Source organism: Oncorhynchus mykiss, chromosome 14 (assembly GCF_013265735.2).
Source record: "Oncorhynchus mykiss isolate Arlee chromosome 14, USDA_OmykA_1.1, whole genome shotgun sequence".
Lineage (NCBI taxonomy): Eukaryota > Metazoa > Chordata > Actinopteri > Salmoniformes > Salmonidae > Oncorhynchus > Oncorhynchus mykiss.
The window spans coordinates 15,822,665-15,894,753 of NC_048578.1; the positions used below are offsets into that span (position 1 = coordinate 15,822,665).

At 43.3% G+C, this 72,089-nt stretch overlaps 3 protein-coding genes across 10 annotated transcripts in view; all 3 read right to left on the reverse strand.

Annotated features, from left to right (window-relative positions):
* Positions 1 to 15,940: 15,940 nt before the first annotated feature.
* On the reverse strand, positions 15,941 to 37,678 carry LOC110488908 (mastermind-like protein 1). Of its 4 annotated transcripts, none has more exons than XM_036943035.1 (6): positions 37,448 to 37,678; positions 35,604 to 35,902; positions 22,539 to 23,945; positions 19,868 to 20,044; positions 19,314 to 19,452; positions 15,941 to 18,392 (listed from the first exon to the last, which is right to left on the reverse strand). In XM_036943035.1, exons 2-6 carry the CDS (start codon positions 35,880 to 35,882, stop codon positions 17,317 to 17,319), a joined length of 3,078 nt encoding a protein of 1,025 aa, XP_036798930.1. In that variant the 5' UTR covers positions 35,883 to 35,902; positions 37,448 to 37,678; the 3' UTR covers positions 15,941 to 17,316. The 4 variants fall into 4 exon arrangements, with proteins under 4 accessions (XP_036798930.1, XP_036798929.1, XP_021417043.2 ...); XM_036943034.1 differs by lacking the exon at positions 37,448 to 37,678 and adding an exon at positions 36,658 to 37,410; XM_021561368.2 differs by lacking the exon at positions 37,448 to 37,678 and having other exon boundaries at positions 22,539 to 23,939; positions 35,604 to 37,411.
* Positions 37,679 to 42,222: 4,544 nt separating this feature from the next.
* LOC110488909 (calnexin) lies at positions 42,223 to 65,682 on the reverse strand. Of its 2 annotated transcripts, none has more exons than XM_021561370.2 (14): positions 65,532 to 65,682; positions 55,383 to 55,616; positions 54,119 to 54,192; positions 53,750 to 53,808; positions 52,571 to 52,794; positions 51,663 to 51,855; positions 51,273 to 51,462; positions 50,707 to 50,820; positions 49,892 to 50,048; positions 48,747 to 48,962; positions 45,941 to 46,060; positions 45,617 to 45,737; positions 45,331 to 45,452; positions 42,223 to 45,105 (listed from the first exon to the last, which is right to left on the reverse strand). In XM_021561370.2, exons 2-14 carry the CDS (start codon positions 55,611 to 55,613, stop codon positions 45,046 to 45,048), a joined length of 1,881 nt encoding a protein of 626 aa, XP_021417045.2. In that variant the 5' UTR covers positions 55,614 to 55,616; positions 65,532 to 65,682; the 3' UTR covers positions 42,223 to 45,045. The 2 variants fall into 2 exon arrangements, with proteins under 2 accessions (XP_021417045.2, XP_036798931.1); XM_036943036.1 differs by having other exon boundaries at positions 45,316 to 45,452.
* A 1,061-nt stretch (positions 65,683 to 66,743) lies between these two features.
* LOC110488910 (alpha-1,3-mannosyl-glycoprotein 4-beta-N-acetylglucosaminyltransferase B) overlaps positions 66,744 to 72,089 on the reverse strand; it is a 175,433-nt gene continuing 170,087 nt past the window's right edge. For all 4 annotated transcript variants that reach the window (XM_036943038.1, XM_036943039.1, XM_036943040.1 and 1 more), the window contains 3 exons: positions 71,495 to 71,582; positions 69,161 to 69,273; positions 66,744 to 68,940 (listed from right to left, as the gene is read on the reverse strand). In XM_036943038.1, the coding sequence (XP_036798933.1) occupies positions 68,917 to 68,940; positions 69,161 to 69,273; positions 71,495 to 71,582 (225 nt within the window). In that variant the 3' untranslated portion in view covers positions 66,744 to 68,916. The remainder of the gene's footprint in view (positions 68,941 to 69,160; positions 69,274 to 71,494; positions 71,583 to 72,089) is intronic.

Genomic DNA, 72,089 nt, shown 5'->3' on the forward strand with positions numbered 1-72,089 from the left:
TCTGTGCACCACACTATGGACAAACCAGTACACAACGGTAGACTAAGGGTGCTTCCAAACCGATCAAAATGATGCATCGTAAACTCAGGAAAACCAATGGTGTTCAAAGACAGCCAATGGTGTTCAATGACAGCCCTGCGTTGTGGCAATGAAAAGGTGCACAGAATGGGATGCACTACATTTCCGTGGAAGGATTTCTATTTTTGACGCAGCATATCCTGGCGACGAAGCTGTCAACTGATTCAAAAGGAACAGCATTAGGTTGCTCCCGCCTCATTTTCCATCACTCCACCACACCCCCGAAAGCACTCAGCAGACAACTATGCATCAGAAGTGGTGTGAAGCCACCCCAATGCACACACACTTGGCTCTAGCACAGGCTGGAATAGTCAGTCAAATACCTGTCAATCTAAAACACCAAGTCCAGTAAAACAGAAGACGAGAGTTAGCCACAGCTTATGAATCCATCAGTAACCACTCCGCCCAGTCAAACTAACCACCACACACTACTGTCATCTTAATCGTCTGTTGGACTTTCTTTAAGTAGACCCACACTGGAAGCCACCCACTGGCCCTCCTGGAAGATGGAACTGTGGGTGAGGAGGGGTTTACTCCACCAGGTTTGCTCCTCCCCTGGTGAATCATTTAATACATTTGTCTGGGAATGTGTTTTCTAACATTAATGCAGGCATGATGCATTCCACAACATTTATTCCGTGCAGAAGAGAACTGGAAACCATACTGTTTCCATAGTCCCTAAACATCTAGCACAGGGATATCCAACCCTCCGCTCGAGGGCTTTTGATCCAACCCTGTTCTAAACACACCTGACCATACTAAGCACCTGCTCATCAGGACTTGATTAGACTACATAGAAACCTGCACATCTATTATCTCTTCAAGAGTAGGGTGGGCCACCACAGATCTGGGGTGCCATTTAATAGATTTAAAAACCTCCAGAAGGATACAGGTGGAGATTAAGTATGTATCATAGTCCAGTTGCATACAAACGTACCCACTCCTCCTGCCACTCCTCTCTGATGCTTCTCATGCTGCTCTATTATGGTATGGACTCTATGCACGTTTCCATAGCAGCGGAATGGAACTGTTACTTTCATTATTGTGAATTGTTAGACACTACTGCACTGTTGGAGCTAGGAACACAAGTATTTCGCTACACCCGCAATAACATCTGCTAAATATGTGTATGCAACCAATACAATTTGATTTGATCATGAAGGATATTTGGAATCATTCCACAGTGTACAGTAGGACTCTGGGATAGTAGTACCATTTTATGTATATGAGTCGTACTACTCTACTGTAAACACTATCCAGATGGGGCAGAAACGTTTGAACCACTCTTTCATCCTAAATTGAATCCCCCAACTCCAATTAAGTCTTTAAAGCAACCAGATGCTGTTCTGTCTGTGGTTATAGTCCTTTCCCAAAACAGATTTTCCCCACATGACAAGCTGGTAAAGCTGAAGGCTTGGGGGAGCCCAAACACAGAAGTATCCCATATGTGCATTGGTCTCAAATTAATGTTTACAATTTAAAATACTGATTGTCAAGTCTAAACAACGTCAATGCAAATAGAATCAATGTGTTTAATATTGTTAAAGGTGCTTTATTTATGCAGATAACATTTAAATTAAAAAAAATGTAATTCAAAAGTATTCCAGTATTTTAGTTAAGCGCAATTGAGCATCTCACATTCATATTCAAATTCACAGATGTGGAAAGGAGGGTGGGATTGGGGTGGGTGGAGAGAGGGATAGTAGCTCTTCTATATGATAAAAAAATAAAAAATAAACTAACAATGCTGCAATTGTACATTTAAAATTCGTAATATGAATATATTGGTTAACACTTTACTTTAAGTGCACATTAATTAATATGTAACTAAATAGTAATACATTTATTTATAACATAGTTACATGTCATTACTAATTACACTGTAATAAGGTGTTATTTGTGTTATTACACAAGTGTAACAAGGATATGGAATTACAAATCTACTTGAAGGTTATTCCACATGTGTAATTACGCATGATTGATGTATGTGTAATTACAAGAGGTCTAGTTCCAAATGTAACTAACATGTTAGTCTCCTGTGTAGCACCATGTTAACAATGCAGCCTATTGTGTAACCTTGTTACATGTAACTACATAAGTCACTACCACCTAAATAAGCTAGGCTAGGACTCCGTCAGCTGTTGTAACAATGCAAACCCTATCATTAATTACAGCTTGTTATCTTATTTCCATATTATTTGGCTTAAAGGATGTACCGCATTACATGTAAGAGCAATGGATATGCAATGTTACATGCAATGGATATGCATGTAACTATAATGTACCTACCCAGGAGCAAGCAACTTAATATAAAGAAAAACACATAATGGTATAACCTTTGTAGATATATGTAACTAGACAAGTCAGAACAAATTATTATTTACAATGAAAGCCTTGGAAGAGGGGGTTAATGGCCTTGTTCAGGGGCAGAAGGACAGATTTTTACCTTGTCAGCTCGGGGACTTGATCTAGCAATCTTTCGGTTACTGGCCCAATGCGCTAACCACTAGGCTAGCTGCTACGTAAGTACTTTGAAAGGAATTGAAGAGTTTATTTCTCTGGTTTCAAAGGTGTTACATAATTGAAACGTTGTTCAAAATAATACAATCTATAATGTTAAAGTAGGTACTCTTGAGCAAGCAGCTTCAAGTAAAGTGAGACACAGTAGGGCCAACCTTTTTATTACAATCATTGGGAAAATACACTTCAATGTAGAATAACTTGTTACAGCACCTATTAGTAAACAAAGTAAAAACACTCCTCTCCCTGGGTCTGTTTCAAACTCCCTTCAGTCCTATTACATCTGGGGTCCTAGTCAGAACAAATACAAAAGTCTTTATTTTTCATACCCTCTGATACAACTGATCGAACCAGGATTTAAAAATATAGTGGCTACTTCAGCACTGCCACCCATCTTCCCACCAACACTTGAAAACAATGGAGACGAACAATAGTAAACCAAACAAAAAGTAGTTGACCTTTTAAAAATGCACAGTGACAAGGAAAAGTAAAAAAAAATACAAAAATAAACTACACAATTATCTTCTGCATCAGTGCCTGCTAATTTCAGGGGAAGATTTTTGCAAGATGTGTTTACAATGTACTTTCAATGCAATTACATATTTCACAGAATATATCCAAATGTTATTTATTACAATGTTACAAAGAAAAGTATCGTAACTACAATGTTTCTACAAAGGAACAAGCAACGTAACGTAAAGTGAAACACATTGTGCGTTACTCATGTAATTACTATGTTACAATTTAGGCAGACACCCAATAAAGCACTTGTATTTGTGATCAATGGGAATCCATCTCAACCTATAAGTGTAATTACAATATACTTTCAATGCAATAACATATTTCACAGGATACATCAAAATGTCAGTTATTACAATGTTGTTATGAAGAAAAGTATTGTAAATCATGTTTTTTATGCAGGAACAAGCAACTCAATGTAAAGTGAAACCCATTTGATTCATTCTCTATGTTACGTGTTTTTGATTGTAGTAGGTGAAGTTTGGTGAGACAGTGAGGGTTGGTGCTTAGCCTGTTGATAGGACAGTGATATGTTTGGAAGCAATGGAATCGAGAGTCTCCCGTTTCATGTGATATACATTGTTACATGGAGTGACCCAAAAAGCACAGATAGCAACCAAACATGCTTATAACCCTGTCAAAATAATGAAACATTCATTTGCTGTAGGATGGTTGTCCCAAAGACATCGCATTGGTTGATATAAATGAAAAGTTGAGATTGCTGTTTTTGGCAAATTAGAGCTTGCAGGGAGGGGATGCTTTCATTTAAAGGGCCGGTATTGACCGCTATTTAAATTGACACAGCAAAATACCTGGCACCGGGTACTCCCGGTTACATTTCCTCTAGGGGGTGCATGCAAAGACTGAAAGATCATAGAGCTGATATTCTAATCGGATGTCTTTGAAGAGTTGACAGAGCACTCCTTTCTTATTTTCTTTAAAAAAAAATTGGTCCGATTTCCCCTTAGCCTCCAAATCTGACCCTTTATTGTCTACCACCCTCTTTCAATGTGTTGTGTGTGACATCCTGTGTGAGGATCCACAAAGTTGTTTGTGTGGTTGACTGTCTGGTGATTGTAAGCCAGCCTTTTCAGAGACCTGACATACGCTCTCCAGCAGTCACTCAGAATGGTGGAACCCCTTCGCACATGTCCTCTGATGATAGGGATTAAGGTTTCCTGTGAGCGGTTTTACACCATTTTAAGAACTGTGCGCAGTCTGTTGTGTTTGACCTCCATCATCCCAAACACCAAACCCTGTCTTCTCCACGTTTGCCCCATCCTTCCACGGTTGTACTGAAAGATAGGAACAAGTGCATATCGTTATTTTGCGACAGGGAGTTGGCCAGTGGTTCGTCGCGCCTTGGAATGGCAGGGATCTGTAAATCCATGGGAACTAGCGGAATGTCACTTATGACACAAGCTAAGGTCTGATGGGTGAAGTTGTATAATGTTGAAACATGATCCTGGGAAACATCACTGATGACGTGTCCAAACAGCAGAGATGTATTTATCAAATAATTCAGTATATGAAATGGGCAAGCCCTCTATTTTTGATCCATATCAGTATATCCACTGAGGAGTAATTTAACAAGGCAACTGATTACCATAAGTGAAATATATTTACAAATTATCTCTGTGCCCAAGCCCAGATAATGAATGTTACTACATCAAAATTGATAATGCTATGCCTTTCTCTTGTGCGAGAACTTGGCTTAAGCTTCAGTTAATATTTCAGTTCAGAAGTGCGGCAACCATGAATTGATCAGAGAGGGTGATGGGAGCCTCCCCCCATGCATATACTTATACCCCTTTCACACCAATAACCAGTGTTTTACCATGTGTATTTGAAGTGGGTAAAACCTGTTTCAGACCCATTCATACTAAACCTACGACACAGGTAATAAGCATGCAAGGCCATTCATGGAAAATACCTGTCCAGCAAACTAGTAGTGCTGTTGCGTTTGGACATGACTGTCTACAGGTCAGTGAACACAGATCGACCCATACAGACCAACAGCTCACCCATGCTCACACGTGTTATTAGGTCAGCCCTAAATCCATCTTTATTGTTTGTGTTTTGAATATTGTGGAGGAAAGAATGGTTTTCCGACCTGCTTGTGTGTGTGTGTATCACAGATCTGTGCATTAGCCAGGCTATAAACTATAAAAAGGGCAGGCTGGTCCATTGCCTAGTGGTTGGGAATCCCTGCTGTAACCATTCATCTGTTGGCTGACAGCCTGAATGTTCTCTGTGTTTCTCCCTTTAGGACAAGGGGATCAGACTCCCTCCATACAACAACCAAGTCCTGTTGGTCTGTTGGTCAGTGTGTTTGCATATAATGGAGAAAAAAAATCTGATTTGCAGATTATAAATATCAGCACAACACTATAATCAAATATATATATATAGATATATATTATCTTTCTTCATGTTTAGCATTTTATTCACTGTTAAGTTCTAGCACATATCACACACAGGTATCCATACCAAATTCATACAACATAACATCAATCACCTACAGAAAACAGGGTATCCAAAAAACATATGCTTCAAACAATATACTTTGGCGCCACCTTCTGTTAAAATTTGCCAACTGGCAGTCGATGGATATGAACAGAAACGTCTCCCACACAATTCCTCCCTGTAACAATCTCTTCACACATCTCCCTCCTTTAATCTCTTCTCCTCATCACTCCCGTCCTTCATTACTCCCCCTCTCCCCCTCAGTGAGGCAGAGGACAGTGCTGGAGCGCTGGGTAAGGTCCAGACCCAGGTAGAATCGACACACAGAATACAGAATCCCCAGTGTGGAGAACCCGATCAGAACCCACAGAACCTTAGCACTGAAACACAGAGGGGCTAGTCGGAGGGAGATAAGGAGGGGGAGAGGGAGAGCAAGAAAGATATATTTTAGTGAATTATTGAGCAATAATTCAGAATCAAATCAAATTGTATTTTCACATGCGTCGAATACAATAGGTGTAGACCTTACAGTGAAATGCTTACTTACAAGCCCTTAACCAACAATGCATTAAGAAGCGAATAAAACATTTTTAAAAATAAGTGACGTAAAAAATTTAAAATATAAGTAAGTTACAAATAAATAAAACAGCAGCAGTAAAATAACAAGAAAGGCTATATACAGGGGGACCAGTACAGAGTCAATGTGCGGGGGCATCGGTTAGATGAGGTAATTGAGGTAATATGTACATGCACGTAGAGTTAGTGACTATGCACAGATTATAAACAGTAAGTAGCAGCAGCGTAAAAGAGGTGTCTGGGTAGCCCTTTGATTAGCTGTTCAGGAGTCTTATGGCTTGGTGGGAGAAACTGTTAAGAAGCCTTTTGGACCAAGACTTGGCGTTCCGGTGCTGCTTGCCGTGCGGTAGCAGAGAGAACAGTATGACTAGGGTGGCTGGAGTCAGACCACTTTTTCGGCCTTCCTCTGACACTGCCTGATGATATAGAGGTTCTGGATGTCAGGAAGCTTGGCCACAGTGATGTACTGGGCCATACGCACTACCCTCTGTAGTGCCTTGCGGTCAGAGGCTGAGCAGTTGCCATACCAGGCAGTGATGCAACAAGTCAGGATGCTCTCGATGGTGCAGCTATAGAACCTTTTGAGGATCTGAGGAGCTTTTCAGTCTCCTCAGGGGGAATAGGCTTTGTCGTGCCCTCTTCACAACTGTCTCAGTGTGTTTGGATCATGATAGACTGTTGGTGATGTGGACACCAAGGAACTTGAAGCTCTCAACCTGCTCCACTACAGCCCTGTCAATGAGAATGGGGGCGTGCTCGGTCCTCCTTTTCAGGTAGTCCACAATCATCTCCTTTGTCTTGATCACGTTGAGGGAGAGATGCTGTCCTGGCACCACACAACCAGGTCTCTGACCTCCTTCCTATAGGCTGTCTCATCGTTGTTGTGTCATCGGCAAACTTGATGATGGCGTTGGAGTCGTGCCTGGCCATGCAGTCATGAGTGAACACGGAGTACAGGAGGGGACTGAGGATCAGCATGGCAGACGTGTTGTTCCCTACCATTACCACCTGCGGGCGGCCCGTCAGGAAGTCTTGGATCCAGGTGCAGAGGGAGGTGTTTAGTCCCAGGGTCCTTAGCTTAGTGATAAGCTTAGATTGCACTATGGTGTTGAACGTTGAGCTGTAGTCAATGAATAGCATTCTCACATAGGTGTTCCTTTTGTCCAGGTGGGAAAGGGCAGTGTTGAGTGTGCAACGGATGTGAAACGGCTAGCTAGTTAGCGGTGGTGCGCGCTAAATAGCGTTTCAATCGGTGACGTCACTTGCTCTGAGACCTTGAAGTAGTGGTTCCCCTTGCTCTGCAAGTGCCGCGGCTTTTGTGGAGCGATGGGTAACGATGCTTCGAGGGTGACTGTTGACGTGTGCAGAGCGTCCCTGGTTCGCACCCAGGTCGGGGCGAGGGGACGGACATAAAGTCTATACTGTTACAAGTGCAATAGAGATTGCATCATCTGTGGATCTGTTGGGGCGGTAAGCAAATTAGAGTGGGTCTAGGGTTTTTGGGGTAATGGTGCTGATGTGAGCCATGACCGGCCTTTCAAAGCACTTCATAGCTACAGACGTGAGTGCTACAGGTCGGTAGTCATTTAGGCAGATTACCTTAGTGTTCTTGGGCACAGGGGCTATGGTGGTCTGCTTGAAACATGTTGGTATTACAGACTCAGTCAGGGACATGTTGTCAGTAAAGACAGTGTGATATCAGTCACCCGGAACAGCTGGTGCTCTCATGCATGTTTAAGTGTTACTTACCTCAAAGCGAGCATAGAAGTAATTAAGCTTGTGTGGAAGGTTTGTATCACTGGGCAGCTCATGGCTGTGCTTCCCTTTGAAGTCTGTAATAGTTTGCAAGCCCTGCCACATCCGACGAGCGTCAAAGCCTGGGTAGTATGATTCAATCTTAGTCCTGTACTGACGCTTTGCTTATTTGATGGTTGGTCAGAGGGCATAGTGGGATTTCTTATTAGCTTCCGGGTTAGAGTCCCACTCCTTGAAAGCGGCAGCTCTACCCTTTAGCTCAGTGAGAAACTGATTTGAGTTTCCCTGCATTAAAATCCTCGGCCACTAGGAGCACCGCCTCCGGATGAGTGTTTTTAATATTGATTAATGCACAATGAATGAGTGGATGTGTGTTTGAAGTATATTGACTAAACACATGACAAAATTAATGTCTTGAACAGAATATGAGATTACAACTTTTCTAAAAGTTTCCTATGGGAAAGATATGGGGAGAGTGGCATTTGAGGAACTGTTTGAGCCTCCAGCTCAGGGCTGGCTCCAGGCATAAGCGACATAAGTGGTCGCTTAGCCCGACCCCAAAAGAACTCAGTCAGTATCTTTACTTACTGTTGAGAGTTAGAATAGTAGAATAGTGATAGAAAAAGCACCCATTTGTCATACTTGAGTAAAAGTAAAAGATACCTCAATAGAAAATGACTCAAGTCAAAGTGAAAGTCACCCAGTAAAATACGACTTCACTAAAATACAAAAAAGTATTTGGTTTTAAATATACTTAAGTATCAAAAGTAAATGTAATTGCAAAAATATACTTAAGTATAAATCATTTGAAATTGCTTATATTAAGCAAACCAGCCTGGACACTCCAACACTCAATTGTTCATGAGTCTGCCAGATCAGAGGCAGTAGGGAGGACCAAGGATTTTCTCTTTATAAGTGTGTGAATTGGACCATTTTAGCATTTCAAATGTAACACGTACTTTTAGGTGTCAGGGAAAATGTATGGAGTAAAAATTAAATTATTTTCTTTAGGAATGTAGTGAAGTAAAAGCAGTCAAATATAAATAGTAAAGTACAGATACCACCACCCCCCCCCCCCCTTAAGTAATACTTTAAAGTGTTTTTACTTAAGTACTTTATACCACTGGTAGAATACACAAGGTGGAAGTTGGAACTTTGGTTGGGCATCAGCAGTTTTTCACTTGTTTTGTCAGTCATGGACAGTCAGTCAATTAGCCATGTCAGCTAACCATTTTTAGAGTGGTAAGTTAGTATAGCCAGTTATCGTGGCTGAATACTGACCGTGCACTTGCCCAGGGGCGCTGACCTACAGTGGGCCCCCATTTCATTTGTTAGTCACTCTCACTCAGAGATCACAAGTATGGCATACAGTGCATTGGTAAAGTATTCAGACCCCTTGACTTTTTCCACATTGTTACATTACAGCCTTAAAATAACATTTATATAATTGTTTTTTTCCCTTATGTATCTACACACAATATCTGAAAATTACAATGCAAACCTGTTTTTTTTTAACATTCTTGCTAATTTAATAATAATTTAAATAAGAAATATCACATTTACATAAGTATTCAGACCCTTTACTCAGTACTTTGTTGAAGCACCTTTGGCAACGATTACAGCCGAGTCTTCTTGGGTATGACGCTACAAGCTTGGCACACCTGTATTTGGGTAGTTTCTCCCATTCTTCTCTGCAGATCCTCTCAAGCTCTGTTAGGTTGGATGGCGTGCGTTGCTGCACAGCTATTTTCAGGTCTCCAGAGATGTTCGATCGGGTTCAAGTCCGGGCTCTGTCTGTGCCACACAGGAACATTTAGAGACTTGTCCCGAAGCCACTCCTGCATTGTCTTGGCTGTGTGCTTATGGTTGTTGTCCTGTTGGAAAGGGAATCGTCGGCCCAGTCTGAGGTCCTGAGCGCTCTGGAGCAGGTTTTCATCAAGGATCTCTCTGTAGTTTGCTCCGTTCATCTTTCCCTCAGTCCTGACTAGTCGCCCAGTCCCTGCCTCTTAAAAACATCCCCACAGCATGATGCTGCCACAACCATGCCTCACCGTAAGGATGGTGCCAGGTTTCCTCCAGACGTGATGCTTAGCATTCAGGCCAAACTGTTCAATCTTGGTTTCATCAGACCAGAGAATCTTGTTTCTTATGGTCTGAGAGTCTTTAGGGGCCTTTTGGAAAACTCCAAGCGGGCTGTCATGTGCCTTATACTGAGGTGCCTTTATGGTAGAGTTGCCAGACGGAAGGCACTCCTCAGTAAAAAGGCACATAACAACCCACTTGGAGTTTGCCAAAATGCCCCTAAAGACTCTCAGACCATAAGAAACAAGATTCTCTGGTCTGATGAAACCAAGATTGCAAAAACTAAATACCCACCCACATTAGTATAATGCTCCCCAAGTGTTTGATAAGACTAGGACATTTCCCAAGACTAGGTCATTTCTCAACACTAAGTCATTTCTCAAGTGCCATTCATTTCTGAGTGGTGGTGAAGAATGACACGTCAGGTCATTGCTTAAATGATGTCGGTAAGGTGAAGACATTAGTAAACATTTCTGATCTACCAGCTTTAGCAGACTGACTGAGCTATAAAGACCCTCTGAAACTCTGGTGGTCCCGAGGTGCTGGGCGCTGAGACTAAATACTTGCGTCTGGCGTAGGTCACCTGGAGTGAGAAGCTGCCCCAAATACACACACACACACCTTAGTCTGCAGGTAGCCATGCCCACAATGTAAACACTTTGTGCAATGTATAGTGAACAAATTACCTTGCTCTAACACACCCAACACCGTTACTCCTGCAATGAGCACTACCTGATCCAGCATGTCTTAAGAGCTAAAAAGTGTGTCTTTCCAGCCTGGTGTTTAGATGCATGTTTCCCTGACTGAGGGGACCGATAGGTGTCAACTCTGTGCGAGAGGCTGCGGTCTTTGAGTGGCCTGGATCATGTGGGTAATTTATTATCCAATGCTTCGTCAGGGGTTTGATCATTAGTCCAAACAGTTACCTCCATTTTGCAACTAAAATTAGTTTCTATTGGATAAATGTAGGCATGTCCCTCCCTGGTTCATTACGCTCCTTCCACTTAAAGGTTTTTGCAACAGAATCGGCATAATGATTACACCCCTGGTAGCCCAGTGCAATGGGCTACCAGGGGTAGCAGACGGTTTCATGTCTAAGCATGAAGGAGCAGACGGTTTCATGTCTAAGCATATTTATCTATGCTATATTAGAAAAAGAAAAAAATAAATCCAGCCCCATTGCAGACACCAACGTTTTGCTCCCAGACAAATGAAAACAACTTATTTGCTCGCTTTGAGGACAACAGTGCCACTGACACAGTCCGCTACCAAAGCCTGTGGGCTCTTCTCTGTGGCCAACACGAGTAAAACATTTAAATGTGTTAACACTCGCAAGGCTGCCGGCCCAGACGGCATCCCTAGCCGCGTCCTCAGAGCATGCGCAGACAAGCTGGCTGGCGTTTATAGACATATTCAACCAATCCCTATCCCAGTCTGTTACCACATGCTTCAAGATGGCCACCATTGTTCCTGTTCCCAAGAAAGCTAAGGTAACTGAACTACTGACTATCGCCCCATTGCACTTTTGTCATCATGAAGTGCTTTGAGAGACTAGTCAAGGACTATATCACCACCCTATCTGATACCCTAGACCCACTACTATTTACTTACCGCCCCAATAGGTCCACTGACGATGCAATCGCCATCACACTGCCCTATCCCATCTGGACAAGAGGAATACCTATGTAAGAATGTTGTTCATTGCCTACAGCTCAGCATTTAACACCATAGTACCGTGCAAACTCATCATTAAGCTCGAGACCTGGGGGTCTTGACCCCGCCCTGTGCAACTGGGTCCTGGACTTTGATGGGCCGCCCCCAGGTGGTGAAGGTAGGAAATAACATCTCCACCCTGCTGATACTCAACACTGCGGTCCCACAAGGGTGCGTTCACAGCACTGTACTCCCTGTTCACTCATGACTGCGTGGCCATGCACGCTTCCAACTCAATCATCAAGTTTGCAGACGACACTAGTGGTAGGCCTATAGGGAGGTGGTGAGGGCCCTCCCGAATGTGGCGTCATGAAAATAACCTCTCACTCAACGTCAACAAAAAGTAGATGAAAGTAGATGATCGTGGACTTCAGGAAACAGCAGATGGAGCAGCCCCCTATCTACATTGACGGGACAGTAGTGGAGAAGGTGGAAAGTTAAGTTCCTCGGCGTACACATCACGGACAAACTGAAATGGTCCACCCACACAGAGAGCGTGGTGAAGGCAGCGCAACAGCGCCTCTTCAACCTCAGGAGGCTGAAGAAATTTGGCTTGTCATCTAAAACACAATTGCTCCGCCCTCAACCGCAAGGCTCTCCAGAGGGTAGTGCGTAGAGGTCGACCGATTAAAAGTTTTCATAACAATCGGAAATCGGTATTTTTGGACACAGATTTGGCAGATTTTTTAAATTTGATTTTTTACACCTTTATTTAACTGGGCAAGTCAGTTAAGAACACATTCTTATTTTCAATGACGGCCTAGGAAAGGTGGGTTAACTGCCTTGTTCAGGGGCAGAATGACAGATTTTTACCTTGTTAGCTCGGGGATTCAATCTTGCAACCTTACAGTTAACTAGTCCAACGTTCGAACCACACGAGGAAAGTGCCTGTTACACGAATGCAGTAAGAAGGCAAGGTAAGTTGCTAGCTAGCATTTAACTTATCTTATAAAAAACAATCACTCATAATCACTAGTTAACTACACATGGTTGATGATATTACTAGTTTATCTAGCGTGTCCTGCGTTGCATATAATCGATGCGGTGCTTATACGCGAAAAAGGACTGTCTTGCTCCAATATGTACCTAACCATAAACATCAACGCCTTTCTTAAAATCAATACACAAGTATATATTTTTAAACCTGCATATTTAGTTAATATTGCCTGCTAACCTGGCTCGTTGTGAACTCTGTGAAGACTATTTCTTCCAAACAAAGACAGTCAACTTCGCCAAACGGGGGATGATTTAACAAAAGCGCATTTGCGAAAAAAGTACAATCGACTGTACCGAACCATAAACATCAATGCTTTTCTTAAAATCAATACACAGAAGTATATATTTTTTAAATCTGCATATTTTGCTAAAATAAACCCAGGTTAGCAGGCAATATTAACCAGGTGAAATTGTGTCACTTCTCTTGCGTTCATTGCACAGAGTCAGTGTATATGCAACAGTTTGGGCTGCCTAATTGGGCTGCCTAACGTAATTATAACATAACATTGAAGGTTGTGCAATGTAACAGGAATATTTAGACTGATGGATGCCACCCGTTAGATAAAATATGGAACGGTTCCGTATTTCACTGAAAGAATAAGCGTCTTGTTTTCGAGATGATAGTTTCCGGATTCGACCATATTAATGACCTATGACTCGGATGTCTGTGTCTTATTATGTTATAATTAAGTATATGATTTGATAGAGCAGTCTGACTGAGCGATGGTAGGCAGCAGCAGGCTCGTAAGCATTCATTCAAACAGCACTTCTGTACGTTTTGCCAGCAGCTCTTCGCAATGCTTGAAGCATTGAGCTGTTCATGACTACAAGCCTATCAACTCCCGATATTAGGCTGGTGTAGCTGATGTGAAATGGCTAGCTAGTTAGCGGGGTGCGCGCTAATAGCGTTTCAAACGTCACTCGCTCTGAGACTTGGGAGTAGCTGTTCCCCTTGCTCTGCATGGGTAACGCTGCTTCGAGGGTGGCTGTTGTCGATGTGTTCCTGGTTCGAGCCCAGGTAGGGGCGAGGAGAGGGACGGAAGCTATACTGTTACACTGGCAATACTAAAGTGCCTATAAGAACATCCAATAGTCAAAGGTATACGAAATACAAATCGTATAGAGAGAAATTGTCCTATAATTCCCATAATAACTACAACCGAAAACTTCTTACCTGGGAATATTGAAGACTCCTGCTAAAAGGAACCACCAGCTTTCATATGTTCTCATGTTCTGAGCAAGGAACTTAAACATTAGCCTTTTTACATGGCACATACTGCACTTTTACTTTCTTCTCCAACACTTTGTTTTTGCATTTTTTAAACCAAATTGAACATGTTTCATTTTATTTGAAGCTAAATTGATTTTATTGATGTATTATATTAAGTTAAAATAAGTGTACATTCAATATTGTTGTAATTGTCATTATTACAAATAGATGTAAAAAAAAATTGGCTGATTAAATCGGTATCGACTTTTTTTGGTCCTCCAATAATCGGTATCGCCGTTGAAAAATCATAAATCGGTCGACCTCTAGTAGAGGTCTGCACAACGCATCACCGGGGGCAAACTACCTGCCTTCCAGGACACCTACAGCACCCGATGTCACAGGAAGGCTAAAAAGCTCATCAAGGACAACAACCACCCGAGCCACTGCCATCATCCAGAAGGCAAGGTCAGTAGAGGTGCATCAAAGCTGGGACCGAGAGACTGAAAAAACAGCTTCCATCTCAAGACCAGACTGTTAAACAGCCATCACTAACAGAGAGGCTGCTGCCAACATAGACTCAAATCTCTGGCCACTTAAATAAACAGACTTAATAAAAGGTATCACTAGTCATTTAAAAAAACGGCACTTTAATAATGTTCACATAGAGGTATCACTAGTCACTTAAATAAAACCACTTTAATAATGTCTACATATCCTACATTACTCATCCCATATGTATATACTGTATTCTATACCATCTACTGCATCTTGCCTATGCCGCACACCATCACTCATCCATATATTTATATGTACATATTCATCCCTTTACATGTGTGTATAAGGTAGTAGTTGTGAATTTGTTAAGATTACTTGTTAGATTTTACTGCATAGTCAGAACTAGAAGGACAAGCATTTTGCTACACTCGCATTATCATCTGCTAACCATGTGTAAATGTGACCAATAAAATGGAATATATATCAGCAGAGTAAATGCTATATACTCTCCTACACATTTATTTGGACAGTCTCAAAACTTTTAATTTCACTCTGTACTCCAGAATTTGAGATCAAACGTTTCATATGAGGTGACAGTAAAGAATGTCAGGGGTTTCCATACATATGTTTTACGGTTTAAGAAATTAAAGCATTATGTATCCAGCCCCCCCCCCCCCCCCTTTTAAGGTGTCATAGTTATTTGGACAAATGCACATAGGGTGTTAAATTTTGTCAATAATTTAGTATTCGGTCCTATATTCCTAACACACAGACTACATCAAGTTTGTGACTACAAACTTGTTGGATGCATTGTCACTTATCATAAGGGTAGAGTATGTTTCTTAGCACTTCCACATTAATGTGGATGGTACCATGATTACAGAGAACCATGAATAAATAACGACTAATGATGAGTGAGAACGTCTGAGGCACAGATCATAACACCCCCCCCCCCCCCCCCCCCCCCCCCCAAAAAAAAGTTTGTCGTGGGGGTATGATATTTGTGCATCTAACTTTCGCACTCATCATTATTCAGGATTATCCGTAATCATGGGAGCATCCACATTAATGTAGAAGTGCTCAGAAACAAATACGTAGGGGAGTGTATCAGGGATGGGCAACTCCAGTACTCTGGGTCCTGATTAGTGTCAGTGACACCTTTCCCCAGCACATCTGGTTCAGTTAATTAATTCCATTCTAAACCGGAGACCATGAACAGTTGATTTTTAGTCCAGAGTTTTAAGGTTGGGACAGAAATGTGTCAGGCTCCTCAGTCAGGCCCCCGAAGACTGGAAGCTGCCCATTCCTGTGATATAGGATGCAAAAAGAATTACAAGGAAGGACAAGAAAACAGATGGAAGAAAGTCAAATCATCATCATGACTAAGTGGAATGGGATACATAGGAACACACTGTTCTACAGGATTCTACTCACACCTTACATTGGCACTTAATATTATAATGCTTGTCAGTTACAATTCACACACACACACACACACACACACACACAAAACTAAGACAAAACACAGGGTCCGTTTCTAAATAACTATATTTACATAATACTCTTGTTTTACAGAGAACCATATTAAAAGTATGAATTACTTACAAAAATCCGCTGCAATATACATATAAAAATAAGATCTATCTTCAGAACAAATCGGAAAATGCATACATACAAAAAAATATAGCGAAAAATGTACAAGGAGCCCCTGACACAAAAGAGGATGAACAAATTCAAACATCTCAACTTAAGTATCTGGCTGTACTGTCGTTCAAGGGAATGGAAAAAGATTGTCTGCAATGTGTCTGAAGGCAATAATGTCCACTATTCATACATTATCTTATAGCTTGGTTATTAAAATGACAATGGACCGAATGTTTAAAGACAGTGATTTTAGGGTAACCTGGTCAAACATGGTAACGAACCTAAAGGGAGACCATTTTATAAACATGATACAAGCATCATTCAAAGGTGTATTTGGGTGGTGTTGGGACTCTGTCCCCATTTGTCACTTTACATCTGTAGCCTGCCTCCATTGGGGGGGGGGGGTCATTGCACAACTAACAGAGGAACAGTCTTGTCTCTTATGGGCACTGGCTAACCAAATGAATATGGACGCCACTGTTGAGTCTCCTTGGCGCACCTCGTCATTGGTTTGAGAGTAGGGGAGGGATGGCACACGTCTATTTATTAGCAATATCACCACCAACATTTGACATGAGGGACTGTGTTACTAGGTCACCTCTGCTACATAGAGCATTCATTTGCATTTAAGGCCGCAACTTCTAACAAAGCAGAGGACGGGTAGGGGGGCAATGAAACCAAAATAAGCACCTCTACTGTGGTAAGCGTAGACAAAGTGTGTGTGCGCGACGTTTGATTCACCCTTGATTCAGTGGTTTAGTACTGAGTCACTGGTTCAGTAGTAGTAATAATAGTAGCAGAGTTCTTTCTATACGTCTCCCAGTCCTGGGGAAATACTCCAATAGGAATCCACACAGGGGTTTTGGTCCTGCACACCATCATTCCCATCCAATCATTCTCCTGAACTTATATACACAGTACACACAATACTGAGGATGACCGTCTCTTAACCGTGTCAGAAAAGTAACAGGATTCCATTAGTAACCCTCTCTGTTCCTGCCTTTCATTGGCAATTGGCTTGGAACACATACACCAACATTCCATCTCACCAACTCATCAGATGAATCTCACTTGCCTGAAGGCTTCCTCTCTCCAGCTCCTCTCAGTCTTAATCTACTGATCTGAAAAGGCAAGGTGAACACAACATGGAAGACGGATGCCTAGCAGACACTTGCTCTCAACCATCCGGCTCTAACATTGGCGCAGATGGAGAAGAGGAAGCCACTACAGACTATTGAGACTGTCCTGTTCATTAAAACTCATCAGTGGTGGCTAGCTAAGAGCTCATCCAGATCGTCCATCCACTCCTGCGTGCTGCGTTCTTTCAGCAGAGAGTCCACCAGGTCACTCTCTCCAGGGAAGCTGGGCAAACTGCTAGCCCCTGACCCAGTGTTGTAGATAAACGGCAACTGCTGCTGCTGTTGTTGTTGTTGGTTAGCAGTTCTGTTGACCTGGTAGCCCTGCTGTCTGCACTGGAGCACCTGGCTGACCAAACGCCCCCCCTGCGGCTGACCAAAGGCACCCAGTTCGGGCAACACCCCCTGGCCTTGGGAACCCTGCTGCTGTTGCTGATTGGGTAAGACTTGCCCTGGGCCTAAGGGCTGCCCAAGGGAAACTTGGGGGTTGGCTGCAGTCCTTTGCTGGGCCTGCTGCATCATCTGTTGCTGGGCAGGGTTCATGGCGCCCATGGGCCTGCCGTTGGCATTGGCGCCAAAGGGGGTGTTGCCAACAGGCATCTTGTTTGGTATGTGGGTCTGCTGCTGCATGTGGAAGGCGTTGGGGTTGGCAAAGGCATTGGGCGGGAGACCTCCGTTGCTGGAGGGAGGTTGCTGGGCATCCATAGCTTGCTGCATGCCCTGCTGCTGCCAAGATTGGCTCTGGGTGCTCTGCATGGCGTTGGGCATAACACTGGGCATGTTGCCGCCAGGCATGGAGCCAGGTAGTCTGGCTAACTGCTGCTGCTGCTGCTGTTGTTGTTTCAGCAGGGCGGCGTTGGGCTGGTTTTTAAGGTGTTGCTGCTGGGATAGCATGTTCTGTCGATAGGAGGCACCCATATTGCCTACAGGCTGCCTCTGCATGGAACTTTGCTGGGAGGGGTGCATGTTCATGTTGCTGTAGAGTACCTGATGCTGTAAGGCAGAGTCCATAACACCCACACAGGAGGTGAGGCTCATGTCTGCCTGGCTGGAGGGAGGAGGGACACCAGGGGTGGGGCCAGCACCACCCGGTTGGCCCATGGTCATACCAATCATGCCCTGTTGCGTCTGGGGGAAAATTCGCTGAGCTCCGGGGGCGGGGCCTCCCAGCGTACCAACGTTGCTCAATGACTGTGACGAACCTGCAGGGAGAAGCAAAAGAAGAAGTGAGTCACAAAAACGTGACAAATTGAAAAGCTAACCTTTGCATAATAGTTACACATGTTTTTATAATTAAAATCTTAATCAATAAACTAATTATAGGAGAAGACCAAGTCTCTCTCAATATACTTAAATGGCTTTCCATGTCTCCATATCTGTGTCATTATTTTTCATGAATGCAGATAGCAGAAAGGAACTGATACGGTCTAGCTACCACAATAAGTTCATGCCATTATGAGGTAAAAAGGACAGCGAGCATTGAGACAGCAGCTGTTCTCTCCAAAGACACAGAACAAAGGGCAAATGTATTCAGCAACGAGAGAACACAGACCTCATTACTGGTTTACCATTCAAATGAATCATACGGTAAGAAGCATTTGCATTGACGAGGTAATATTAGTGTACTGCCAAACAAAGTTGTTCTGTGTGAGTTACATCATCGAAGCAAACCTTCTGGCCCATGATCAGACATTTAAAAAAAAAAAGGTGCCTATTCAATAGCAAAGGGAAGTGCAAGCAGTGGTAAAGAGTTTAGCTGTGGTTCCAAAATCGCCCTCTTACCCCCTAACCTAGACCTGCTCTTTACATAGGTAATGGTTGATTTGTTTCGGGCTGTGGAAAGCGACTGGGTTGTGCCTGTTTATTCACCAGGGTTGAAGGAAAATACTGTTTGGGTCGTCAAGAAACAAATTCACTGCCCTAGTGTAATGAATAAAAACAATATGGCTAAACATGAGAGGAAACTACATTAGACAATTCAATAAACTGAAACGTCTGTACACTTATGCCAGAACTCAGGTAGAGGATTGGATTAGAGCCCTACAAGCCATTTTAAGACCATGGAGTGTCTAGGGGGATTACGCTACATTGGATGTAACGTGGTGACGTAGGGTCTCATTTACTTGTAAACTGGGCAGCCTGCTGCTGCTGGAAGGGGTTGTTCTGTGCGCCAGGTTGCTGGTTCTGTTGGTCCTGGTACTGGGGAGGGGGACGGGTCAGGTGCCTCTGGAGCTGCTGCTCTTGCTGCTGACGCTGTTTTTCCTGAAACACAGAAAACATATTAGAGCATGATTGTGTCATACATGCATACACCGGTGACTGAAATTCCTCCCATACACTCTCTTGGACAAGGACCAGAGATGGAAAACACCTACTGTGAAACTGCCAGTCATATAACCACTTCTACATGCAGACAAATTGCTCGCCCTTGTGTATATATGTTACTAATAGACAACATGTAGCACTAGCAGGCCCAGTCAGGTAGAACAGACAGAGATCCTGTCTCAGACTTTAAATAGTAAATGGGCAAGTTGAAACCAATCATGTGAATGAGCCAGGAAGTCTGATCTCGTTGTATTTTGTCATTAGGATTGAGGGTGGGGTATGCTGCTCCTAAACCCTGATCCAAGACCCAAATTCTACCAACAGTAAATGACCCTTGACCCCAGGTATTAACCTGTTGGGCCATGATCAGCTGCTGCCTCTGGCCCAGTAGGAACTGTTTCTGCTGCTCCATCAGCTGCTGCTGCTTCACCGCCGCCTGCCCCGACAGGTAGGCCACGTTGCCGAGGTTTCCCGCCATGCTGTTGCCAGGCCCAGGGCCGTGCGGTGCGGCAGGGTATGCGTTCTGTTCCTGCAAAATTGAAATTGGGGAAAATTGTATAGTTATTCCACTAATGTCAACCAGAGGAAGACGGAGTGAGACAGCGTCCAGTCTGAGGTAAGGCTTTAGGGGCCTTGTCAAACAAGTGGGGGGAATATGTTCAGAAATAACATTTGATGTAAAGCAAAAACCTCGGTTTGATGTAACGCAAAGGAAAAATAATTCAAATCAAAGCTCAGGCTTTACCTAAAAAAACTAGTTATGTCCCCAATCAACACAGCTTTAAATGAAGACCGCGGTTGTACAACTTCAGTTTGAAAGTTCATAAGTTAGTTTATGTCCTCATACAAGTCCTTTCCTTGACCAGCTGTGAGAACCACAGCTCCATATTGGCAGTGTTAGCCTCAGCCAGTGTGCTAACCATCTCGCCATAGAAACATCTGGAAAGTTGGCCAGAGTTCTCAGGGGCTAGCCTCAGGCCTCTAGCTCCGGCCGGGGGATATTTTGGGTCCGTCCACACACACGCCGCAGAACACAGTTGAGTCAGGGAGAGGAGAAGAGAGGGTAGGAAGAGCAAGAAGGGATTAGAGAGCCCCTTCTCGCGAGAGGGAAAACCCCAAGTGGGTTAAGAAACTGTATGGGGATGCTACTTCTAAAATATACTATTGTGGAGGACAGGCGAGTTAGAGGGGACGAGGTAGAGGGGGCTGCATGAAAGGCTGCTTTGTCGTGGTTGTCCCCTCCCTGGTTCCCCCCCTCCACCACCATCCAACCCCCCATGGGAGACTGCATGCCAGCTCCTTAGCAACCAGTTGCTTGACCCAGACACACACGCTGTCCCCTCGAACCGTGGGGCCCATGCCAGACTTGTAGGACCAAAATATAAGCTACAAGGACAGTGTGTGGGTTGTGTTGACTAACATAAAAAGCCTGCTTGGCCTTAGATCCACCATCAACTATCAGCCTACATGCAGTATGCCTTAAAGGATGAGTGCAGTCAAAAACACGATCTGTGTTTTATATACATTTCCACACTATGGAGGTTGGAATAAAACTGTGAAAATTACAACGCCCTTTTACTGTAAGAGCTGTTTGAAAAGACCACTGTTTTGGTGGGATGGAGTTTTGGCCTGCCTGGTGACATCACCAGGGGGTACATTTATTAATAGACAAATAAGAAAGAGAAAGTTCCAAACTGCTACGCCAATAACAGCTAGTTTTCAGTTTTCCCCTCCCTACTACTCCCAGACAGTCCTAGAAGTTTGTGCTTGAGAAATGTCTCTTCGCTAAGAAGCTATTTTTGTTTCCCATTGTAGTCACCGTCATGTACTTAATTGTTACCCAGAAATTACATGTTGACATATATATTACCAAATATAATTAAAACTATGCTATCCATTGGTGTGGTTCTTGACATGGTGTGGTTGGTGTGGTTCTTGACATGGTGTGGTTGGTGTGGTTCTTTATTTGGAGCCGTTCTTTCAAACTAAAAGGACAAGCCAGACGACTCCATTGCTCATTTTTAACAAGCCCTTATTGTTTGGCTTCGAAATTATACTCCCTCATTCACCAGCGTCGTAGCACTGGAGTAGTGTGTGTGTGTGTGTGTGTGTGTTTTTGTACACAACATGGCCTTGGAATGTTCTTTGTGCCTCAGTTGTAATGCTATTCGCTGATGCCAGTATAAAACATGCTTTGGGCCTTCCCCCTGTTGGAAATGTTAATAGCTCTATTCTCCCAGTCAAGCAGTGTGAAATTATGTTAGGCTTGGGTGATGACCATAACCAAGTAATGTAAGTGTAAGCCTTTCATATGCACTTGTTGACCTCTTAACTTTTTAACGGTTATTCAGAATACCAATATAGCCTAACACTTGATCTTTCCATGTGGATCCTTGACTCCTATAAAATGAAAAGTATTGCGGCACCTGGTATTCCCGGGTGATCTCCTGTCCTGTTTCTAACTTGGCCTGACTGTGAACAGGCGTGTTCAGAGTGGTATAGCCACAAGCATATTCTTGTACCATGTTTTCTCCCCGAATTAGGTCTCTTGGCTCATCTCTGCAACTCAACAGGCTCGGGAGAGGCGAATGTCGAGTCATGCATCCTCCGAAACATGACCCATCTGACCACCTACTTATCATACCGCGCGCTTAACCCGGATGTCAGCCCCACCAAAGTGTCGGAGGAAACACGGCTGGACTGACGACCGGAGTCAACTTGCAGGTGGCTGGCCCTGTCACAAGGAGTCAGTAGAGCACGATGAGCCAAGGAAAGCCCCACCGGGTAAACCCTCCCTTACACCAGACGGCACTGGGCCAATTGTATACCGTCCTATGGGGCTCCCGGTCACGGCCTGTTGTGACATCAAATCCCCAGCACTACAGTACTTTAATGTTGCGCCACCCAGGACTCTGATAATGAAGCCTTTTTAAGCCTGCTTCATATCAAACCTGGTCACATAAAAGTAATGGTTACACAATGAGCAGTCTTGTGATAAAGTTCAAGGTGAGCTGTATTCTTACCTGCCCGTGGGGTAGCTGTGGTCTGAAGGACAGGCCTTGCTTCTGCTTCTGCTTCACCTGCTGCTGCTGCTGTCTGAGGAGCGACAGCAGCACTGCCTTGTTCTGGCTCTGGGCACTGGGGGGGCCCTGCGGTGGCCCCTGGGCCGCAGCCTCATAGTGGGACAGGGGCTTGGTGTTGCTGTAGTTGAGCATGGCAGAGCCCAGGCCCCCAGGGCCTGCTGCTGCAGGGTGGCTAAGCGGAGCCCCTGGTCCTTGAGCAGGGTGGCCCAGCATGTTGGTGTGGGGGCCTCCGGGCTGCAGGTACCCACCGGCCACGGCTTTGGGTGAGCCCTTGTTGGGCTGTCCGGGCATCATCAGCTGGGGCTTGGGGTTATTTGGGAAGTCCTGGGGGTAGAGGGAGGGGCTGGTGGGCTTCTCCAGGCCGTAAACTCCCCCTAGGGGGCTCTGAGACGGGGCCGACTGGGGTGGCCAAGATGGACGGCAGGGGTGGGACCCAGGGGGGTGGAATTTGGGGGCTTGCTGCTGTTGTTGTTTTTGAGCTTGCTGCTGTTTCTGAGCATGTTGCTGCTGTTGGAGCTGGGACTGCATCTGCTGGGCTCTCTGCTGCTGGGCGGCTAGCTGCTGGAGCTGCTGGGCAGGGGACAGGTCTTTGGAGACAGGCCCTGGGGGAAGGCGGTGGTTCTGGGGAGGGAGCTGCCTGGATGGGGGAGGCTGCTGGCTGAGGGGCTGGGGCAGGGTCGGGGAGGAGACGGTGGAGGTGGCCGCTGCCAGGAAGTTGGCGGAGTGCTGCATGGGCGGCCCCGATGACTTGGGCCTAGTGTGGGGCGAGCCGGCGCACGAGTCCTGCTCGAAGGCGGTAGAGGCCGGGGAGAACTCTGCCTTGACACTGGCCAGTTCTGGAAGCAGGAGGCCTCCCTGTGAGGTACCGCCAGACTGTGCGCCCGTCCCAGGGGTGGGTCCGGCCAGATCAGGAGGGTCCTTGCGGTCCTCGAAACCGTCGTTGAGGATGTCCTGGATGTCCTCATAGGCAACCGAGCGGTTGAGCTCCTCCATGAGCTCCGTCCACTCCTGCTCATTGAGGTTGAGGTCAGGGAAGAGGCTGTTGCTGGCTCCGCCCCCTGACGGCAACATGCAGGGGAGAATGTCATCCATGGGCTCCTGCTTCATCTCTTTGAGCAGGAACTCCTGCTCCCCAGCGGCGGTTCCACCATGTTCTCCACCATTGGGTATGAGAGAGTCAGCGCCAATGCCATGCTTGGAGTCCAGGGGTGAGCGAGGGGGGATGCCACCATTGGACGAGCTGTTGTCTAGGCAAGCCTTTTTGGACGGGGGATAGCCATCGCTGAAGCCGTTGACCTGGCCAGGGGAGCCAGTGCTTTCCAGCTTCCTCTTCACTGACTCCTGCAACTAGAGTAAATAACAAGTCAATAAATATATAATGTCCCCATGTGGCTCAGTTGGTAGAACATGGCACCTGCGACACCAGGGTTGTGGGTTCGATTCCCACGGGGGACTAGTACGAAAATGTACTCTTTACTGAAAGTTGCTCTGGATATGAGCGTCTGCTAAATGACTGAAATGTAAATGAAATGTAAACATTAGTACCATACAATAAACACATGCTGAAAACTGTCACAATGCTTTTGATTGAGAACCTTGCCACAAGCGGAGATGTAAAAAAAATATATATTTAAAGCAGGAATCCTTAGTTACATCCCTTTTTTAAAAACTTCGAAATGAACAAAATATATCCATTGATTCTTGAATATAACTTATAAAAAGCATCATGAGCTTAGTTCAACTGTCATACCCCAACAGAATCCAAAATATGAGCTTGTTTTTCTCGAATGTTTGTAAATAATATACATGTAAACTGACTGTATAGCCTCAAAACATGGTTCAAACTAGAATTTTAAAATGAATACATTTATAGCTATATATTTCTAAGATAATCTTTTTGAGAACTAATAACCACCAAAATATACAACTAATCAGGGAGAATGAAAAATGTAAAAAATGTAATGGCTTGGGGACTCCATGAATTTTTTTGAATAATGTTTGAGTCACTCAGATAACAGAACACATCAAAATGTATAGAATTGTAGGAAACTAGCTTTCTCCGCTGCTGAAAAAAATCACAAGGGAAACACTGAACTCACTGATTCCGCATGCGTTTTTCTGCTGCTCATTATGAAATATGAGATTTGAGTCTTGGGGGGTGAGGTTTGATGTGGGTGTGTTTTGTTGGCTTTAGCATACCCTGGCAGTTACTGTTGTTTGTCACTCTTGAAGTACGGTAGCAACAACATAGCCACTACCACTTCCTCAAAATAGTCATAATTAATCTAAGACAAATCAAGAAATCAAATTAATTTACACATTTTGCCGAGGACATTTTAGTCACACAATTTTACATCTAGTTAAGGTGGTTTTAAAAGTTTTTTTTATTTTTAAATTGCATGAAAAATAAGTATTTTTCCAGAGTGTGCTTCTGTATGGCAGTGTTTCATAGTGAATCATGTCATAGAACCTGTTGCAGCGGGACGCAAGATGCTTGCAAATGAGTTTATAATTTTGTAATATTGACAAATGGCAGTTGGGATGTAAGTGCGCATCGTCGCTATCCTCATTTTACCCAAAAGTGGCAGACTCAAGGGATCACTATCAAACACATCAACAAGTGGTCACTCCATAGAGGGGTTAGGGGCCAAGTGTTCTTTCAACAGAACTTTGGCAACCTGTTGTTTCATGCAAACAAGTCCGAGCCACCGCGTAATGGGCAGGTGAGTCTCACGGTAGGTGCTGCTATGTTTGGATAGAGCACAATCACCGCAGACTGTTCTCCATGCATGACAATTCTCCCTAGGCGTTACAATCGGTGTTGTAATCCAAACACAACCATCTTGTGGGTTAGGTCGTGACAACCTCATTACAAAATTCTCATAAAACTCAGTTTTGGAAAATACTGACTTGGACAAATTAGCCTATTTAAACTTAAGTCAATTTTGACACTGGAGTAAATGTTTGACTAATATCGAAGCCACATAGGCCATTTTCAACTTCAGAGAAGTTGTTTTGTGCATTCAGTTGCCCTTTAAAAACAGATAGAGTCAGATGAACTTTATGTATCTGCGTTAGAAGCAGTTTTGCAAGTCATTGCTAACTAGCTTACCAAAAAGACTGGAAGTCTATGGGTACAGCTAGCATGAAGATATGCTTAACGGTCCTGTAAACATTACACTGCTTGACAAGGAAAATAAAACCCCACTCAACTTTTATCACTGTGTTGAGGCAAGTTACCCATTTAAAATATTAAGCCCATCGATGTCTATAGAAATTAAAATTGTGACAAATAATTAAGCGGCTACTTATCCCCAGTGGTGAGAAACAGACCAGGAGTGCAAAGTATAAGCGTCTCTGATGGATTCAGAAACAGAACCTTATGAGGGCAGTAATGCAACCTTATGACTTTGCTTAGGTTAACTTCCTGTGACTGGACTGGCAGCTTGCCATAAGGTATACAGTCTGCAGTCAAACACAGTCAAACTTGACATGGGTTTTTAGGAGAGCTTTATGCAGCTCTTGGCTCATATTCATCCAGCAAGAGTGCTGATTTAGGATCAGTTTTGCTTTTTAGATCATAATTAATAAGGATTACATGGATGGCGGGACCTGATTTCACAAAGCAGGTTCAATACGTTTTTGTCCCCCCCCCCCCCCCGCCCATGCTAGAGTCTAGGGCTGACCCCAATTAGTGGACTGGTTGATTGTTTGGTCGATAGGTTGTTGGACGACCAAGATTATTGTTTTTTATTGGTCGAGCAGTGGCAAATAAATAAATAAATAGATATTTGCTCCCATGTCAGTGAATTAATGCATTGCGGAGGCCTGGCCAAAAAGACAATTTATGCTTGATCTGAAAATGTGGTCGGAGGCACCATATGGTGTGTATGATGCGATCGTGGAGCCTCCAGATGCTCGTTCCGCATCGCCATGCGACTCCCAAATGTTGTAACAAAGCGGAGGTTTCTATATAGCTTCGCATTGACATGACTGATTGATGGTAGGTTGGGGGCTGTACATCCTGTATAAAACACAAACTCACTTCCTTGACAACAGCTCCATCTTCTTCGCAAAGCGCAAGTAGTATGAATGCCCTGACTTCCGCAGAGGCCACATCACCAAATGCTGCATGGTCAATGCAGACATCTGATAGACCATGCAGCACCCAGATGCACAATGCGCTGCCCTCTCCAGAATGGGCACTCTCCCGCCAATTTGTGCGCATTCATTGTTTCATAAATTCATTTTGTGAATTGTTTGCATTTGAATGTTAGTGTATATCAATTGCCCACAATCGCCAGTATTACATTTACCATTAATTCCTAATCTACAATGTTTGTTTGGTTACGGTAATTTCTGTTAACGCATTCAATATATTATTCTAGTCTTTTTACCGTTCTCATTGTCGGAATGGATACATTGTTTGTAGAGCGCACAACCTATTCTACACTTGTGAAAAACAAGTTTTGGTTTATTTAATTCCTTTTCCGAGTTGCCAATTTAGTGATGGTCTTGTTTGACGGGCACCTGATTACGGATAGAAGTAGGCATATAGGATACCAGGCCCACAAGCAAATGTAGGCATTTAAAATGTGACATTTGGGGATCTGATAGTATTTCTGATTGGCTCAATGCACCACCACCAATGAGCTGTGGAGCTTCTCAAAGTAATGTTTTCTTCACCTCAAACTGCAAGAAAACAAAAGTCTGTTTTAACATACAGCCATTGAGAATGACAATATTTATAAAATAAAATAATAATTTAAAAAAATACATTGAGGAACTATTTCCAGCTCTCTCCTTTTTGACAACCACTCAGCATGACAAGGGGAAAATGCTGTGCTCTGATCCAATGGAAACATAAAATAGGCCTACCTGCTTACTTATCAGTGCTCGACATAGGTTCCGGTACTCATTTTAATTGTTGGTACCGTTTATATTTAGGTGCAGGAGCTTCACAATACGTTTTAGTTCATATTCTATAAGAGGAACAGGAGCTCAAGCAGTAGAAATACTGAGGTGCCAGTACTCAGCTTCGGAAAGCTCTTTCCCAAGTCAAGCACTGCTTCTCATCCCTTGCGCAAATAGCCAACAGCGGTGTCTGTCCCGAGCTCACTGGCACAGGAAACTGAGGTCCCAGAATATTTTAAGCAACATAGCAAGTTCGCTAGCACAAGCTTAGGGTGGACCCAAGTTAATACAATGTTTCAAGTTCATTGCAGAAAGGCCATGCTTAGCCATTGTGATTGATAGGTAATATATTTCTTTATTTTAAAAAATCAGGATATTTTCTACCTACAGGCTGTAATGTTTTTACTTGTTGGCTTTATGTATATTTTTACATAGTTGACAACTATGGCAATAGAAGTTACTTTATAGGTTTGTATCATCTTCATTTAGATAGAATTTTGATTTAACCACATGACAATGATTGCGATATGAAGACATAAATTAAATGGAACTGTTCCACGAAAATGTGCATATGATAAATTGCCCTTCCACATGAGAAAGATTGTCGACTCTTCGTGTAGCTTATTACAGGCAACTCCAGGAGAGTAATGGCAGAATCTGAGAAAGCCTGCAGGAGAATGGTTGGGTCAGGTTCAGGTTTTTATCTTCTAGATCTCTGGCTCCCTCTTGAGGCATTTCTGTCTTATTTCGTCAAACAGTAAGCTTAACAGATGACTTTCGGTCAAACAAGATTTTTGTTTCGTTGGGGAAAGCTCTACTAGAGTATTTTCTCCATTATTTTGCCAGGCTATGACAGAAACACTAGCCAACGCTCATCTCATCCGAATGCAGAGGCCGAACCCCAGACTGACATCCTAGGCAACCAGATCCCCTCAGGTTTACCCTCCTGTGCGGAGATATTTCAATGTACTGGGACAATCCGTGCAGATTGGTTAATCACGCCTGTATAGTACTGTGCACCTTTAAAGTAGAACTGACAGCATTTTAGCAACATGAAATTTCATTAACACGTGTTCATATACACCCAGGAGGAATGACACAAAAACAAGTGAGCATTTAGATATGGTAATAATAACATTTCCACAAATTCTTAGAAAACTTAATTCCTAAACATTCTAAAGTATTTGCGAAAATTCTATACCAAAAAATAGAGTGGGAAAGCGATTAAAAGACACCGGAGTTAAAAAAAAAAAAGTGGCATTTATCTGTGTACGTACGCATGCATGTAGGACCCTGTCTTTCAAAGATAATTTGTAAAAATCCAAATAACTTAACACAGATCTTCATTGTAAAGGGTTTAAACTAGAGGTTGACCAATTATATCGGAACGGCCGATTAATTAGGGACGATTTCAAGTTCACAACAATCTGTTTTTTTTACACCTTTATTTAAATCTTTATTTAACTAGGAAAGTCAGTTAAGAACACATTCTTATTTTTAATGACGGCCTAGGGACGGTGGGTTGACTGCCTCGTTCAGCGGAAGAACGACAGATGTCAGCTCGGGGGATTCAATCTTGCAACCTTACAGTTAACTAGTCCAATGCTCTAACCACCTGCCTCTCATTGCTCTCCACGAGGAGCCTGCCTGTTACGTGAATGTAGTAAGCCACGGTAAGTTGCTTGCTAGCATTAAACTTATCTTATAAAAAACAATCAATCATAAATCGCTAGTTAACTACACATGGTTGATGATATTACTAGATATTATCTAGTGTGTCCTGCGTTGCATATACTCGATGCGGTGCGTATCGTTGCTCCAATGTGTACCTAACCATGAACATCAATGTCTTTCTTAAAATCAATACACAGAAGTATATATTTTTAAACCTGCATATTTAGCTAAAAGAAACCCAGGTTAGCAGGCAATATTAACCAGGTGAAATTGTGTCACTTCTCTTGCGTTCATTGCATGCAGAGTCAGGGTATAGGACCACAGTTTGACAGGTACAGGATGGCAACAACAACCGCCCGAAGTACACCATGAACGCACAATCCCTCCATCAGTGCTCAGACTGTCTGCAATCGGCTGAGAGAGGCTGGACTGGGGGCTTGTAGGCCTGTTGTAAGGCAGGTCCTCACTAGACATCACCGACAACAATGTTGCCTATGGGTACAAACTAGAGGTCGACCGATTATGATTTAACGCCTATACCGATTATTGGAGGACCAAAAAAGCCGATACCGATTAATCGGCCGGTTTAAAAATATATATGTATTTGTAATAATGACAATTACAACAATACTGAATTATCACTTATTTTAACTTAATATAATACATCAATCAAATCAATTTAGCCTCAAGTAGATAATGACATGTTCAATTTGGTTTAAATAATGCAAAAACAAAGTGTTGCAGAAGAACGTAAAAGTGCAATATGTGCTATGTAAGAAAGCTAACGTTTCAGTTCCTTGCTCAGAACATGAGAACATATGAAAGCTGGTGGTTCCTTTTAACATGAGTCTTCAATATTCCCAGGTAAGAAGTTTTAGGCTGTAGTTATTATAGGACTATTTCCGTCTATACCATTTGTATTTCATTAACCTTTGACTATTGGATGTTCTTATAGGCACTTTAGTATTGCCAGTGTAACAGTATAGCTTCCGTCCCTCTCCTCTCTGGGATCAAACCAGCAACACAACGACAACAAACACACATCGAAGCAGCGTTTCCCATGCAGAGCAAGGGAAACAACCACCCCAAGGCTCAGAGCGAGTGAAGTTTGAAACGCTATTAGCGCGCGCTAACTAGCCAGCCATTTCACTTCGGTCACACCAGCCTCATCTCGGGAGTTGATAGGTTTGAAGTCATAAACAGCACAATGCTTGACGCACAACGAAGAGCTGCTGGCAAAAGGCACGAAAGTGCTATTTGAATTCATGTTTACGCGCCTGCTTCTGCCTACCACCGCTCAGTCAGATACTTAGATACTTGTATGCTCAGTCAGATTATATGCACCACAGGACACGCTAAATAATATCTAGTAATATCACCAACCATGTGTAGTTAACTAGTGATTATGATTGTTTTTTTATAAGAAATGTAATGCTGGCTAGCAACTTACCTTGGCTTACTGCATTTGCGTAACAGGCATTTGCGTTAACAGACAATCGGAAATGCCGATTTCCGATTGTTATGAAAACTTGAAATCGGCCCTAATTAATCGGCCATTCCAATTAATCGGTCGACCTCTAGTACAAACCCCCCCGTCGCTGAACCAGACAGGACTGGCAAAAAGTGCTCTTCACTGATGAGTCACTGTTTTGTCTCATCAGGGGCGATGGTCGGATTTGCGTTTATCGTCAAAGGGATAGATTTGGAGGTGGAGGGTCGGTCATGGTCTGGGGCGGTGTGTCAGAGCGTCATCGGACTGAGCTTGTTGTCATTGCAGGCAATCTCAACGCTGAGCGTTACAGGGAAGACATCCTCCTCCCTCATGTGGTACCCTTCCTGCAGACTCATCCTGACATGACCCTCCCTCATGACAATGCCACCAACCATACTGCTCGTTCTGTGCGTGATTTCCTGCAAGACAGGAATGTCAGTGTTCTGCCATGGCCAGCGAAGAGCTCAGATCTCACGTCTGGGACCTGTTGGATCGGAGGGTGAGGGCTAGGGCCATTCCCCCCAGAAATGTCCGGGAACTTGCAGGTGCCTTGGCGGAAGAGTGGGGTAACATCTCACAGCAAGGACTGCCAAATCTGGTGCAGTCCATGAGAAGATGCACTGCAGTTTTAATGCAGCTGGTGGCCACACCAGATACTGACTGTTGATTTTGACCCCCCCCCCCCTTTGTTCAGGGACACATTATACCATTTCTGTTAGTCACATCTGTGGTGTCTCAGTTGTTGAATCTTATACGTTCATACAAATATTTGTTAAGTTTGCTGAAAATAAACAGTTGACAGTGAGAGGACGTTTCTTTTTTTGATGAGTTTATGTGTATATATATATATATATATACACATAAACTCATCAAAAAAAGAAACGTCCTCTCACTGTCAACTGTTTATTTTCAGCAAACTTAACAAATATTTGTATATATATATATATATATATATATATATATATATATATATATATATATATATATATATATATATATATATATATATATATTTACTGCTACAGGGTTTTCATTATTGTTTGGATACCTTATTTGGGGAAAGGGAGATACCTAGTCAGATAGTCCAACTGAATGCATTCTACTGAAATGTGTCTTACGCATTTAACCCAACCCCTCTGAATCAGAGAGGTGTCCGGGTGCTACCTTAAATCAACATTTCACATCTTCAGTGCCCAGGGAACAGTGGGTTAACTGCCTTGCTCAGGGGCAGAACGATAGATTTTTACCTTGTCAGCTAGGGGATTCGATCCAGCAACCTTTCGATTACTGGCCCAATGCTCTAACCACTAGGCTACCATTTACAATTATGTATTGATTTTTAACTTACTTCCCCCCCCCCCCCCCACACTTCATGCAATGCGCACTGCAGAGACATGTTCAGGACCAGAGTCTACGCAGACCGGTGCACCATAGCCAATCAGAGCTACAGTAGAAATTTATGCAAACAAGCCATTTGCTACACAAGCCCGCTATCACACAATTGAACTGGACTGTGTTTACAGGCAGCTGCGACTTTTGAGCATTAGAACGCATTTTACAGTCCTATTCATCAAACCATGAAAAGATAGGCTCTCCCCCCCTCAGTTATGCACATCAACAACTAATGCTAGCCAAAGCAAGATGTGCTCAAATCTAACGATGGATCATTAGATGATCCCTCTCAAACTTTCAGTTAGTTGGCTGTAAAAATTGGACTGATAACAGGGAATTGTAGCCTACTCGTCCTTCTACAGCTTGCCTGCCAATCAATGCATGCTTGTCCCAACCAAGCACCCAATCTAACTGGCTAAAGTTGGCTAGCAAGCTACTTCAACACAAATGAGAGAACACCTCACCGATCATTTTACTCAAACAAGAGTGCTCTGAAATCAGAGCAGCTAGATAGCTAGAGTGAAGTTGCGAACACGAGAGATGCTAGCTAACTGGATAACAGTTGTTCAAATTCTTGCTTGGTAACCAAATGACACCTGCATCTCTAGCTGTGTATAGCCACCGAAAAATGATATGAGCTGAAAAAGTCACTCACCCACTCCTCCAATGACTTGACTTCCTCATAGCAGCTAGCTAGCTAGCTAACATTAGGCTACGTGTTTTTAGCTTGCTACATAAATAGATAGGGTAGCCTTTTAGCCACATTATGACGGACTTCTGATCATTGCCTTTGCTAGTCTGATTATATTTACCTTTCCAGCCTTACTTACATTCACCCCCCCCCCCCCAAAAAAAATAATCAAAATGGAAACAGTGCATCCCGGAAGGAGGCAACAAATAACGTACCAGGCCAGCTGTGATTTACAACCTGCCAGTAATATTTTTTGGGACTACCAAGAAATGTATCAGTGAATTATATTAAAAATCAGGCATTGAACTGCAACCATCTATTCTGCCAACAATGCTTTAATGTATGTCATGGAATGTTGAGTCAAACAGAACCTATTTTAAAACCTCCTATAAAGTTGGTTTTGTAGCATAAACTGGGATTTTTATATTTTTGACTGATAGGATTGTCTGTTTCATATCTGCAAAGGAGTTAAAGAGTATGTCAGTTCCACCGCTGACAACATAGGCAGCTCACCGCTCCTTTGATCTGGTCTCTCACACTTTGTGCGCTGGCTGTGCCGAGCTGTTTGGCTTTAGAGAGAGAGAAGAGTGTGTGCGCGGCTCATCTGATCTGGCCTCGTCTCTAGCCCCATCACTCCCCTGGAGGAGAGAAAAGCCAGTCTAGTGACTCACTCCAGTGCTTTATGAACCTGAAAAACTGGTCTTCACCCTTTCACTCCAACCTCTCTGCCTCCCCCACCTCTTCTTCTGAGCAATCATCGCCATTACCCCACCTACCACAGACCCAAGTCACATGAAACTAATTAACATGTGTATAGACGGAGGAAGCCCTACAACAAAAGAGCTAGTGCCTGGGCCATGGAGGGGAGCATGCCGAATTCCAAACCCTGGACCCAGAGCTAAGATAGCGTCCGTTTTGCCTTTGAAGCCACCGGCGTGGCCACAATGGGCCTCCCTGGGATGTGCAGGAGTGGAACGGAGCAGCGGGCCGGTCTAACTAAAGGCTGGGGGGACAGTTTATAGGACAAGCTTTAACCTCATACTGACTGGCCAGGCTGGAGCTGAGCCGTGTTAATATGGCACAGAGTGACTGAACGAAAGATAGGCTAGGTAGCTTGCTAACCCAGTGCCAGTCACTAGTGGGCTAGCTAGCACTGTTATTCATGAATGGAATTTAGATCTGTTTTAGTAAGTGACATTACTCCTAGGTTATAGGGTTCATCAACAATGGAATGGAGAGTCAAGTTCTGCCCTGTGGCTTGATACACACACAGCTATACCGTGGCATTGCATTATGTGGATCAGGAAAGGGCACAGAGCAATGATGAGTCAGAGGCTCAGAGCATTAGGCTGGGGGTGGAGTTGTTTTTTCTAATACCCCTGAGTCATCATTCATTCAGAGGGTAGTTATATTGTCCTAATGCAGCTGTTGCCCAAATGGTGGGAGGCAGTCAATTCCTACTGGGCTGTGACTGAAGCCTGGTTTGTGTAAAAAAACGTTTTTATATTTCTCAGAGACTTAAATTGTCCTGTCAATTTGGGATATTATAACAACAACGTTACTGCAAACAACAAACACTGCCCCCCCCCCCTGACTTAATTGCACGTGCGATAGAAGAGCAGAATATGGACAGCAATTTTTTTGCCAGACTTCTCAATGGAACTCTTCTCTGTTTCGTCCACAAATCAAAAAACAATACCAAATGTGCTGTGGTGGACAGTGACACCGTTTCCCCTAATGCAGATTCCATTGTTAAGAGGGGTCACAGAGGCAAAATGCTTCAGGTGGGGGTCATGGCAAAAAAACAAAACTGTCCAAATGGATACTGCCATGGTAGGTAGGTCAGACTGCCAAGACAACCAAACTGCATGAAAATGTATTCCATCCTACTTTCCTTATCTCCACAACACATGTAAATACAAGACTGTAAATACAAGAGGTCGCTAAGTTGCCATGTGTAATTCAATTGTTCCTTTTCACTTTTTGGTTTCCCTCGAGTATAACATATGCCAGGGATAATTACTACAGGGTCAGTAGAGGTAACTTGAGCAAACAGAAATTTCCCCCAACGCCCGATAGGGCCTAATCAACACTGAAAACAATGGAGGCAGCAACTTTTTTCCCACGATAGTTGATTATAAGTCCATTGGACAACTGGAAGATTGATGAAGAAAGAAACAAGCCTAGATATTATAAGAGAATGTTCTCTGTGTGAGCACTCACTGAATACTTTGCTACTTTTCTGAGCCACACGAGAGAGAAGCAGTATTTTAATATGACTCAGCCTTCTTGAGACTTGTTTATCCCACTTTGGCTGTGCTATCAGCATTCCGATAACTTAGAGATCCATGACAACTCTACAAAATGGCTGTGACTAAACATGAACTTCAGTGCCAACAATACATGGACAACTCTAGTGGACACCTCCGACAGTATGCCTTGTTGAAAAAGTCCTTTCCATATTCTGTTATATTAACATTTATGTTTGAACTAATATAGCGGGAAATATGAGTTTCACCACAGCAACAAACAAAAAATGAACATTGTGCCCCAGCATGCCAAAGGCTGCCTAGTAAACACAGCAGGACAACAATGAGAACATGTGACAGCAGCCACCCAGAATGCACACAGGAGTACACATGATACTGGCTACAACTCGTGGCAATCACTACACATGGAGCACACTGCAAATGATAGCAAATAATGCTCTTTCCTTGACTTGAAATCACTGCTCATGAAAAATACTAATTTAACGCATGAATGCGGAAAATAAAATAACTGACATGAAGCTGTTATCAGATTTGTGGTGCATTTGCATCCACTTTATGAAATGGTCACTTACCGCAATCAAAGTGCTGTTTCTGCTCTGCTCGGGCGTCCCACCATCCCCTAAGTCTGCGTTGTTGCCCCCGGTCCCTGACCCTCTCTGAACTGCTTGGTCGGATGTTGGCTGTCTGTGCTTACTCGACCGCTTGGCCTTGGTTTGCAGGCACCGTTGGTGCAGTGCAAAGGTCTGCTGCCGTTCCATCTCCAGCCGCTCCCTCGCTGTGTTGTCGTAGCGGTTCTCGCAGCTGGTGTTATGCCTCCTGAAGAGCTCGATTCGACGGCGGAGTCGCTCCATCACCGCACTGTGTCGCGGCACTACAAAATCGGCCATCATCAATAAAGAGTGTTTTAAACTCTGGACTCAGGTTTCGGCAGTCCGGATAAAATGCTGAATGTGCTCCTTTTCAGGGTGGGCGTCTATACCCGGTACCCTTTTACAGAGTGTCAACTAACGTTACTGCTTCCATAGTCGACCTTTGTCTTACTAATAGACTTCAGTCACAACACAACACAAAACGCACGAAAAAGACGATTAATAAAATATTGTTCAACTGCCTAGCCAGCAAGGTAGATAGTGCACCGTATCTATCACATCATGAAAAATATTGCCACTAATAACTGTCTGGCTAACGTTAGCTAGCTAACTAGCTAAAGGCCCCAACATTGGCTAGTTAGACAAATTTGCAAAAGCTCATTAACGCTTTGTCTATATGAATTAAAAAGTATAAATTAAACTCATGTATCTTTAATATAGTACATAAATTAATTGTATCACAGATACGCACGTCAAATATCATTAGTTGAGACACTAATCTAGCCAAGTTACCGTTAGCTAGCTGCTCACTAAAATGCTAGTATGGGACTGCCTAACATTCCTCTGGTCAAACATCCAAAGTTTGTGCGAGAAAAGCCCATAACTTGCACTTTAGCCGCTACAGTAGCTATCTAACATTTAGCTAGCCATCGCAAAACTGAACCGTAATAGCTAGAACAAACATTTCACCGTGTAAGATTGTTATAGTTTACATTACCAACAATTAATATTTTAAAACATCTTACTGACTACTTACCCAACTTTACGTAGTTGGTTAGCTACCTGTTAGCTACAACAAACACACCAGTCTCATTGTGAAATTCAGTTACCGTTAACTAGCTAACGTTAGCCATGAAGTTAGCTAGCGAAACCAAGTGACGCTGAGTGTTTCTACTAAGCTAGCTAACTAACTACTGTAGCTACAGTAACTTACTCCGGCAATTAACTTATGCTAGCTAGGCAGGATAAAACGTCAAGTTACCGATTACCACCGACCTACAAAACACTAAAAATGTTTGCTTGGTAATAACAAAAGTGCGCACAACTTGACTTGCAAGTCAAATGTTTCCTGTGTTCTGCCTGGCAAGCTGATCCTCGGTGTAGATCCAAATAATGTGACTTGATAGCTAGCAGCCAACTGCAACAATATACGGATGTAACGGCGTTAGCTAGCTAGCTTGTAAACCAACTATAACAAAGCATGATACCCAGACTACTTCGTCCAGTACTGCATATAGCTAGAAACACACAACCCGAATCTGATGCAGTTAGGTCAAATGCAAAACAAAAACAAATCGCGACAACAATCAAACTCTGCCCCTCTTTGCGATTTCTATTGTTTTCCAATGGACAGGCAGATTTTCGTCGCCATTTTGGAACAAGTTTTTTTCCTTTACTTTTTCTCTAACCTTATGCTTTGCAAGACAGTAGTGTCGCCAAAGATACTTTGTCGCTGTCCCCACCTCATTGTAACGATTGACAGTGAAAACAAACAATACATAGAGAGACCGTGGCATTTGCATGAATTTACAGTTAAAATGTACAACCTTGTATCCTTTGAAAACTTGTGAAAGTATGGCACAGTCAGTCAGACTTCAAGTAAGCTCAACTAACGAATACACACTCTTTATTGGAAGAATGTGTTGTAACTGATAAGTAGGTACATCAAATCGCTACACTGGTGTCAGAAGTTCGATGGCACCTATGAGTCCATCAGAGGCATGTAAATGTCAGGGACTTGGTATAGAGAAGTGTGGCGAATTGCTCTCCGCAGGGCAAGCAGTACGGATGCACCAAGTCTGGAACCAACAGGACCGTGAACAGCTTCTACCCCCAAGCCATAAAACGGACCCTTTTTTGACACATCACTTATGCTGCTGCTACTGTTAATTATCTCTCCTGTTGCCTAGTCACTTTATTCCTAGTTATATGTACATGTACCTCAATTACCGCGTGCCCCTGCACATCGGCCCGTGTATATAGACATAAAAGTTATCGTTACTCATTGTGTATTTATTATTACTTCTCTATTTTTTTTTCACTCTGCATTGTTGAGAAGGGCCCGTAAGTAAACATTTCACTTTTAGCCTACACCTGTTGTTTACAAAGCATGTGATGAATACAATTTGATTTGAAAGAAGGCAATAATGTAGTAGCCCTTATGGTAAGCATGAAGTTTGCCCACGGGTTGCGAGACCAGGGGTTTATTCATCAGTCACAGACCGTAGCAAAAACGTTTGGCAACGGAATCCGGCTAATACACCCCAGGGTTCATTGTTCGCTACATTGGTGTCAAAAGTGGGATGGAATGAGACCATCGGAAGCACGGGCAGACGTGCTGGGATCCTGAACGATGGTCAAGATATTTGTGTAAATGTTGTGGGCTATATTTGCTCCTGTTTGTTTGTTGGTGGCCCACTCTTTGATGGCAGCTATGCACGTCTGGCAATCGGGATTTGGTTAGTTATTTTCTAAATGTAATCTGTCAGTTACCTGTCCAAAATATTGAATCAGTAACATAACTTTTGTATTACCCAAACTCAGTAATGTAATCAGTTTATTTTGTTACTTTTTGATTACTTTCCATTTAAAAGGCATTAGAATAAGACAAAAAGTATCCATCAAATGCATTTGGTGTCATCAAAATGGTCTCTAACCTGTGGTCAGTCTCGTTTAGGTGGAACAAACATTAATTTGCGCCTTTTTCCAATGCTGAATTGAATGTCATTAAAAAACAGAAAGGTGTTGTTTTTTTCGCAAACATCCTTTCTGAATTTAGGAATCCATGAAAAAGTTAATCTAGTTTTTCTAAAATATGTATAATCTGATTACAATATTATTTCTGGTAAAGTGCAGCTAATTGATTAGGTCGTTTTTTGTAATCTGCAATGCATGCATAATCAGTGAATTCAGAGCGCTGGAATTCCAATTGAAGGTGTTAGCTACCCATGTTTAAACAATTTTATATGAGCCACACACACGGGTAAACTATGCTTGTTTGCACAATGACAGGTTTAGCCAGTGCTTAATTTGTAAATCGGGAGGTGCGGGAACAAAAAGTGAGCGCGAGAGGGTGCAACCTGGGGATTTCTGAGGTACCGGAAATGCGTTCCCCGGTAGCTAACACCTTCAATCATCGCATGGAGCTGTCGACTAGAGGCACTTACAGAAGTTGCACATATTGTGAACATTTTTAGTAGCCTAGGTATTGGAGACTTTGGTAGAATATTTTTTTTCATAAACACAAACATTTAAATGGCAGGCTACTTTGACACTGACAAATATAATCTGAGATCCATAAAAACGTGTCTTGAATCCATCAATAGCCTAGGCGTGTGGCTACAATGTGAGGGGGAAATTATAGTCCTTAAAATGCTTTCCAGTTTCACTGACTCACCCAATGATGCGCAGCACACTCGCTGGTGATAGCCGATGCGCTCGTGCCAAAAACCTCTCTCTCAAAACAATATTTGGAAGTTGATAAAATATGTTTGGGAGCCTACAGCATAGTCTTCAGTTTTCAGCAGGAGACATTAGATTTCCAACCTGTGTTTTCCCTAGATTGTATATGAAATATTGCGAAAGGCCTGTTTTGTCTGCATGCTATTTTTTTCCCCGACGCGCGTTCCCGACTGTAGGCTATTCCTTGTTATTGGGCCACAATCCACAGTTTGGCAATTTAAAAAAAGAAAGAAGCAATTGATACTCTTTTGGTTGTGTAGTGGGAAATGTATTATTAATGAATTATTACATTTATTTCTGAACAGACAGCCGTAATTCTATAACTTTGGCAAATCTATTTCAATTTATCAAAGGTGCTGCGGCTATGATTCTATTAGGAAATAAATGATGAAGTGCAACGCTGGAAAGATGAGAGTTGCAGGCTCAAGTCTATCAGAGCAGAGTGGGAGAAATATCCTAAATAGTGAATTTCATTCTAGTTATGCGAGAGATACTGGCGCGCTTCTCACACAGCCACCGACAAGCATTGGTCTCAAACAGGTTACAAATGTTGCGCAAACCATAAACCCGGGCCTGCCTAAACCGAATCAACTCTTAGAATATTAGGCCCGGGCTGAAAATCTACTTTCTGACATTACATTTTTTTTGTTGTGGCAGGCTAATTAAGGAAGAGGCAACTCGAATGAACTTTGATTGCTTTTATTATAATTTTTACATTGCAAAAAGTGACAATTATTTTTCATGCCTTGAGAAGTACCGGATCCGGCATAAATAGGTTCCGGAACAAAACAGTCCAAAACGGAGAGGGGCAGGATCCTGTTCCGGCTCAAATTAATCACTGGGTCTAGCTACAAAATCATTGCTTGTTTGTTCGATACAGTAGCTACCAAAATGTGTTAAATCATCAGCAAAGGGATTTACTCATGTCAAGCTTTGAATTATATTAAATATAAAACTAGACTAATAAAATAAACTGACAGTATTATGGTCTTAACATTACATAATGTACAATAAATCAAAAGGAACTGTAGAAACATGTGGCATTAAATGTTTACCTGGTCAACATTAAACATCTTTCCGATTGCTCAATTCTGTTTCACTGCAGGGCGGGAAGAGGGGGGGATGCGCATGCGCAATTTAGAATAGAGCATGCCTAATGCAATGCAATTAATGCAACTGCGTCTTATTAATGCAACTGAATTGAAGAAGAAAAACATTGACTAAGGCCAGGACTATATTTAGCATATTGTTCCTCTTAGTTTCTTGTCCCAGGTTATAGTCTAGTCACCAGCTGTACAGACAGGAACCAGGCTACATTGTGTGATCATTCTCTATGTGGATCCCCTCTGGAAAACCCCACTATAACCGAATCCTAAATCTGTAGAGGAAACAGAAACAAAGCTGTTTTATGGAGGTCACTGTAGTACACTGTAGCACTGATAGAACTCTCCCAACCCCTGCCAAGCCCTCAGTTGAACCACCTATTATGTGACATTTTTATTTTACCAGGTAAATTGACTGAGAACACATTCTCATTTACAGCAACGACCTAGGGAACAGTTACAGGGGAGAGGAGGGGGATGAACGGGCCAATAAACTGATTAGATTACACAATTGAAATATGTTCATCTGGCTTCCCAAAATAGCTTGACTCTAAACTGGAGGCAACAGGGCATAACAGTTTGTTACACTAGGGTATATTAAACCATTCAGGAAAAGTTGTGGCAAATTGATTCTGTAAAGAAGCCTCCTTCTCATGTCATTTTGTTCAGGGTCAAATGCACCCTTAAGCATCTCTAATCAGTCTTCAAGCACTGATAGCATGTGATGATGCGGTCTGGTTACTATACAGGATTACTTGAACAGCAGATGTTTTACCTCTAGTGCCATAGATGTAGAAATGGCTCAATGCGAGACCATTGATTCAAAACATAGATTTCTTTTGAATTTAAACTGAATTATAGCTGACAAGCTTTAAATATGAACATAGTTCATATATTCATTACATGTACGAATAATGTTCATATTACATTAATCACACACACATGCAAATAAAAAGAGTACAACCAACTAGAAATGTGCAGTGAGCAAAAATGTACAGTGTATTCAGAAAGTAATCAGACCCCTTCCCTTTTTCCACTTTGTTACCTTACAGCCTTATTCTAAAAATTGATTAAATAAGTTTATCTACACACAATAGCCCATAATGAAAACGCAAAAACATGGTTTTAGAAATGTTTACATATGTATTGAAAATAACAGAAATACATTATTTACAAGTATTCAGACCCTTCTAAGACTAAATTGAGCTCAGGTGCATCCTGTTTCCATTGATCATCCTTCAGATGTTTCTACAACTTGATTGAAGTCCACCTGTGGTAAATTCAATTGTTTGGACATGATTTGGAAAGGCACACACCTGTCTATATAAGGTCCTACAGTTGACAGCGCTGTCAGAGCAGAAACCAAGCCATGAGGTCAAAGGAATTGTTCGTAGAACTCCGATTGTGTCAAGACACAGATCTGGGGAAGGGTCACGAAAAATGTCAGCAGCATTGAAGGTCCCCAGAAACAGTCCCCAAATACAGGTGTGCCAAGCTTGTAGCATCATACCCAAGACGACTTGAGGCTGTAATGGCTGCCAAAGGTGCTTCAACAAAGTACTGATTAAAGGGTCTGAATACCTATGTAAATCTAATATTTCAGTTAATTTTTATAGGTTTGCAAGGGATCTGAATACTTTCCAAATGCACTGTAGTTTTAAAATATGCAGCATCAAACAGCCTGGGCATAATATCTGCTCGGTGAAATGTCGATTAATACCAAGTGACAGGCAGCAATGAAACACTCGGGCTCCCAGTCAGTTTCTATTAGGCCTTTTTATTCATCAAAAGAAAATGGCGTCCCCATTCATAGATGACTGCATTTATAACAGACATGGGTCAGAGGAGCAGTCTGTGACCCATATTCACATATGCACGCTATTTGTGATCACAGTATTTAAAGCCACCACTAAACAATTATTCAACTTTACCCATGATGTGACATTAAATCTCAACCGTGATAACCAAAGGTAACTCTTTATAGTTCATTTTATCTCTCTAGTGTACAGGACTAAGTTAGGTTAAACCCATTCATTTCGGTGACCCATCAGAGTATTGTCACACAGGAAAGCTGAGATATATGTAAGGTACATTACAGTGCACTGTTCAGTCTAGGAGTCTTATCTAGGCAGCTTTAGGTAGAACCAAATAAAAGGTAAAATAATGACAACTTTGTAGACGCAAATGAAAAAGGTAGCCAGAAAGAGCGTAAAGGAGAGCTGCATGTCTTTAGGAATATTCATAAAAGTGTAGTTCTGACCTTTTCATTTTCTTGAAAACGCCAACTAGGTGTCTCGGTCTCCCACCTCATATTTTATCTAAGCCTCACACAAACCCTGTAGCAATGGTACCATGAAGAAACATTACTAACCAGGTTGCAGTGGGAACTAACTACATCGCATACACCCCATGACACAGGTCATTTCACAATAAGAAAAAAGAAAACAATGAGAAATGGAGGTCTATTTCCTCAAGGCGGAAGCTGTACATGCCAACTAAATTTCAGGGGTGACGACCCCCCGCCACACAAAACCATGAGACCAATACAGGAAAAACACACTGCCAACCTCCAATCTCTTAATGAAATCTGTTTATTTCTGTTTTGTGAGTAACATCGTAAGTTCTACCTTTTCCTCCCTGCCCTCCAAAATGTACTGTAGTAGATGAATGCCCAATAAACCAACAACTGCTGTGGATCCTCATCACCCAATCACATGCAGCTTAGAGTTTTGTCGGGGGAACCAATCCCCATTCACCTCGCTCGATCAGACACCGGAGAATAAGAATTGTAGGATTCCAAACATGACTGACCGACATTCACCACTAAGGAATCTGAGACCACAAAACTTGACCAGGGTTCCATGCAGACAGACAGCAAATGACCTAGTATGTGATTCCGTGGTAGCCTCAGTTACCTTGAAAAGTGCCAACTCTTTTTTTGTTGTTGTATGAGACAAACCTCTAATGGCTTTTGACTTCCACTGCTTTTTATGATGTTCTGAAAAGAGCATAGACAGGGTCACAAGAATGGGAGAAAGAAACAAGGAACGTAAAATACTGTAGGCGGTTCCAATCTTTCCTCCTTAGTTCCTTTTTTATGTCGTATGAGATTAAGTTTAAAAGGAAAAGACATCAATGAATCATTCAGTGAGAAAGTAGTGAGGGGGGAAGCTTGTCTGACACCCTGAGAGTACTCTTTATGACTCTTGTAAGACTCAAACTGTCATGAGAAACATAAGAGTAAAAGTCTTAAAGATCTGTGTTATATTCTGCTGCTGTTGCTTTTGACTTAGGAAATGCAGTCACAGGATGTGCTTACTTACTCAGCTACCAATAGCCAGGCGGGAGACTGAATTATCCCACCAATGAGGGAGGAGGATGCACGAGCTGGGCCAGGATTTGTTTTCTCCATCTTCTCTTGATGAGTCAGCAGGAGCAAGGACATCAGTATGAAAACCTTGGCATCTCCGTGAAGCCTGCCGGCAACCAACAGTCACCCCTCCGAGCACCAGCCTCACATACTCCCTCCCTCACAAATATTTGTTAATGTACTTACACTATATCCCTACATTATAGATCAAAAACAAATGAAAAAAGACATGTACAAAGTATTAAAAGAAACGTCACAGTACATTCACAGAAGAAAAACGTTCAGCAAACCTTTCTCTCTAGGGCTGTGTAACGCAGCACAGAATCTAATCTATTGAAGCCCGTTTACTAAGCTCTCTCTGTTTCAAAAACTTTGCCCGCCCCACAGTTCTGCGGGGAACTAAGCATGTACAATGGATCCCCCCTTACTCCCAGCTCCAATCTATTAGGAACAACTTGAGCGAGGTATTCTACAACTAAACACACTTTTTTTTTGTTAAACGTGGTGGAAGCCACATGGAATGAAATGTCGAGGAGACCTGTTTATCATGGGAATGTTTGTCTCTTGAAACCCCCCCCAAAACCACAACTGCAGTGTTAAAAGCAGACAAGACATCCAAATTGCATGTTTTTTTTTTGTCGACCTTCAACAGAAATGCTCATGTTAAGTCTATCTACTCCTCTGACACATACAAAACACATGGGACTGTTAAACTGGACCAAGCAAGAAGACATTGAGGGGGAAAATGGCTAAAACCTACGAGCTGTAGTGGTGCCCAGATTCACCGGTTGATAAATACTGTCTAGATCTGCGGGATGGATGGATGGATGGGGGGCTGATTAGCAGAAGCATAGGGTGTTGGGGGTGGGAGGAGAAGAGAAGACAAGGTGGGGTCCCTAGGTTAGTGTCTGCTGCACTGTTACAGAATGGTATGGGAAATCGATTTATTCTTTCTTCGCTGTTCGAAAAAGCCCCTTTCTACACCAACAACTCAGTCTTCATCTTCACCATAATGGAATCCACACTTCCATATTGGAGGCAGTCATGATTGTTTTCTGTTGATCCTGATGAGAGAGATCGCTTCATCGTCCTGGGAGGGGGGAGGTGTGAAGAAGACAGCCGGAGGCGGTAGGGAATAAAGGGAGCCGGGGGGAGGGGGGGGTCAGGCCAGTTGGTTTAAATCAGAAGATCCAGGGTTGTGGCAGCCACTTCAGTCCTTTCTCCCCTTTGTGTTTCTAGGGGACCTCCTGAGGACATCATCTTCTTGTTTCTGGAGAGAGCGGGAATGAGAGGGAGATTTGGGTCATCATTATTTCAATTCTGAACGATTAAATTAACACAATCAACCCCGTCACAATTATTTCTAAAGCCATTTTTACCTCAGAAGTTGTGAACAGTGTTTTTACAATGCTCTTTCTACAAAAGTGGCAAGCTCTGATTTGTCGTCACAACAAACCACATCATGCTTACCAAGACTTGCCTTACTGTCCCGTACCTGATCAGTTGCCGCCTCCGTTTCCTCATTTACTGCTGCCTCTTCTTCTTCTTCTTCCTCCTCCTCTTCCTCTTCCTTCTCTGCAGGGCTGTCCTCTGCATCACTCTTCTTCCCCGCTGCTTCTATGGAAACCAACCAACACAGAGTTAGCTTTTACTGAGACCATTGTGAAATACCCCCAGGTGAGGCAAGGCAGCACGCATTGTCAAGTAAAATGACACCGTCTTGGCATACATTTGTGAAGCTACAGTACAGACAGAGGGAGACCGAGCCAATGAGTCCTAACCTGGCTGGCTCTTCTCCTCCTTGACTTGGTCCTCCTCAGCCTTCTCCTCTTCCTCCTCCTTCACGTCTGGCTGAGGCTCGTCTGTCTTCTTGTAGTCAGCTGCAGCTGGAGCCACAGCCTTCTGTTGGGGAGAGAGAGAAAAGATACACATTAACACAGATCAAAACATTTGTCTCTGATGACATCACTTAGTCATCCATTAAGGATTTTACTCCCACCGACATTTACTGAAAGTCCATGCAGAGGTAAATGTGTGTGGGAGTAATTTTCATAATAAATTAGACACTATTGAGATTAAACTTTAAATGGTCTGTGGTCCCTCACCTTTCCGGTGCAGAAGAAGACAATGATGAGGATGAGGGGCACGGCCACAGTCAGCACATAGACCACCCACAACCAGGGACGCTCGTCTGCTGCAGTCATCATTTGGTTTACCAGCCCGGGCTAGAGGAGATGGGAGAACACAGTCACGGAATGGTCAAGATCTGGGAACCAACGACCACAAACAACCAACATCAACTACATTACAAGCAGGGTATGGATTACATATGCACTATTGGGGGTGCCGTTAAAAGTAGTTCTTTGTAACAAGTTTGCCACAATATGGCTGGAATAATAAAGTGTTGGGTATGGGGCATTAAGAAATGGTCGGAAAAGGTCAATACCAAGTCGACCACAAAAACAACAAAAAACTTCACTCCTGTATCTTTCATATGAACCCTAAATATGTATTGTTATGATTCTTTTTTTCTTTATTTTAAGTTATTGAGGTTTTTTTTACTCATCTCACTCACTTCCTGAGAGTCTTCATAAGGGCTGGGGGTTTCCTGTTTCACAGTGCATACTTGTGCAACATACTTGTGCACTTGATAAAACAAAAATACTCTTGCTTTTGTTCAATCTCAGTCAAAAGAACCCCTTTGATCATTCCTTAGTCCTAACCTAAGTCTCGCATACTATGGGAGAACAATGACACATCACGGGAGGGTGTGCATCCAACTCCGTCCATACTACAATAGCAGACCTGAGACGAGCTGTTCCATATTAACAGTGGCAGCCAACTGGCCCAGCATGGCTACCAGTGTAAAACCAAATGATCCACAGAGCAAACAATGAGGCTGTGAAAGCAGTGGAATGCTAGTACATGTGGAATGTAGCTAGTACAGCCGTGTGTGTGTGTGTGTGTGTACCTTTCTGACAGAAAGGTAGAGTGTGTGCGAGACTAAGAACAACAAGAAAGAGCGAGCTAAGAGAGCGCTAAGAGAGAGAGGAGACTGCTAAGAGAGAGCGGAGACCGGAGAGCGCTAAGAGAGAGCGGAGACCGGAGAGAGCTAAGAGAGAGCGGAGACCAGAGAGCGCTAAGAGAGACCGGAGACCAGAGAGCGCTAAGAGAGACCGGAGAGCACTAAGAGAGAGCGGAGACCGGAGAGCGAGAAGCCTAGATGTATAGAGAGAGGGCCATTAAGCCCAACATGCCAGGCATCCCAGGAATTCATCTTTAGGAATAAAAGGCAGCATAGGTCTGGGGCTGCAGGGATTTAGACGAGAGGCAACCAAACTAACAGCTAATCCTTGGGTACGAGCCAACATCTTCCCAACTGGACTCACAACTCTACTGCACACAAGCTTATTTTGCCACAACTGCAATGGAGCGAGACCACCTACGCGTGTGAGAAGCAGGGCCACTGCTTCTTAATAGTCCACAGCCCCAGCTGTACGTTTGGCCCTATGGAACAGTGTACTCTAGCTGTAAGAATGCACCAGCCACTTCAGGCTACACTCTTCCTCTGGGTAAGAGTCATGCTAGGCTAGCTCAAGAAAGGGACCAGGTAAGAGTCATGCTAGGCTAGCTCAAGAAAGGGACCGGGTAAGAGTCATGCTAGGCTAGCTCAAGAAAGGGACAGGGTAAGAGTCATGCTAGGCTAGCTCAGGAAAGGGACCGGGTAAGAGTCATGCTAGGCTAGCTCAGGAAAGGGACCGGGTAAGAGTCATGCTAGGCTAGCTCAGGAAAGGGACCGGGTAAGAGTCATGCTAGGCTAGCTCAAGAAAGGGACCGGGTAAGAGTCATGCTAGGCTAGCTCAGGAAAGGGACCGGGTAAGAGTCATGCTAGGCTAGCTCAGGAAAGGGACCGGGTAAGAGTCATGCTAGGCTAGCTCAGGAAAGGGACCGGGTAAGAGTCATGCTAGGCTAGCCCAGGAAGCTTTTCAACTAAATCCAACTCATACAGAGGAGTAGCTGTAGCATGGTGAGTGACTGTTCCACTGTTACTGCTCAGCTTGGCCTCTCTCTCCCTAGAACACCATGTGTATGTCTGTTTCCACTTATGGGCGGAGCAGGCCAGGGTTTTTACACGTCACACGGAACAGATAGCCACGCTAACCAGTAGCATTCCTCTGAAGGGCGTGGGGAGTGTGTCTATTCTGGTGTCCCCATGAGAACACACAGGCAGAGAAGTCACCACTAACCACTGATATTCTCTGAATAAAGATGAATAAGATTACATGGACGGGGACTAATACTTGATCAGCGCTCCTATTCTGAGACAACACTTCATACAGACGGCCCCTGATTCTAAGTCTGTGGTTGGACAACACGTCACCTCTAGTTTAGTCTGGATTTACTTTATTGCTAACCCCAGAGGCTAGAGACTTCATACAACGCAGAAAATATCTGCATAGCTCCATGGAGACGTTTCAGAGAAGTCCCTGGCTACAAGGATAGGTCCCGTAGTTGCACTTGCTGCAAAACAAACATCCATTGGGAAAATTAAGATATTGCTGTACTCTACTTCTTAGATGCAACAGGAATCCAAAAGAGACGTTGAAAGTGCTATGGTTAGGATAGAAGAGTGGTCCTGCCAGTTAATGACACCGCATACATTTCCTTATCACATTTCAGCATATTTTTTTGTTTTATCAACGAGGCGTGAGGACTCGCCCGTCCTAACTATTATGCGACCTCTCAACATACCTCTACACGGGTCCTGTGTACACCATCTTCACGCTTTGCTTGCAAAAACAGTTCCGTTTCACGAGAGATCCAAATTAAGTATGCTTCATGATCCACATGAAGCATTCAAGTGTAGGGGTACAAGTATATCAGTGTCTGTGTATGTGCAGTTGTACCCACCTCAGCGGCTCCCTCAGCAGCTTTCTTCAAACCCCAGCCGTCATTGGCCCAGCGCTCGGCCGTGTGCCGCTCGTTGGTGATGAAGAAGTTATCGAAGAAGATGTCGCTGGACATGGACCACAGCTCCAGGCCCACGGCGTTGAAGGGGGTCATCCTGAAGGGATGGAGGTCCTCAAAGAAGTCCGGATTGGCAATCTTCCTGGGCTTCCACACACCCTGGGGAAGGAGAGGTGGAGGTACATTGAGAGTAGAGTACACTGTACTGTGAGCATTACAATTATGTTAGGGTTCGAAGTATGGACATTGGGATTTGTCTGCAATGACAGCTCAGTAGAAAAAAAGAAGAAAAAAGGGTAGGACATTTTCTTAAACACATGAAATAAAGTTACTATTCAAGATAATATAAATAAGCTCTCATCAATACATACACCACATGACCAAAAGTATGTGGACACCAGCTCGTCAAATATCTACTTCCAAAATCATGGGCATTAATATGGAGTTGGTCCCCCCCCCTTGCTGCTATAACAGCCTCCTCTCTTCTGGGAAGGATTTCCACTAGATGTTGGAAAATTCCTACAGGGACTTGATTCCATTCAGCCACAAGAGCATTAGGAGTTCCAGTTCATCCAAAGGTGTTTGATGGAGTTGAGGTCAGGGCTCTGTGCAGGCCAGTCAAGTTCTTTCACATTAATGTCGACAAACCATTTCTGTATAGACCTCGCATTTTGCAAGGGGGCATTGTAATGCTGAAACAGGAAAGGGCCTTCCCCAAGCTGTTGCCACATTGTTGAAAGCACAGAACTGCATATTTGTATGCTGTAGTGTTAAGATATCCCTTCACTAGAACTAAGGGGCCTAGCCCGAAAAACAGCCTCAGACCATCATTCCTCCTCCAAACTTTACAGATTGCATGGCTGTGTGCTCGATTTTATACAATGGGTGTGGCTGAAATGGCCATATCCACTAATTTAAAGGGGCGTCCACATACTTTTGTATATATAGTGTACAAATAGTTGGCAAATTCTGGAAGAGCAAGTGAAACTATTGTGTGCATGTTATTTAGGCTACACACTTCACTGGGATGAAGCATGTTCCTAAAGAGGCTGATGCTTTGGTACACGCTGGGAGGTGTGAAGGGTTACCTGGTAGTTGGGATTGTCGATCATTGGGGCCTTCCACTTGCCCTTGTAGTTGGAGTTGTCAATCATGGGCCGTTGCCATGCACCGCAGCCGGGGGCGGTCTCACAGAGGGCGTTCGGGATCTGAGGGGCCTCCCACTCGCCATCCATGTCCTCATCCCTGGAGAAAAAGAAGAACAAGTTACGACAATGTCACAGACGCAGTCATACAGTGTACAAAATGATGGTATACGGTTGCAAGTTACTATGGGTGTGAGAAAGCAAAGAACAAGAGAAAGAAAAGAGACTGCATTTAGAGGACCTCGAAAAGGGGTCATTAGCCCGTATCTCAACATTGGTCTCCGCCCTCTTTCCACTGTGTCCTGTTCATCTAGCTCTTCTCTACCGGCTCTAATTTAATTTCCGCCACAGAAGTGAGACATCAAAGCAGTGGAAAAGCAGCTCGTCGCAGCCCAAAAACCAGGCCTGGCTGTCCTGAGGCAAAACATGCCTTGTGAAATTAGCTCCTCTCACCAGGAAGCCCACTCTCTTCACAGAGAAGAGGAGCTGCCGCAAAGGCTAGCAATTAGCTTCCAACACACAAGTGGGCTGACCTAGATGAGGATACAACATGAGAGAAGAGAAGACGGAGGGAAGGTGGTATATGAAGGGGAGAGACCAGACGAAGGGGAGAGAGAAGACAGAGGGGTGGTAGATGAAGGTAGAGAAAGAGGAGAAAGACAGAAGAGATGGAGTACTATGGTGGAGGGGAGAGAGACAGCAGTTTGAGAGTGTAGCAAGATAGCGGGGTGAGCTGAATGCGACGGTATGGTAGTTACCAGTCCTCGGGCTTGACTGCGTCGGGGTCACTGGTGTACTCTGGCTGATCATCCAGCCAGCCGTCTGGCTTCACTGCATCCTCATCTGGGATCTGTTTTGGTGCATCCTCATCCCTGTGGGGCAGGCGGGTGAATTAGAGGGTACACGCACTAACACAGCCCCCCCACACCTGGCACAAACATAAAACTGTCCACAGGACACACTCCTATTATCCCATGTCAAAACATTCCAACTACATTTGAAACATGCACATGCTGTGTAATTTACATGTAAGCTAATGTAACAGTATAACTTTAGACCGTCCCCTCGCCCAAACACGGGCGCGAACCAGGGACCCTCTGCATACATCAACAGTCACCCACGAAGCATCGTTACCCATCGCTCCACAAATGCCGCGGCCCTTGCAGAGCAAGGGGAACTACTACTTCAAAGTCTCAGAGCAAGTGACGTCACCGATTGAAACTCTATTTAGCGCGCACCACCGCTAACTAAGCTAGCCGTTTCACATCCGTTACACTAGCCTGCTGAAATAGCCTCTCTCTCCCTCTAACACACAGGCCCTTACCAGTCCTCAGGTTTGACTGCGTCAGGGTCCTGGATCTTGGGCCTCTCGTCCCAGTCATCTGGCTTGTGGTCATCGGGGTCCTCGATCTCGGCGGCAGGATTGATGGGTGGGGTCATGTCTGTCAGCAGGTTACCACTGTTCACCACTGTCTGGTCTACCAGCACCTCAAAGCTGTTGTCTGGGTTCACCACTAGGAGGCGGGAGAGAGACAGAAATGGTTAGAGGAACTAATAGAAATGTAACAAGCAGAACGAACACTATTCCCTAATCTAACTGGCATACGATCGTGTCCTACACAATAAATTTCTATGTGATCGTTAAGTGACATCTCACCAGTTACAACAGCAGGGATACCTGAATGGTGCCTGAGAACATGTTGAAATGTCTTACCCAGTGTGTAAAGGTGGGTCTTCTTGTCGGTGTAGTAGGTGCGCAGGTCTGAGTCGGGCTTCTTGGCGTGCTTCTCCTCGTACTCGCCAGTCTTGGGGTTCTTGTGGCGGAAGATGAAGTGCAGCTTGTAGTCCTCGCCACACTTGTCTGGTCCGAACATGATGGTGTAGGGAGTCTTGTCAACAAACTCATCCTGGTGGGAAGGACAAATATACATTTACTGTGGCTCTGTATTAGAGCATTATGGAATGTGTAACTGGCTACTGGATTTCCAGGCTGTCTACATTGGTACATTTGAAATGAAGACCAAGCTAAGGGGTCTTCTACATAAACAGAGCACTTTTGAGAGGTTATTTTGTGTTTTCTGAGAGTGTCTTAGCTTGCATGGTGCACGGATAGAATAATGAGCCAGATATTTCACTGGATGTATAAATATGAAGCATCCGCTTGGCGTCTCCACTTACTACCAAATATGGTGGTGAGAGGAAGCCCAGTGGCTGGCAGTGGGAGATGATGGAGCGAGATGGATTTTGGCTGATCTTCTGCAGATTCTCACCGATTAAACATTTGATCTCAATACAGTTTCCTGTTTCCAAAACTATAATATTTTAAGAAAAGAGTGGACTAAGTTTTGTAGATTTAACCATTTGCAAAAGTATACTATTTATTTTATTATTATAATTATTCAAAATCGGTTTTTAGAATGAGTCCAAGGGTGCATCGAGTTATTGCACACTCACTTCGCAAAGTAGCTGTTCCCTAACGAAAACATGCTATAACATGCCTTGGCTTCGCCCCCCTACTTTCTTGTTCTGCCCACTATGACTAATTTGTTCCCATTCGAAACGACAGGCTGTGGTCTATCTTGGGTTCGTTATAAAAATCTTTGGTGCAGACGTGTGGCTTACCAGGTTAAGGTCTGGGGTCTGGGAGAGCAGTTTGACGTAGGCACCGCCACAGTCGATCCCCTGCTGGAAGTTGACCTCATACTGGACGATGAGGGGTTTGGTGTCGAAGATGAAGGGTCTGAGGAGCTGGGCTGAGATGGCGTGGTGCTTAGCACGTGACTTGAGGACCAGGCCTTTGTCTCCAGGCAGCTTGCTGTCTTTCATGTCCTCCACCTCCCATTTACCTGCAAGGAGGAGGTCAAATATGTGAATATACTCACTTGATAACTGCCTGAATGGAGCCAAAGCTAGGTTGTATTCATTAAGCACCAAACACACATTTTTGTTTTCTGTTTGTAAAATGATTTGCTATGTTGTGCCCTACTTAATACAATGTGTCAGAGACCTGGCCTAAATTTAACACCCACCGCCCGCCAAATGCAGGTAGATTTTAGCATTGGCAGGTAAGAATATCTAATTCACAAGCCATGTTAGCGGGTGGTCACACTTGGGCCACTACAGTGCGAGCATTTTATATAAAAATAGTAAAAAGTCAAGTATGGGCACATGCTGCAGTAGCTGTTTTCAAAGTATTTCTGCCGTTTTGTTTCATATCTGGCAGTGCACCAAAAAAAATGAATCCTAATGTTATAGCTATACCACCTGGCTGGGGGGGTGAAGTGCTAAAATATTTGTTTTTAGAAGCAATCTACACAGGCATAAAAGTTGGTGTAACTACTACAATAAGAATTTCTACATGTGTTTCTTGGATATTTACAGTGTTTTGTTCACAAGTCAGGCTGTTTTTCAATGCTAGCGAAGACCAATTTTCAAAAGGCACACCCGATGACTCAAGTGGCCTCATTACCACGGTAACCTTAAAGGGGCAGCTGAAAATGTCTCATCTCTATTTTGGTTAAAAAGACTCAGTTCACAACATATTAAATTAAATTGAGCAATATACCACATGACATCTTACTAGTAAAACATTCATTGATTTAGAAACATTACAAAGCACGCTCATCCGCAAAAAATAACTGCTGTTTTTTTGTGTAATTAATGCGGGGAAAAATATTTACAAAAAAAGTACAAAAAAAATGGGTGGCTGGTAATTTTTTTTTTTTTTTTTGTCTACCTGCCATTGGCTGCTAGACTAAAAAGGTCCTCTCTGACCAGGGCCATAACTGTCTTAGTGCCTACCATCATACTTGGCGATATCCTCATCAATATCCTCCTTCTTGGCCTTTGAGAGGACCCAGCTGAAACAGGAGAAGCAAATTGACTTGAATCAAGTAAACAGGGACACCAGAGGGACAGCCCCTGGGGGAATGACCTTGGGGCTGGGTTCGTATTTAGGTCAAAATGGCAGCTGGTCCTATAGTGAGCACTCAAACAGCAGTGTGGCATATGAAGAGAAGACAATAAATGCAGTTTATAACACCCATGTTATTTTGGAAAAGCATATTTGAATATATCTTCCTTGATGTAGATGTAATTTGCATTACAAATGACTGTATATAATAATGCCTGTGTTTAACAGCACTGTTTCAAAGTTTAATGAGTTCTCACCTGTCTAGGGTCCCCCTGTCAAAGGACTCGGCGAAGAAGTGTTCCCCCATGGGCTCGGGAGCTTTGTAGGTCACCTAGAGAGGAGCGGAGAGCAGAGGGGTCAGTGGGTCAGCTCGTCTACTGCCCAGTGTGCCAACCAGGACACGTGTGTGTGTGTCCTATGCAAGAGCAAAGGGAGGACGTAGGTCAGTCAGATAGCAAACCTTCAAGTCACATTGCTAGTCAATGTATCACCTCAAGAGTTTATTTTAAATGCCTCCCTACCTCTACTGAAGTTAGGCTAGTCAGAGATATTCACCACTGGAAACGTCTCATGACTCTGGCGTTAGCCATATCCTTTATGTAGAAACAGGGTCTAAAATGAACACCCGCCACCTGCAGGTAGGTTTTGGCATTGGCGGGTAAGATGTCTATTTCACCAGCCACGGTGGCTGGTGTTCAGGGCTTCAGTGAGCCTTTCACTCGCATGTGTGAATAAAAATAGTAAAGCATGATCAAATTTATAGTAAAATAAATAATGCAGAAGCTGTCGTTTTGTAAGTATTTCTGCCATTTTGTTAGCTGGTAATTTAATTGTACCAAGTCAAAGAACTACAAATCCAATAGAGACTATTCCACCTTGCGCTGCAGCACTGCCTGGCTGGGGGCTGTGCGTATGTATAGAGCTGAGTGAAAGATTCATTTTTAGAAGCTCTGTGCACAAGCATAAAAGTTAGTCTAATTTAATTTAAACTAAAGTCTACTGAAGTGAGACTTTGTCCTTGTGTTTCTTGGCTATTTACATTGTTCTGTTCACAAGCTAGGTTGTTTTTCTATGTTTGAGTTTCAACTACTAGGGAAGAGAAGACAACACTTCTAGTAGTCAGACTCAATCTCACAGGCACAAACATGACTGTAGTTGCACAACCACGGTAACCTCCCACCCTTAAAGTGGCAGGTGAACAATTTGTCTCATCTGTGATATTTTGGTTAAGACTCTACAGCCCATTCACAGTGGACATTTGACTAGTGAAAATGGGTCGGTTGGCTTGTATGTGTGTACAAGTGAGACACTCCCTTTGAGTCGATGCAGAGTATATCCAAGCAGTAAACTAAATTATGATCCATTTATCCTTGAGAGGAACAGTGAGCAGCCATGTTGGCATAACCTCTCCTCCTTGGCTGTCACAATGTGGGTGTGCTGGAGGGAAAGACAGGAGCTACACTATCTAACCACTAAAACTCTAACTTCATACACACTGGTCTAGGTCAATAGGATACTTACTTTAGGGGCTGGAGGCGGTCCCGGTGGTGTGTCTGCATCCTCTGGCTCCACCTCCCCGTCCAGAAGCTCCTCCCCAAGGCCCAGGTCCTCCAGCTCGTCCTCCACGCCCATGTCTTCCGCCAGCTCCATGATAGGCTCCTCCTCCTCCTGGTGGGCGGCCACTGTGGTCAGTAGCAGCGTGGAGCACAGGCCCACGGCCAGCAGCACAACACACCTCACATTCAACTCCATTGTCTAGGGGAGAGGAGAGAGATCAATTCATAAACTAGGATAAAATGTGAGCGGTTGCCTCAGCTGTCCATAAGTGCTTTAATAATAAGAAGTATGGCAGATAACAGTGATAGTCTTGCTGACTCGAGCCTACTAATTACTTTGGCTAATTAACAGATCCCCCACTTCCTGTTTGCATCTACATTCAGATTCCCAATGTTTCACCATAGGATTTTTTTTTCTGCAGTGGCGGCAAGACCCCTGAAACTCAACTCTGGACCGCCAAGTCAGTTCCACTGCATTTTTCATTGTTCACCTATCATCACAGACTGATTTAGACCTGGGACACCAGGTGGGTGCAATTAATCATCAGATAGAACAGAAAACTAGCAGGCTTCAGACCTTGTAGGGTAAGAGCTGAATGCCTCTAACAGATGATCCATTTAAAAGCACACCTTGGCAGAAATACATTTTTTTTTAAATGACATACCGGTAATGAATATGGGGGAAAACACTGATTCCTATTGAATTCCTTCCTTAGCCATTTCAGATTGCTAGCCACCTTACCTCGAGGGCTAGGGAGGAGGAGCGGAGTTACAGTATTATTGCTTAGTTACACCCATCCGTTCCTTTCACATCAAAATGACTAAGAGTAAAGGCTGATTTCAAACGGTGGAAGCTATGGGTAGGGAAAGAAAGATGGTGGAAGGGATGTGATGGAGAAAGGGAAATGACAGCAGAGAAAATGCAGCCATTAAATAAAGAGTAAATAAGGGGATAAACAAGATTTTTTTTAAAGGAAGGAAACAGGGGAGGAAGAATATGTGAGAGACTGGACTACATGAGACACCAGAAATATGTGGGCGAGTGACAATGCAAGTCAACATATCGTTGAGCTGGAGAAAAAAAGGTTACTCCCAGAGCAGGTGGCCATTGTGTCAAATTACATAGAGCTTTTTATCCTATTAGAACATAAAAAGCCTAGCGGAATAGGTGGTCCATGCAGGAATCAAACCGACATCCCCGGTCTTATAAGGACTAAAATTGAAAGTTCCTGGAACCAAAATGGTCCATTAACACTACTAGGTTCCCTCCCAAGGTTTTAAAGGTTTATCCTTTCCATGCCTGCAGAACGCACACACCCCCTGACCGTTTCCAGGCATATGGTCACCATGCCGTTACCCAGAGCCTCCCTGGCACCCATTGCCATAGCGACGAGAGGGGTGCCTGAGGGATATGCAGCCTTAGCCTTTCCCCTAATGCGATCAGTCCCAATGAGATTACACTAGCAGGCCATATAACACCCACTGAGTTTATACACGACACATATTTAACTTTCATATTATTCACAGGCAATTTACTCAACACAATACAAATAATTTAGGACAGACTGTGTGGACACAGACATATGTTCCTCCGACACAGTCCCAAATCAACCCTTAGCCTTCCCTACCACCCATCTACTGGAGTGGACTACATAAGTGTAAGCAATGTGGCAAATATTCTGACGAATTATCAGATTGTAATAATAATGTTTCTTAAGGCTAGCACATGTCGCACTGAATGTGGATCTAGCTTGTGTCTGCCAATCGCCTTTTAGGGACCATCCGCAGTAGACTGCCAACTTTTTTCAAATAATTCTGCATGTAAAATCAGTGTGCATTCGTTTCAAATTGCATTCAGAGGTTCTAAGTACTCTCGGCCAGGAAACGCTATTGCTGTGTCTGAGCCCTTATACCTATCCAATCCTCTCAGATCTTCGCTAGTACCTAGGGGGAAAGGATTGATTCGGGATTGGGTTGTCTTCTCTAATCGGATAAAGCCAATGAGATTACAATTTGTGCCCTCATAAATCCCCCCTACTCTCACCCCTCAGCATGTTCTGATACCATTAGCCAAATAAGTGGGGCTGGTCAAAGAGAGAGTGAGTATGTAAGAGTACTATTAGGTCCACATTACCATATGCAGTATACAACTGATATACACTGCTCAAAAAAATAAAGGGATCACTAAAATAACACATCCTAGATCTGAATGAATGAAATATTCTTATTAAATACTTTTTTCTTTACATAGTTGAAATCACACAAAAATGATCAATGGAAATCAAATTTATCAACCCATGGAGGTATAAATTTGGAGTCACACTCAAAATTAAAGTGGAAAACCACACTACAGGCTGATCCAACTTTGATGTAATGTCCTTAAAACAAGTCAAAATGAGGCTCAGTAGTGTGTGTGGTCTCCACGTGCCTGTATGACCTCCCTACAACGCCTGGGCATGCTCCTGATGAGGTGGTCTCCTGAGAGATCTCCTCCCAGACCTGGACTAAAGCATCCGCCAACTCCTGGACAGTGTGGTGCAATGTGGCATTGGTGGATGGAGCGAGACATGATGTCCCAGATGTGCTCAATTGGATTCAGGTCTGGGGAATGGGCGGGCCAGTCCATAGCATCAATGCCTTCCTCTTGCAGGAACTGCTGACACACTCCAGCCACATGAGGTCTAGCATTGTCTTGCATTAGGAGGAACCCAGGGCCAACCGCACCAGCATATGGTCTCACAAGGGGTCTGAGGATCTCATCTCGGTACCTAATGGCAGTCAGGCTACCTCTGGCGAGCACATGGAGGGCTGTGCGGCCCCCCCCAAAGAAATGCCACCCCACACCATGACTGACCCACCACCAAACCATGCTGGAGGATGTTGCAGGCAGCAGAATGTTCTCCACGGCGTCTCCAGACTATCACGTCTGTCACATGTGCTCAGTGTGAACCTGCTTTTATCTGTGAAGAGCACAGGGCGCCAGTGGCGAATTTGCCAATCTTGGTGTTCTCTGGCAAATGAAAAACGTCCTGCACGGTGTTGGGCTGTAAGCACAACCCCCACCTGTGGACGTCGGGCCCTCATACCACCCTCATGGAGTCTGTTTCTGACCGTTTGAGCAGACACATGCACATTTGTGGCCTGCTGGAGGTCATTTTGCAGGGCTCTGGCAGTGCTCCTCCTGCTCCTCCTTGCACAAAGGCGGAGGTAGCGGTCCTGCTGCTGGGTTGTTGCCCTCCTACACGTCTCCTGATGTACTGGCCTGTCTCCTGGTAGCGCCTCCATGCTCTGGACACTACGCTGACAGACACAGCAAACCTTCTTGCCACAGCTCGCATTGATGTGCCATCCTGGATGAGCTGCACTACCCGAGCCACTTGTGTGGGTTGTAGACTCCTTCTCATGCTACCACTAGAGTGAAAGCACCACCAGCATTCAAAAGTGACCAAAACATCAGCCAGGAAGCATAGGAACTGAGAAGTGGTCTGTGGTCCCCACCTGCAGAACCACTCCTTTATTGCTAATTGCCTATAATTTCCACCTGTTGTCTATTCCATTTGCACAACAGCATGTGAAATGTATTGTCAATCAGTGTTGCATCCTAAGTGGACAGTTTGATTTCACATAAGTGTGATTGACTTGGAGTTACATTGTGTTGTTTAAGTGTTCCCTTTATTTGTTTGAGCAGTGCATGTTCTTCAACCATAATTTAATCTAAAATCAAGTCATAATATAGAGGGATCTAACCAAAGTCCATTAACACACAAACCAAAGTTACCAATTGTCTTTTTGTCGGGAGATTACCAGCGCCTACACGCTAGAATGCAATCGCACACTATACGTACCATGTACATAGCTTAACCCCACATGGTATTAGCATCAGTAGCACCACCGGCTAGCACTTCCCATGGAACAGCAGTAATGGTGGTAACTAGCCCAGACAGTCTAAACAAAATGGTTATTAGGTCAAGATACCATATATGGACAACTGTCCATATATGGTATGAAGATTAATACTCCAGTACTACCGTTCTCATCACAACTCCTATTCAGTATCTCTATTGAGCTTGTTCTGCAGGTCATATGTGCATTCTAAAGGCTCGCACACATTGCACCGAATGTGGACCTAGCGTTGGTACGGCGATCGTTCAGTGCACCGTTTTTACAGGACCACCGGCTGTAGACTTGACTGCCGACATTATTCACCCGATTATACATGTGAAAAGAAAATCACTGGAGTAGCTGGACAAAAATCCTTGAAGGTGGGTGAGAGCTATACTCCCATCCCCCCCAGTCAACTCCCATCTGTCCAGATAACTAGCCCCCCCCCCCCCCCCCCCCCCCCCCCCCCCCCCCCCCCCCCCCCCCCAAGGGACACATCAACTCTACAACCATATCCCTTAAGGAGTGTCCTGAGGGGACAAATCAGGGGAGCTGCGAACACAGCCTGTATGTGTGTGCGCGCGCGCGAAATGTACAAATCGTTGGGAGGTACTAAAATCCTGACTTATTGCAGAGAAGAAACCGTTGGTGGACATCTACTATGATATGCTCCTCCCAATATCACCATACCGAATATAATCGTTTTGTGCCGTTAATGACAACGCTAAGTACAATTTTTTTTGCTTATTTACAATATTAGTCGCATTCTCATTAAATAATCTTCATGCGGTTAAAAAAATAAGGCTTAGTTAATTAATTTAAACATGCTGATAAAACTGCACAGTTTAGGATTTGTACATTTTAAATGGAGTATAGTCTTGCTGCAACATATACCATCAACGTCAGATATCACAATAGTCGATTGAATCATAAATCGGCACTAGCGTGTAGCAAGGGGTTTGGGTAGCCAGGCAACAGCCACGCAGGGTGGTTGTCACTAGTTCGCACAGCCACAAAGAGAAAATTTGCCATATCGTAAACATTTTGGAAAACAAAAACATTTGTAGAAATAGGCGGTGTTAGGCATAATTATGAATTTGTGGCTGTGTTAACTAGTGATGACCACGCAGTGCCTATAGAGAAATGAATCTCAACTTTCCCTTCACAGCTTTTCATACATAGAAGAAACACTGTCACCACTTTGCTTTCACTAGCCAAGAGGGACACCTTCAGGCCCGGTGATGGTCCTGGCGGTGTCTGTCTATGCGACAGCTGGTGTGTTCTCTAACAGAGGGCACTGCCATGCGTCTGTTTGTAAACTGTGACTAGGGTGTTTCCATGCAACAAGTCAGGCTGCCAACAGAGAGGGGATAACCAGAGGGAAGCTCACCACCAAAGCACCATGCATGTATCTTCTTGATGACCAAGTGAGGGGTTAAGATACAATACTTTTGGGAGTGGGTGAGGCAAAGGGGTTGTAGTTGACTTGCAAGGCCCACAGTTCGGCTTGGGCAATATCACTGATCTGGCTTTCAAGTCTATGAAAATGCCCTTTGTTACAAATTTAATCAGAACCATGCATAATGCACATTCACTAATAATGCCCAACTTCTCGTAGCAGGCATTAGGCTATAGAAAATTAACAGGTCTCATCAACAATCTCTCAAGCCCACGTGATAGTGATTGGCCAGCTAATCTTTACATTTCAAGTTTAGCCAACTTGGATCTATTTGCTAGCCAACAAGGTTGAAGTTGTCTCTGTTTGAAAAGCATGTTAGCCTGTCCACTTTGTTCAGATGTTGAAATCAAGTAACTTAGACATATATACACAAAAGTATGTGGACACCCCTTCAAATTTGTGGATTCAGCTTTTTTTAGCCATACCCGTTGCTGACAGGTGAATAAAATTGAGCACACAGCCATGAAATATCTATAGACAAACATTGGCAGTAGAATGGACTTACTGAAGAGCTCAGTGACTTTCAATGTGGCACCAACATAGGATGCCACCTTCCATCAAATTTCTGCCCTGCTAGAGTTTCCCTGGTCAACTGTAAGTGCGGTTATTGTGAAGTGGAAAGGTCTAGGAGCAACAACGGCACAGCCGCGAAGTGGTAGGCCACACAAGCTCACAGAACCGCAGAGTGCCGAGGAATGTAGCGCATTAAAATTGTCTGTCCTCAGTTGCAACTCTCACTACCGAGTTGCAAACTGCCCCTGGAAGCAACATCTGCACATCAACAGTTTGTCGGGAGCTTCATGAAATGGGTTTCCGTGGCCGAGCAGCGGCATACAAGCCTAAGATCACCATGCGCAATGCAAGTGTCAGCTAGAGCGGTGTAAAGCTCACTGCCATTGGACTCTGGAGCAGTGAAAACATGTTCTCTGGAGTGATGAGTCATGCTTCACCATCTGGCAGTCCAACAGACAACCTACCCGAATGCATAGCACCAACTGTAAAGTATGGTGGAGGAGGAATACTGGTATGTGGCTGTTTTTCATGGTTCGGCCTAAATCCCTTAGTTGCAGTGAAGGTAAATGTTACCGCTACAGCATACAATGACATTCTAGATGATTCTTTGCTTCCAACCTTGTGGCAACAGTTCAGAAGGCCTTTTCCGGTTTCAGCATGACAATGCCCCCTTGCACAAAGCGCAGTCCATACAGAAATGGTTTGTTGAGATCGGTGTGAAAGAACTTGACTGGCCTGCACAGAGCCCTGACCTCAATCCCATTTAATACCTTTGCGATGAATTGTAACGCCAACTGCGAGCCAAGCCTAATCGCCCAACATCAGTACCTGACCTCACTAATGCTGGTGGCTGAATGGAAGCAAGTCCCCACAGCAATGTTGCAACATCTAATGGAAAGCCTTCCCAGAAGAGTAAAAGTAGTTATAGCAGCAAATGGGGGACCAACTCCATATGAATGCCGATGACTTTTGGTCATGTAGGGTACTTTACTTCTCAGAATGAGTTGCCAATTCCTTATATGATTGTATTGTATGCTTATTGCATATTTAGAAAAACACATACTAGACAGCTAGTATAACAGTCTTTGGCTAAAATGCTGCTACCGGTACTCCTAATGCTGCGAGCGACAAACTGAACATTGATTTTCCAGAGCCTGTTTGGAAGATGTATAAGTCTGGTGTCAGGACAATTACAGTACTTTAATAAATTCCACCATCAATTCATTATAGTAGTAGTGCAGAACATGTGGAACGAGAGGGGTTGTCATATTGATACTCTCGTTTTAGTAGTGTCTGCTCTGAGCATAATTTGACCAGTTCAGACATAACGGGTATTGTTAGAAAAGTTACTCTATCACAGTAGAATAATATCTCAATGTGTTTTGGTGTCCATATGACCCATTCTGTTTAACCAAACCTCAAATAGCAAGTTGAAACCACTTGTCAGAGAGAAGGATGTGATCTCTTAACTTGTTTGACGTGAGAGGCAGGGGAAAGGGCCTGGTTTGTAAACCATTAAAATCTGTCCAAACTAAGGCCAATGTGTTTCTATAGGCTGATTTTGGATCTAAGCTTTTCGCCTGCCTTCCCACCTTTGGGACAATGAATCCCAAAATACAACATGAGAACAAGCAGACAAACCAAACTCAGAAAATAACCGTGATTCTTGCAATACAAGAATTTGGAATATCGCACAAAAACAAATTCTAATTCATTCGATATATCGCCCAGCCCTAACCACAGTCGCTCTGTTTGGGGGACACAGGAGCTTGAAGGGTGCTTGGAGCCTAGGACAGGTGCGGGGCGTTTTGTGGGCCAGGGGTGGGAGGGACAGAAGGATAAATGTGAGAGTAGTGCCAAATGTAACTTTTTCAACAAAGGCTGGAGACGTCATGCGGGCAAACAAAACACCACACACACAGGAGGGGAGACCCTAGTTGTGCTGCCAAGTGGACAGCCTTCCCCCATTCACATCATGCCTCAGGGGTCACATGTTCTTGAGAGCAGAGCAGATAGGAGGGGAGGTGACTGTAGACTAATCAATCAGTGCTCAAGCAACACAGCAAGGAGTGTTATCTGTCAGCCAGTCTTCTGAATTCATTCCATCCAGTTCACGCTGTACTTGGGGAAAACAGTGCTGTCTTCTAATGCTGAGGTCATATGGTTCTCTCAGTGTATACCATCTAAGTAGGAGACATCTTGTGCAAGATGTCGAACTGTGCTTTCACAGAGTGTCCTCTCATGGATAAGAAACATGCAGCATCTGATACTGGAAAGCCAACTCTGTGCTGTGAAGCCTTGTCTAGGTCATACTGTAAGGATCTGGGAAGGGGTGCGCCCTGGGTTAAAGCAGATAAGATAAGGACCCAAAGCCCCCCCCCCCCGTGCCTTGACCATCTCAAAAAAGATATTGCAAGATGTAAGAAGATTATGTAAAAGCTAATATTATATTTTAAAGCATGTGTATCAGTCTATTGTGCCATTCAACATTAGTTACTAAATTGAGTGGATTTAAAATGCAATTATCTTCTTAATGTCCAATCTTAAAACATAACAGATCTGTTTTAAATATTACCCACCAGAGAACTGAGAAGTTATTATTTAACAAGGTTAAACAACAAATGTCCAACTTCCTATGCCCATTCAAATAAATTATTTATATAGAATACCAACTACATTTCTCACAATAGCTAACCATTCAATAAGACACACCAATTCTAGCTTTGGGAAACATCGGGAGTCTGTATTGGTTGGACACCCTGAGTTCTGCATCCTTCTGGTGGGTGGCGACGGAAAATAACCCTATCACAATATAGCCGGCTTCACCCCCCAAAAACTTTTCCTGTCAATAAAGGCATACGTAAAATCTCTAGGAACTCGATTTACCAGATATAAAGTGAAGTGTTCCTCGCTATCAAATAAGCGCCCGAATCCAATTGTTCTCCGAACTGCACCATATTCCTGCAATTAGACCAAGCACTACACACACACAGCAGGAATATGGTGCAGTTCAGACAAAAGTTGGATTCAGACATTTATTTCATAGCGAGGTTAACATTTCACTTTACATCTTGTAAATCCAGTTCCTAGAAATTATACATGTGCCTTGGTGGCAGAAAATAAATTGGGGGGGGGGGGGGGGGGGGGGGGGGGTGAAGCTGGCCATGTTGTGATATGGTTATTTTTGGTCGCCAGCCACCAGATCTATGCACAACTCAGGGAGTCCAACCAATACAAAGACTTCTGATGTGTCCCAAAGCTAACCAATTCCGTTAGATAAGCAAACTGTAAAAGCCACATTTCCAAGAGGGCGCTGTATGACCTCTATCTAGCCGTTGCACTTTCTGGTTTCATTCAGTGGCGGAAGTGGGTTTGTAAAACTGGTCAGACTTCTAAGTGCTTTGCCAGTAATACCCGTTTCCATGGTAGAACAGGGGTAACAAGGTTTTCCTATAAAACACGGAGCAATTCCTATAAGCAGGCTTCATGTAGCTCCTAAGGAAAATGATTTCATATAATATTATCTGTAGCTAGCTATAGTACTCATCTTGATAACCCCCTTTTGAAGGGAGTATGCTAATGTTACCCACTATATCCAACACAGGAAACGCGATTACAATGACCACACGAAAAATGACATAGCTACATAGTTAGGGCAGAATGCTTATCATGAGTCCATTCATTTACTTGTGTACGATATTTAATTAAATAGCCATATATTGGTTTCGCACCATGACACACACTGCTGCATCATCACCACTTTTTTTTTTTACTGATTTCTAGTGTTAGTCAACTACAATATAGTTTGTGAAAATGTCGGAACGTTATTGTAACAAAGAGGCAATATTTGTCCATTTTCCTTGCTTTAACTCGAGGCTGGTATCGCTTGCTATCCACGTTCGATGCCTCCCATGTAGCCAAGTTAGGTAACGTTAGCCTGTCCAACTTGTCTTACACAAAATGTCTGCAAAATGAACACACGAGCAAAGTGTGCAACTGACGATGTTACATGACAATAAACGGAACAATTACATTAATGTGTTATCTTAATTGCTAACTAGGCTAAATTAGCTTGCTAGCTGGACGTCAGCTAGCCAGTCTATGCTAAGACCACGCATGGGTTCTTGATCTTATTCAGTATTGCAATTAAACGATACTGGCCTGTATGTAAACAGCTGAACATCCTATATCAATTTTGACTGACATTATAATTTAGCGACTTATGTTTGTAAGAAGTGATATTTGTTCGTCATTACTTACCTCCTGATTCCGATGTGACCACTTGGAACTACAGCCGGATCACGTGTGGCTTTGGGGCACGCATACTGGATTAGTAGCTCCACCTTCTCCACTTGCTGATTGGTTGCCAACATGAAAATGTTGATATTTTCCGGGAATTATAGGAATTTGATTGCTTGTACTACACGCTCATCACAATGAATGGTCTCCGCCCCCAATCTCAACCTCGTGGACGGCGATGATTTGTCCAGCTCTAAGAGGAAATGCATGCCGATTGGTTATAGTCAGACAAGGCTCAAATATAAATTTGCAGCAGCGAAAATGATTGATGATTGTTGTAGTTTATGATCAATTAATGATTTATGTACTTTGTGAAGTTCGAATAAAATAGTAAAACTCTTCACATATTAATTTATCAACTAAAGCGCCGATGTGATCATTCTGAATGTGAGGTTTATTGAATATGGTGTAGGTTCATTCAATAATGTACAATATAATTACATCCCTGTTGATAGATGCATTCATTTGGATATAGTTCTTTTTTTCTGATCATAAACAACAACAAATGCTAATTTGCATGCCCCCATCCTGGTCAAATTTGGGGGTGTTTGAACCCCATAATAATGGACTTGATTTATGTAGTGCTTTTACATGTGCTCAAAGCGCTTTATGTTGTATGGATGATCATGTTTGAAAATGAATGCTGTGTTCTATACACCCTATTTTCTGAAGTGCCCTGACTGTATGCTGCTAAATGAAAATATCAAATAGCCTACCCTACAATATTATCACAAAACCTTATGGCCTAGAGATGCATTCAATCCGACCTGCGGAAGGAACTATAGCTCAATGGACATTTCTAAAAGTACTTTCCGATTGAGCCGACATAGTTCATGCAACGTTTACAGTAAATGTAGACATTGGCTTTCAAAGTTGAATTGCAGAAAACGGGCACTCCAATTCTATCTAGCCCAAATGTCATAGCTACACATAGGCCTACTCACTTGCATTCTACCGAGCACCAAAGCCTATGGTGTCAAAATATCAATGGGACTTTGCAGTCACATGGTCCATTAATGAAATATTCAAGGAATGTGACCCATGTACATGTGATTTGGTACCAGAAAAGTAGCGTAGCCTACCTTTCACAAAAGCAGACTAATTCACACGAGATTACTCAGATTTTTATTGAATTGACCAGAGCAAATAACTTGAAACAAAAACAAACCCATGTCAATTGAAATTCCGTCTTTATTACAATTCACAGAATGGATAGATAACATCATTAAATATAGTTTATCTAAATTATACAAAATACAACATATAATAGCAATGCATTCCAGTGCACCTTACAAGAAAATAAAACTCTTTCTCCTCCTTAGCTCATTGGGTACAGTTCAGATTTTTCTATCCGTAGCCCTACGTTGACTTAATGCACCCATGCACCTGCTACTGTATAGTGGCCATACCGATAGCAACGAAGGGGCTCTTAAAACAGCTTGTTTACTGGAGTGCACACCCCAATAAATGGAAAACAAGTTTAGGTCAGTTGTTGCTGAGAAACTGTGTTAACATTGATCAGAATCAGAATCAATGTTGCATTCTGTATTCGATAGAAAAGCGGCTTCGCTTCTGAGTTAAGTCCCCAAGTTGAATTTCTCTTTCAGTACACTTGTATTGGCTGAAATCCCATATTCCTGTTCTGTGCCGACAACTCTTCAGATTTCGATCAAGGGCTTTCAATGGTTTTTCAGTTGGGCTCTGATAAAGGAATGTTTTTTGGATCCAAGTATGCAAAAGCAAATTAATGTGTCCCTTTAACTGCAAAATACTTTGCATCTAGCAATACATAGAACTTTGGCCCTTGCCGTCACAGAGCCTGTTTGGAAGATGTATAAGTCTGGTGTCACGACAATTACAGTACTTTAATAAATTCCACCATCAATTCATTATAGTAGTAGTGCAGAACATGTGGAACGAGAGGGGTTGTCATATTGGACAGTTTCACTCTCTCATGAGACCTCACTTGAGGGCATTCCTTGACTTCTTCATGGTCATTATGAGAAACATAGATTCTACTGAGAAGTAAAGATGATTCTTCATGCATTGATTAGAGCTACATATTTCTCTTACTTCCGACTAGTCCAGACAATTACTCCACGTGTGTATCTGATATGTGGCTCCTTGGATTACAACTAACCCTGTGTATCTGATATGTGGCAGACATAGAAAATCCAACAGATATGTTTCCTGTAAATCAGAAATGTTTCCTGTATTATTGAGGCCGCTGTCTTTTCCAGTTCCCTAGCTAATGCAATTGAGTAGCTTGTGTCTGGCCTTGCCTTACATTGATTTATCCCCACAACCTGGTTAACTTCATGTCACATTAAGGCAAATTGATAGGCGGAGAAGGGGAAAAAACAATGTTAGGGAAGATGGTTCATGAAATAAATCTCAAACAGATGTTGGAACCATAATCATAATGTGCCTACATTAACTTCTGGCTTTAGAATTGACCATATAAAGATATTTTATTCAAACATTAGACATGTGTACTTTCTGGCTAAAGTTATATTTCCATCTACACTGTATAGGCCTAGGCTACTTTTCTGACTGACTTTTGTGGACACTCACTGTAAATACATATCAACACACATAATAGAGATCATTCATATGATTGTGTTACATAAATATGCATATTAGGCCTATATCCACATACATAGGTATTTTCTGAATACATTTGATCGACTGCCCGAAAGCTCAGCCACAATTAAATACATTTTTGTGTGTGGAGACTGTTTCCTGCTTCTCCAGTTTTGCATTTTGCCTCCAGCACCTTCACAAATCAGCTATGAGTGTGCGGTAGATTCTGCCTACTGGGAATACATTTGGGTAAAACCAGTAACATTTGTCAAACATGATTATCAGTTATTGAAGTTGCACAATTCAGACATACCTGTATCTTGGTAACGTTGTAGGCCAAGTCTTTGATTCCGAAGCAGCAACATTTAATTGTCATAATGTCATCAAAAGGAGCTAAACAATCTTGCGAGCTATTTGACAATTACCAGTGTAATTACAATTATTTAAAACATAAACCTTTATGTACACATAAATACAGTTTCCTAAATACAGCGTCGTCTTTGTGTCGTTCACGCAGGGCGCGTTCTCCGATTACACGTGTCTGGGAAGATCTTCCCACACGGTCTGTCAACCTTGGATTGAGTTGACAGTCTCAGAAGGACCCTGCGATGGCAAGATCTCGCCAACAGATGGCGCACTCCGACTACGCTCGAGAAACTAATTGCCAAAAGCCAGGGAATGAGTATAGCTTTCAAAGGCTCTGTTCCTCTGTCGAACGGTCGAACGGATGGATGACTGAGGTATTGCTGCGGGGTGTTGACATTCACTCTGCTTTCTTGATGAATATCTGAAGTGCAAGAGGAATAGCATTTGAGACAAAATCATATTCTGTCTGTTTGAGGTATATATTCTACTTTACATTAGACCACTTTGAAGCCTGAAAACATCTGACCATTTTAGATTTTTCAGTGAACCAACACTTTAAGTTGCCTAAAATACAAGGGATTCTTTATAAGACAAGGCTTCCAAGGCTCTGTGGTGAGCGGGCGATGGCAGGGGTGGCTTACCTCGCTCAGGATGACCCAGACGGGGCAGTCTGTGATCACAGAGAGACGAAGGGCTTCCAGGGGCCCGAATGTGGGATCCACCTCTCCCTCGGCGATCCCATTATGGAACACTCCTAGAGGTCAGAGAGAGAGAGAGAGAGAGAGAGGATCGATATATCAGACCAACATAACCAATAGACTGTGGCTGGACATCTATAGAACCATTTCTGTGTTTACAAACATTGTCGCACGAGGGCGACGCGTGCAAGCTGGTGGCAGAACAAGGGGGAGTTCTTATAGAATGCCAGCAACTGGCCAAAAAAGCCTCCATTTACATGTTGTTTATGGATTGTAATTGGATTATAATTGGATTTTAAAGATCGTTTGAATGTCTTGCTTAATGTAATGTTTGTGTCATCATCGCAAATCAGCTGCATTATACTTAAAAAACACTTAAACTTCAGCCAGTAAAGTGGCTCGTTGGCTAGCTTTTGCTACAGGCTACAGTATGTCAATGAGCGTTAGCATTCTAGCTAACAACTGATGCATCCAAAATAGTTATTTTGCAAAGATCACAACCAAACAGAATCTTAGTGACTGTTCAAGCAAGAATCAAAACATAACTGTCAGCGTACGAGAATCGGCAAAAGTTGTTTTGTTTAGAAGTAATAACAACATAAATCTAGGCTATGTTAAATGGGCGCAGATGGCGATGGCTTGCTTACTGCAGCCAAGAGTCGCACGCATCTGTGCGTCGTGTACTGAAAAAAGGGTCTATTGACTTTGTCAGTAAACACTGTAGTCATGATGAAGCATTGTAGTTCATTTGTACCTCAATAAATACTGCATGTGCTCCTAAATTCTAACAGAGAGCACATTAGATACAAGATATGTTGTGTTGACATTTCAATTGGTTCAAGGCAAGGCGCTGGTATCAAATATGACCATACCATGCATTCAGCTTGCTATGCTTTCTTTGTTGATCTACTACTGAAATGCTAACTATACACAATTCATTCTCTCTCGTATCAATCTTACACAGTGATAGAGTGACACAGTGATAGAGTGAGTTCTATGGTTTAGGTTACACTACGCCTGAAAGTAGAGCTGGAGGGAGAAGAACCTGGTGAACATTTGATAGCAATATCGCACAATTAATTGACTACTGTGCCAGATTGATATTGATTCCCCCTTGAAATATTTATGAATGAGCAGGAGCGCTTGTAGTAATTTATATGCTGTCAGAAGGAGTACCTCTTTCAAGGGGATGAAAGCCTGTCTCTGTGTTACGGACAGTAATCACTGGCCTGGGGACGTGTTTGACTACTCAGAACACGCATCCTCACTCGCTGTCTACTTCCTTCCTTCCTTCCTTCCTTCCTTCCTTCCTTCCTTCCTTCCTTCCTTCCTTCCTTCCTTCCTTCCTTCCTTCCTTCCTTCCTTCCTTCCTTCCTTCCTTCAATTAATCAACCATCTGTATGTCATTGGATAGATAATAGTGTACATGAAAGCAAGGTCTCTGCCCTATTGCATAACAAATCCACTCCTCGGATCTCTAATGAAGGAAGGAACGATGGTGTATCTAACACTGCCACTGATTCAGTTGTAATGGAATTGAGCTCAAACCCTTATTTCTACCTCATGTTAACTACATTTTACCCATCCTGCTTTTTCAATATGATATAAAACACTGTAGTGTCATTAAATCCAATTATTTTCAATGAGTACCATGCTATCGTTTTAAAGCGCACCGGTGCAACACTTGTCTTGCACTTCACGCAATTTCAGAAAGAGCACCTAAGGTCCTCTAAAAACTGTGCAGGCAGTCCTTATCTACTCCTCCCGTCCTCCTGTGAAAGTCCTAGACGGTGCAGCAGCTAATCATGTGTTGGAGCGCTCAGTAATTGAGTGAGATGGATTTGTCAGGGGCCTGTGTATGAGCGTATGTGTGTGTGTGTTTGTGTTTATGCGTGTGTAATTTGTCAGGGCCTGTTAGTCCATGTGAACTATTCCTGTTTGCCAGTACCGGTTAGAATTTGTTAGATGAAGGGGACTGACGAATGGATGGATGAAAACAAAAGGGAAAGAATTTTGGAGGGATATTTTGGCAGGGAGTACAGTGTTGGATTCTCTAAAAAGATGACATCATTTTTATGACAGTGGAGTCCTTTGTTTGGCTTTGGGTGATTCTTTCTACAGTACTAGTTCTTAACACTTCACTTCTAAATACATCCCCAGTACTAATAACCACCTATTGAAACATGTCCATGGTAGCACGGCGCTAATCTAATTCTGGGTCATTTTCATTAGAGGGTACAGTAACAATATTTTTGCTACGGAAAGCAAAATATTCACCTATTCTGATAAAGCCGTCCTCTGTTCTGTGGTACTTTGGTGTTTTCTCTCTCCCCTCTTTCAAGGCCTCTTTTTCTGATTGGATATTCTGTAGGAGAAAGAGAGAGAGGTGTGTGAGGAACACAACACAGGAACACATATACGCTTGCAAGCTTGCCGAATGCACACACACACACACACACACACACACACACACACACACACACACACACACACACACACACACACACACACACACACACACACACACACACACACACACACACACACACAAGATCAATGCAGGCAGAAATCCTGTTTGATCTGCACTCAGATCACAGCTAAAATCTACTGTATACATCATCAACCAATGCATTGACAACAGCAAACTCCTTGCTACTGACCTCCTTTAATCTCCAAATTCAGTTAGTAAATCATACACACACACACACACACACGCGCGCACGCGCACACACACACCTCACGGCACTAGTCGTGAACTCAGATCAACCTAACTTTGACCTCGTCTTACAACATAAAAGTGAGAAAGATATCAATGGGTCATCATAGTTAATACAGCGGGACTCTTTAGTGTTGCTGCTGGGTCATAGCAATT

What these genes read in the sequence shown, in the direction of transcription:
- LOC110488909 (XM_036943036.1), bottom strand. Translation starts at nt 55,613, where the DNA reads ATGGAGTTGAATGTGAGGTGTGTTGTGCTGCTGGCCGTGGGCCTGTGC. An exon ending in GACCGCCTCCAGCCCCTAAA is followed by an intron (nt 54,193 to 55,382) that starts GTAAGTATCCTA and finishes GCTCCTCTCTAG; the next exon opens with GTGACCTACAAAGCTCCCGA. An exon ending in GGAGGAGAAGAGCCAGCCAG is followed by an intron (nt 45,453 to 45,616) that starts GTTAGGACTCAT and finishes TGGTTTCCATAG; the next exon opens with AAGCAGCGGGGAAGAAGAGT.
- LOC110488908 (XM_021561367.2), bottom strand. Translation starts at nt 35,921, where the DNA reads ATGATGGCCGATTTTGTAGTGCCGCGACACAGTGCGGTGATGGAGCGA. An exon ending in AGCTGATCATGGCCCAACAG is followed by an intron (nt 19,453 to 19,867) that starts GTTAATACCTGG and finishes TCTGTGTTTCAG; the next exon opens with GAAAAACAGCGTCAGCAGCA. An exon ending in GCAGGCTGCCCAGTTTACAA is followed by an intron (nt 18,393 to 19,313) that starts GTAAATGAGACC and finishes TTCTCCCTGCAG; the next exon opens with GTTCGTCACAGTCATTGAGC.